The 72,089-nt window shown below is 36.6% G+C and overlaps 1 protein-coding gene across 1 annotated transcript; it reads left to right on the top strand.

The window, feature by feature from the left end:
- Positions 1-34,484: 34,484 nt before the first annotated feature.
- trib2 (tribbles pseudokinase 2) lies at positions 34,485-53,003 on the top strand. Its single transcript, XM_056481424.1, has 3 exons — positions 34,485-35,516; positions 36,163-36,455; positions 49,915-53,003. The coding sequence occupies exons 1-3, from the start codon at positions 35,247-35,249 to the stop codon at positions 50,381-50,383; spliced, it is 1,032 nt and encodes a 343-aa protein (XP_056337399.1). The 5' UTR covers positions 34,485-35,246; the 3' UTR covers positions 50,384-53,003.
- Positions 53,004-72,089: the final 19,086 nt, after the last annotated feature.

The raw sequence follows: 72,089 nt of genomic DNA, 5'->3' as shown, positions 1-72,089 counted from the left end.
AGTAACAGCATAACAAGACTTAGCAATTGGTGCGTGCGTCTGTGCTGCTTTTAAAGTCCATGTAATCAGTTCATAATGATCCTCCGACTGTGTGTGCAATTAGCGGAATCCGGAGCAGGTGCATGTGAGCGGAATTTATTTATTTTATTTATTGAACGGATTTGATCGTAATAATCTAGGAAAAGTCTGTAAAATAACAGTGTTTTTTGTAAACATTTTAATGAAAATATCTGTAGATTTATTATTTTTTGCACTTTATTTCAACAAAGAAATTTTACCATAATTTTATGGTTTTTGTTTGGCAGCCATAGCTGCCAGTCATTTGACCTTTTTTTTAAGATTTAAATTTTTTTTTTACAGAGCAAGTAATTACAATTTATTACTTTAATTTTACGTAATTTTAAATGTACTTCAAAAAAACTGGAAAAAACACTAAATAATACGGCAATTATATTGTATAAAACATGAAAATTCCTGTAATTTTTCATTAATTTTATAGTACATAAAATAACAGTCAAGCTGTTAATTTACAAATATTGTTTGTAATTTTTACGGACTTTTGAATATAATTTAAAATAACAGAAAAAATACTGTATAAATAATACAGTAATTTCCTTGTATAAAAAACAAAAACGTCAGTAATTTGTTTTTAATGATAAAGTACCTAAAATGACAGTCAAACTGTTAATTTAGAAAGATTGTTTGTCGTTTTACTAAGTTTTGAATTTAATTTGAAATTACAAAAAAATACTGTAAAAAATTTAGAGATATTTTCTGTAAAATTAGGTTTTTTTTTTACAGTGTAGCTAATATTACCCTTCATGACAACTGTGAGGGGGTGAATTTTTTATAACTTTTATAACTTTATTTTTTTATTTCCTACAATTATCAGATGATATGGCATGCTGTGTGCACTTAATTGTGCTCACAAACTATTCACGTGGCCTCCATTTTCCAGGTGAGTAAAAAGTACATACTTATATACCATCTCTATGAATATATTTGTTTTATTTAGAATAATTTACCATTTATGATTTTCTTTAGACCTGTAATGCACTCCAGAATCTGACAGATTGATTAGCTGTAGGCTATAGAGTCATCTGAAACGTTGTCATACAGTGTTATGCCTGGATTTCATCAATAGCCTTGCATTTACTAACACAGACTATATTTGAAGTATCTGGAAGTAATTCGTGTTTTCCTCCTGTAGAAAAACATTCTAAGAACAATGTTTAGTGGCTCAATGTGTTACAGCAGTGTTTTTACTGAACACTAGATATAGTACACAACCGAGCACATGTGGTCAGAACACAAATGAGTCACAGGTAATTAAGTATTAAGCGTCCCCCCCCCCCCCCCCCCCCCCCCCAAAAAAAAAAAAACCAGTGTATGCAAAATGCTAGCAGGCTTCTGTAGCTCCACTGCTTCTTTGCCCTTGTTTGGTATCCCCCGGTGGGTGCGATGACGCATGAACAAAATGGTGATGATTGGCAACGCTTACTTGTAGCTTCATTTGCGCTCTTCAGAAACCTGAGTGATGTCACGAAAACTACGTTCATATCTTTTACAGTCTATGATTTGATTCTGTCATTTTTCAGATTTTTGATACAATGATAATACTAAATGTGTGTCGTTGTTATTACTCAGGCTTAGCTATAAGAGTAGAGTAATATGCTGGTGTTTAACTGCATTGCTTTATTGCATTCCTGCATTGGGCTCACACATACTCTCTGCTCCATCCTAGCTGTGGTGGGCATTTTTCTCTGTCTCGCGCTGAAACCAGTCAACCAATCACAACAGACTGGGTCATCGGACCAATCACAGTGTCCTCAAGCAAAGGAGGGGTTTTGGAAAAAATTAATCACTCAACAAATCATATGGGAGTCGTTGGGATATTAGGTAAAAATAAATGCATATTATAAGACGATGAAAGTGTTTTTTGCTATATATATATATATATATATATATATATATATATATATATATATATATATATATATATATATATATATATATATATATATATATATATATATATATAATTTATATATCAGCCTGTTATTGGAGACCCCCAAAACCAAAATATGACTTTTTATAATGCAAAATAGGGGCTCTTTAAATTTGACTTTCTGAAACCTGCAGAAACCCTTGCATTTCTTCATAAAAATACATATTTTCATTCATATTTTTCATGAGGGGAGTTATGTTAGTATATGGTAAGTAAAGTCCTCATTGAGATAAAGAGAAAATGAAATGAACTGATATGTTTGTGCTAAGAAAATATTTAATATTCCATTCTAAACCAATAAAAGATGAAGCTATAAGATGTACTGTCTCTCGTTTCTAGAGAATCAGTGTAATGTTCGGTCTGTATAGTTAAATTAGTATCCGAGGAGGGATAAATTTCAGTTTCACAAGCTCGCTCCCAACTGAATGCCATTTTAATGGCAAAGTACTTCTAAAGGTGCTGACTTAACATTTTCCTGCAGTGAAATGTCATTCATTACCATGCAAAACCTTATCTTGCTTAATCAACCGTTTCACTGAAATGTCTTTTGCCTCTCACAGGTATTCAGCGACGACTATCTTGCCAGCTAACAAATTGCTCTTCTTGACAGATAAAACCGCAGTGAACTCTTCTCAGAAAATCACACGACTGCTGCTTTAAGTGAAATGATAAACGCAGGTCCATTGTATTAATTGATACTACAGGGCCTTAAAAATTACTAAAGTTGTCTAACAGGATGAATAAAGTTTAGGCGATTGGGTTTTAGATGATTTTCAGTGTATTATATGCGAGGTTAATTAAACACACACTCCAGGCTGCTCCTTTTACTCATGCAAGCGTGCCTTTTCCACCGCATTAAGATACGCATTTCTTCAAGGCATGAAAATTGCAGCTAGTGGTGCTGGAAACATGCTCTTGTAATCATAATTATGGTAGCATTACTGTAATTTAGCCTCAACAGTTCGTTAACTGGCAGGAGCTCATGCCACGGGCCTGTTTTGATTATACTCTTGGCTGCCTGGATGAAACGCTTCTTATTAACGTCAGCTATGATCACTCAAACGCCATCATGGATCCAAGCGAAAGCCTCTGGTTAGAGTCTTTGGTGATGGTGTTAAAGTCTGTATTAAAATCTGCATGAATTGTATGGATGGTTGGGGTTTGCTATTGGTGGTGGATCTGATGTGATTGACAAAGGTTGAACTCTGACAAGTGGAACATTCTTCTGGGAAAGTCTTTTAGTTTAAGAGAAATTATTTGTTATTACTCAGAATCTGTACACATTTCTAACTTTTTTTTAATTTTGTTTGTAATTTTTTATACATAAACACAAATGCATGGCTTCAATGCCTACTTTTCTGCATTTTCTGATTGAGATTAACTCACTGCTCAAATCTTTCCACATGTAATAACAAAAAGTGTCAGATTTTTGGCACTATATAAAGTCTCCTGCAAATGCACAGAGACTTCCGGATACCCGCAAACGAGTGATAATCTGCCGAAAAAACGCGTGTCTCCCTCCCGGTCCTCAAATACGTTGCGAAACCTTCTCACCCCTCCCCACCGCATCCCTCCTCGCTCTTCAGACATGTCGCGCGCACCCTTAATGCTCATCGTCATAACTTAAATAAGGATAAATGACAGCTGAACGGGACTCTACAAAATAAACCTTGAAACTCTTACCAATGTGAGGAGAGTTTACTCACACATGACTTGTTTTAGCTCTTTTATTCCGTTTAGAAACTTTGCTGTGTGAAAGTGAACCGCACCAAGAACAAACAGCAACAATGTAACTATTTTAATCCCGGTTTCGGGACAAATGAATCGATTCACAGGTGTGAAAGTACCCTAAACTCAGGAATGATGTTGTTTTAACTCAGTTTAAATTTGAACAGCAAATGGCATTTTATTATAATTAACTCTCATTAATGGAGTGATCAATCAAGCACCTATTAATTAAGCACTTAAGCAGTAATGTTCTAATAAAATGTTTCTTGCACACTGAAAAAAAAGATTCATTGAATATTACAAAATTTTATTTGTTTATTTAAATTCAGCCCATATAAATGGTTTTCAACTATATACCTTAAAACAAATGAGTAAATCCAATGAATAATTTTTTTCAGTGTATATAATATGGATCACTCTTCAGAATTATTTTGATTTGTTTAAACTTTTTTATATATGCCATTATTTACTCATTTATAAATTCAGAAGAATCAGTAGGGACCTTTTATGCAGCTTTGGTCAATATCATGCCAGTACTGTATATTAGGATAAAAGCTTCAGCAATGAATCACAACACTCATAGATCACAATCACTTCATAAATATTTACAGATTTGTCTGGGTGTTAAACTACACTCAAAATTGGACTTGCTGTTCAAACTACATGTTTAAAATGCTCTGAAACAACAAAATTTTTGAGTTTTTTCGGGGGACAACTTAGTTATTTAATGTTCAATCAACTTAAATTTGTAAAAACGTACAAGTTATCTTAATTTCTTCATGTTGTCCCAACACAAATTGATTGTGTGGAACCCAGCATTTTTTTTTTACAGTGTCCATTTCCTTCAACTTAGTCTCTTATTTATCAGAGGTCACCACAGCGGAATGAACCGCCAACTATTCCGGCATATGTTTTACACAATGAATGCCCTTTCAGCCGCAATCCAATACTAGAAAACACCCATACACTCTGTCACACACTGTCATACACTATGGCCAATTTAGTTAATCCAATTCACCTATAGCGAATGTCTTTGGACTGTGGAGGAAACCCATGCCAACATGGGGGGAAACTTGCAAACTCCACACAGAAATAACAGCTAGCCCAGTCGGGACTCGAATCAGCGACTTTCTTTTTTTCCAGTGTTACCTTGTGATTCTCTCTTAGAAAAAAAAAAACTAGAGTACTGAAGAGTGAACAAACACATATTTGTTGTGGAATCACAGATGAGGGGAAATACCTCTGCTCTGGTACATTTGTGAAGCGGTTTTCATTTGTTGGGTGGGGTTTCTTTGAACCCACGGCCCTCGCAAGATCTGTGTCAGAAAGCTGCGATTCAGATGGTATGTCTGCCACCTGCATTGGCTCAGTAAATGCCTCGACTGCCAGCCTTTAAAAGCAAGAGTCAAAGAGATCTGTGTGTGTGTGTGTGTGTGTGTGTTTTCCGTGCCGTCTGTCTAGATAGTAACAAGTCACAGCTCGACTGATTCACACATAGAATGGCATCGTTTAACAGCTTGAGTTTGATGAAGCCAGTCTTGTACTTTTGCATTACAGTGAATGATTAAAGCTTGGGGAACTTGTTAGCATGAATGAGTGTGTGGCTAGCATGTTTAACACTCTGCTAGCAGGAATTTGCTGGCTTCTTACATATTTTAGCACTGTAAAAGTACTTGTTTATTCTGTATATAGTTTATTTAATGTATTTAGTAGTATTTAGAATGCTAGCGTTAATTTGTATGTTGTTAGCATTTTTAGCACATTGCTAACCTGTGTTATTATATTGTTAGAATGAATTGTGTTTTAACACATGTTGGGACATGTAAACATGTTGCCTCCACATTTTTAACTCATGGCTAACATGTTTTGTCATTTGATTGAAAGGCTTGTACTTTCATATTACAGTGAATTATTTAAACTTGGGGAACTTGTTAGCGTGAGTACCATGTTTACCATGCTGCTAGCAGGAAATAACATGCCTCTAACATATTTTAGCACATTATTGACATGGTGTTTCTGTGTTATGTACTGTAAAAGTACTTGTTTATTCTGTCTTGTTTATAGTTTAGGTATTTTATGTATTTAGTAGTATTTAGAATGATAGCATTAATTAGTATTTTGTTAGAATTTTAGCACATGGCTAACCTGTGTTATTCTATTGTTGTTATTGTAGGACATGTGAACATGTTGCCTCCACATTTTTAGCATGTTTTAACTCATGGCTAACATGTTTTGTCTTGTATTTTCATATTACAGTGAATGATAAAAGCTTGGGGAACTTGATAGCATGAGTAGCATGTTTAACATGCTGCTAGCAGAAATTAGCATGCTTCTAACATATTTTTGACAAGGTGTTTTTGTGTTATGTACTGTAAAAATACTTGTTTAATCTGTGTATCTTTTAAGTATTTAATAGTTATTTAGTAGTATTTAGTATGTCAGCATTAATTATTATGTTGTTAACATATTAGCACATGGCTAACCTGTGTTTTTCTATTGTTAGAATGAATTGTGTTTTAAAACCATGTTAGGACTTGAAACCCACCATAAATTTGTACATAAACGAATCATGGCAAAGAGAATGGGACAACTGCATCAACAACAAATTATATGAAATTAACCCGAAAATAAATGAAAGACATTTAGCAAATTATAAATTCGAAACCAGGCATGATCAGACGGTCTACACCAGATGTCAAATTGGACATTCTAGGTTGACACATTCATATTTATTAAATAACGAAGAATCACCTAAATGTAATATCTGCCAGACTGCTCTTACCATCAAACATATTTTGTTGGAATGTAGAAGTTTAAATTCCATTAGACAAAACTCTTATACGGAGAGTACTTTGATGGACATTTTTAAAAAGGTACCACCAGGAAGAGTTTTAAATTTTTTTTTTATCAAAAATAGAACTGAAAAACCATATTTAACTTTGAATAAATTTTTTTGTAAATTTTATCTATTTATATTTTATATATTTGTCTGAGTAATTTTTATTTTTTAATATAATACGAATTTGTTTTTATCATGTAATATTTGAATGTATATCCATTTGGCCACGGAATAGCCATAAGTTGCTGATGTGGCCATAAATATGTAATAAATAATAATAAAACCATGTTAGCACATGTGAACATGTTGCCTCCACATTTTTAGCATGTTTTCGCTCATGGCTAACATGTTTTGTAATTTGAGTTAATGTGTTTATGTTGATTAAAAAAGATAGCTTATTTCTAGTATGTTTTAGCACATTAATTACAACTTAATTTTATCACATAGCTTTTTACTTGTTGCTACCCTGCTGAAAAATCCATCTTAAACCAGCCTAGGCTGGTTGGCTGGTTTTAGCTGGTTGACCAGCCTGGTTTTAGAGCAGTTTTGGCCATTTGGCCATTGGCCTGGTTTAAGCTGAACATAACTGGCTTTGGCTGGGCTCCCAGCCTGGCTAGGCTGGTCAAGCTGGTTTTAGCTGGTCATCACCCAGCCTGACCAGCTAAGACCAGGCTGGAAATGGCCAAAACCCCTCTAAAACTAGGCTGGTTGACCAGCTAAAACCAGCCAACCAGCCTAGGCTGGTTTAAGCAGTTTTTTTTTTCAGTAGGGTAGTATGAATTAGTATGTTAACAATGTTCTAGCATTAATCAAAATGTTGTTTATACACGGCTAACGTGCTTTATCATGTTTTTAGCATGAGTGATTTAACATGATGCATATTAACATGTTCAGCAATATTTGTCCTAAAAAATTTGATCAAAATGTCTCATTAGATAAAAATACGTACATCTCATATTTTTCCCCGTTGCACAGCTAAAATGTGCTGTAAATGAGGTTATTGTTATTAAAATATTTTTTAAATAATATTTAATCAATCCCACGTGTTTATAAAATGTCAAGTATAAAATGTAAAAATTTAAAAATGTAAAAATATAAAATGTCTGATTGGCCATTCTTCCCACGTGTTTATAAAATGGCCTAATTAAGTGTCTTATTTTAAATCAGAGAGTAAACTTTAGTCAGCATGCCATCTGCAAATCGGGATTTCACTATGTGAGCTAACAAATAAGCTTTATTTCAAGTATACATAGCCTACACAGTACATGCATCTCTCATTATGGTTGCGAAATGTGCCGTGAATGCATTTTACGCTGAATATATAGTGCTGCTATGTTTTATTCAAAAGCAACACAGAAATGCAAGAAATCCCCCTCTATGACTGTACCTCCTGTTGTTTGTTTTATATGCGTTATGTGTACAGCCATCCTCTGTACTGTATATTCTCATGAGGGCTGAGTCGTGTTGCCATAGCATCTGTGTTAGCAGTTACTGTATCTAAACCTGCTGCAAACCACTTTGAATTAAATGCATCACATGTAGGACTGGAGCGCTTGATACAGTAAATCCGCTCTGGCCGAGGCGAGGGTTTCAGACTCCTTTTGGCCTCCGTCTCAGAATCTTTTATTGAGTTCTGAGCTTTCATTGCCTCCTGGATTTGTTCAGGGTCTTCAAAGATCACAGCTCCACAATGAGACCTTCCTCCTAGCTTGCATTTTTAGGCCATTCCTCAAGCTTTCAGCACGATTCTACATAATGCATTAAAGCTTCTCTGCCTGTTATTTATTTATATCCTTTCTGCACACATTTTCAGCTCTTTGGGGTGTTCATACAGCTACAAAATAACCGTGTGTCATTTGGCCTCCTTCTTTCATTAATAACCGTATGTATAATTGAATATGACAAATGTATTTTGATGGTTCTGTTGGTCCTCCCTTATGCCTGGAGCTCAAGTTATTTTATGTTTTTGTTTGCTGGACATTTTTTGTGTTGTTATTCATCCTGCATGTCTGAAGTCTGAGTCACTTTGTCAAATTCGAGTGAAGCTCTATGCGTTTTCTGCCTGGCCTTCAGAATTTGAAGAAGACTTGGATTTACTTGGATCTAAGGTGGTCTGTTGTATGTATTTCAACCTTTATAAACTTTTCAATATATTTGTAAAATTTGTAGTCTTAAAAGTATAGCTCATAGTAAAAAAATGGATGGTGAAGACTGTTTGGACAAAACTTTCATTTTGGCTTGAGAAATCCTTGCCTGGATGTTTGATAAACCTGGCCTGAATGTTGAACATTTGAAAAAGTTAATGCTTAAGGTTAGGTAAAAAGAAATGCACACAGACAGACAGACAGACAGACAGACAGACAGACAGACAGACGGAAAACAGTATGATTTAGCATATTTCTTTCATGCTTTAACACATTGATTTATTATGTTACTAGCAATGTTACTAGCACAAACTTACAGTAATTAACAATGGCTTTATTACACTCTCAGAAATGAAGGTACGCGAGTTGTCATGGGGTGGTCCTTATTAATACCTCAAGGGTACATATTGGTACCTAAAAAGTACAAAAGTGTTCCTCTTAAAATTTGTAGGTACTAATATATACTTCTGAGGTACCAATATGGACCCTTCAAGAACAAATGTGTACCTCTTAAAAAGATGCCACCCCAGTGACAGCTCTCGTGCCTTTATTTCTGAGAGTGTATAGTAATGGTAACCATGTTCATTTTCATAAGGTTGGCATTAAAGGATTGGTTCACCCAAAAATAAAAATTCTCCTAATAATTATTTGTTCCAATCCCAACCCAGACTCATTCTGATTTTGTAGCCCGTATAAATATCAGAAGAACACCAAATATGTCCCAGGAGGTACATTTTTTTTTGCCGTTTTTGTTTTCGAGAACCCACCAGTGGCCGCTGTGTAGGCTTTTTGAGATCTCACATTTCTTTCGCGAGAGCCATTCGCTCCTGCTGTTCTCACGTAAATCCACCAAAGGCCACTGCCGACTGACTGACTGACCAATCGACTGATCCACCCTCCTCCTTCCCTAAACCCAACCAATAGTGTTTTCAAAAATACAGATTGACCCGCCCAGCCGTTGCGGAAGCCTGATTTTTACTACGTTTTCCGATTTTACCACATCTCTCACCCTGTTATTGTCAGGATTCTGCCACTCCAGTCCTGGTTATTCTTGTTTTGGTGGCAGAGTCCAGACACTAGTCATGTCATGTGTTAAATGTTGTGCTCGGCTCGATTTTTCTCTGGTCCTGTACTTCTCTTTCTCGTCATTGTCTGTCCTTCCTGGTTGCGCTCAGACCGTGTAGCAAGTTGTGTAGCATGTGGTTTCATGTTTACATTGTAACCACATGCTTTATTGTCTTTTTTTATGTGGGCATGCGGTCAATGAGCTCTCTCTCATTGGCTGCGTGTTCTAGTCCTGTTTGTATGTGAGCACATGGCTTGTGTTGTGTTTTTGTACCATGTGTTCTTTTGTCTAGTGTTTTGTCCCACCCACCTTGTTATCCTGTTTGTAATTATTTTTTTCACCTGTCCGTCTGTCTGTTCAGTGGTTTGTCTTTCCTATTTATTCTCCTAGTGTGCTCTGTCCTGTGCTGGTTCGTTGTTGATTTTCTGATTTAATTTGTTGCTGTTTGATGTCTTGTCTACAACAGTTATTGATTGTAGTGTGTCATGCCAAGAACCAAATCAAGTCAGGTCTAGTTGAGTGTGTACATAATGCCATGTTTTTCCCCCCACGAAGAGGTTTGAGTTATGTTTTGTTTTGTTTTTTTAAATAAATCCTTCATTTCCCGCATTTGGGTCCTCGCCTCATCTCCTTCCACCCCACATCGTGACAGTTATTTACTTGTTTATTTTATTTTTTGCCTTTTGTTTTTGTCTTACCCACTTTCTGGAACCGTTCTTCACTGGACTTGAACCCCGTTGTCATGCTCAACTCCGCTCTGCATCTCAAATCCTCCGGCGGAAAAGCCGTCCACATAGAGGTAAGCAGTCAGCTGGTAAGAGTGTAAAGGAATGGCGTCATACCGCCTGCTAAATTCAGCCATACATACTTCTAGCTACATAATTTGTGATCTCCAGAAGTGTATATAGGGGTATGTTTTCAGAATGAGCCTATGTTGACCAATCCCTTAGGATCTTTGTTCTTCTTCAGAATACAAATGAAGATATTTGAGATAAAATACGAGAGCTCCCTTATCCTTCATAGATAGCAATGGTCCCAAGATGTTCAAAGTCTAGAAAAGGAGCCAAAAACATTGTCAAAACATTTCGTGTGACCTTTTGTGTGGCAAATAAAACCAAACAAAGTTAAAAACAACTCTATTCGACAATGTTTTCTATTTCTAGTCATCTCATTATGGTGACATATTGCTATTTGTGCTTTGTTCATACCAAATCTGAATTTAAGTATTTGTGCAGGTACAGTATATTACATACAGTGTCAATGCAACAGTGTTAAAATTTTGTCAGGCATCACAAATGACATGAATTGCATGAAGTGGAATGCTTGACGATTTTACATTGTACAGTCCGCATCAAACTCAAATTAAACTTGATTGGAAAATTCATGAGGTAGAAAACATCACGCCGGTAATCTAGAGCAAGTGATGCAATGCCATCAGAATCTGCAGCACAACACAAGCGGTATACTACCCTATGACCTGACCCTATGACCTTCTTGTAGCTTCGTATGGGTATAGTTAAACCACTGAAGTCACATGGAATGTTTTAAAGGGCACCTATGGTGAAAAATCTACCTTACAAGCTGTTTGGACAGAAATGTGCGTAAGTATAGTGTATTAACTGTCATATTGGGGTGAAATAAACACACCCAGTCCTTTTTTTTTTTCAAATTTAACAACATTAAAATGGTGGACCAATTGGAGCGGTTTTCAGATCGACTGCAACTTTAAGTAGGAGTGCAGTCCCCCCGCCCACCGAATTGATTTACAGCTGCACGCATTAACATGTCCCGGTAGTCACGTGTATAATCATATCAACAAGACAGGACGAGCGCAAAGTAGCCGGGAATAAAAGGTGTGTTCAGTTCGCTAGGATCATCAATCATCATCAAACGTGATCAAGAGTGAGTTTCACAAGTTTAAAATGTTTTAAAACAGAGCATGTGTGTAATAAATTACAGCGATTCACTTCAGATTCACTTCATCAGCACAGCCGCGTGTCAGAACAATTATAAAGGAAGACGCTTCAATCCCACACAAAGTGTGTGCGTGAACTTTGTAATGACATTGTGTGTGACTCATTGTTGCAAATCCACAAAAAAATGCATCAAATACTGATTGTTAAAGTTCTTACTGTAGTATTTCTCACACACGTTACGTGAGATCTGCTTCCTGAGGCAGCCGAGGGCGGCGATTGCTGACAGGCACGTGGGAACGGTGGGCGGGGAGGACTAGCCTTAAAGGGCCAGTACAAAAAATAGCAAGAACTTTTTTCCAGCTGTAATATAGACACTTCAAACAGCTATAATAAATAATCTGATGGGTGTTTGAGCTGAAACTTTACAGACACATTCTGGAGACACAACTTTCACTTTCTGAAAACTCTGGCAAGGGTGAAGATTTTGCAAAACTCCGGGTACAGTGTGGTCGTGTGGACACTACAACCAGAGTTTTCACCTCATTTCACCTATTCTCCTTTCTGATTGGCCATTCTCCTTCGATTGGTTCACACCAAACACAGAAGACGCAAATGAGCCACAAATCCGCACATTTGAATATTTCGTCTGGTTTGACCATGAGACGGTAGTCCGCCTCCTTACGTTTGCATTGATTTGTATGCAATTTACTCATGAAAATACTTAAGAGTGTCATTATTGCCACCTGTTGGTTCGGCATGCCCTTAACATACATCACAGTCACTGTATTTTCATGTGGACCGAGATTTTAAAAAAAAAAAAAACGAAAGTGGGGAAATTATAAAAATACTCGTGGACATGACCTCAGACTCAAATGACTGGCAGGCATTTTTAGGAAGATTATTGATTAACTAAATATTGTGTGGGTGGCGTGTTGGCTCAGTGGTTAGCACTGTCATCTCACAGCAAGAAGGTCGCTGGTTTGAGTCTCTGCTGGTTCAGTTGGTTTTTCTGTGTGGAATTTCCATATTCTGCCCATGTTAGCATGGGTTTCCCTCACAGTCCAAAGACATGCGCTATAGGTGAATTTAATAAACTAAATTGGCCTTAGTGTATGAGTGTGAATGCGAGAGTGCATGGATGTTTTCCAATTCTGGGTTGCGGCTGGAAGGGCATCCGCTGCCTAAAACATATGCTGGAATAGTTGTTGGTTCATTCTACTGTGGCGACCCCTGCTAAATAAAGGGACTAAGCTGAAGGGAAATGAATGAATAAATCTTGTGCATGTTTTGTTTCAAAGACAGAATGAAAAAGTTTTTATTCAATTAATATTTTTGAGCAAGGATAGATTTCCCAGAACAGAAAGCAGGTTTCTGCATTTCCCCAACCCCAAGCTTTAAAATGCAGCAATAGAGACATTTCCCAACAGCAAAATCTCTTCATTTTCTCTCAGCGGTGTGGCTGACAGGAGCGAGTGCCACTGCTGTAGGGGGTTAATGAAGATTTTAGCCGTCCACACTGACCTTTGGAAACTTCCAGAAGTGATCATCTCTCTACCTCCAGGAAGACTCCTCTCTTTCCACTTTAGTAGAACTTTCCCAATTGAGCGCAGTTCACCAGATGCAATTGCACAGTTCAAATGTGTCTGGGCTGAAAGTAAGGCACTTTGGGAAAAGATAATCCAGTTTTTACTTACACTTCCAGTGTGCTTGCGTTTCACCGTGTGACACAAAGTGCTTTGACCTAAATATATAACTGTATCTCCACAGCCCCCATGCATTGTATTAGGGTCTATTAGAGAGGGTGAAATTGAGTCACTCTGAGCCCAATCTACAGAAAGGAGCTAAACCCAGCCTGGGAAATCCTGACCCACTTTGAGTTTGAACATGGAGCAATATTTCCAGTGCAGTCGTAAAAAGTAAAGCTTTCAAAGAAGGTTGTTTGTTTCTATCCAAAGTTGCTAATTTGATTTAAAGGAAAGCGTTTGGTCAGTTGGAGGCTCTATGGGTGTTGAAGTAAGGAATAACTGACAGTAAACCATTACATTTTTAGCAAATAATGCACCAGATATTTTATAGGCTGTTGAAATTCTTGATTGGCTGGAAGGTGTGCAATAAAATAATTTAATGCAGTGGTCCCCAACCCCTGGGCCACAGCCCGGTAGTGGTTCGTGGATCAGTTGGTACCGGGCAGCACAAGAAATCATTAATTATTTCTATATTATATATTATCTGAGTCTAAAACGCTCTTATATTGAAAAATGACCATATTCTCGCTGTACATCTCGGTCACTTGAGTGCCCAAATTCAACCCACAAGCTATTAAAATAAGAAACGGATGTCTTTGGAAATTTTCTTTTCGAAGGGAAAAGGGCCCAGTGAAGGACCCACGAACTGCCAAGAAATGAATCCACAACCCATTTGTCAACAAATCAGGTGAATCCAACATGTCTGTACAAGAAGATCAACTGCTGGAGATCTCAAATGATGGAGGCCGTTCACATATCATGTCATTTTCACATTTGTTATTTTCAATAGAGCTGCTTGCATACCCAGTTGAAAACACCTTCAGAATGCTGGACCAGGTCCAATACATAGTGGATCATGTACCGCCCACTAGTGGCTCGTTTCCACTGACTGGTACAGTACGGTTCGGGTCGGTACGGGTCACCTTTATCAGGCTTCTGTTTCCACTACTAAGGGTACCCTTTTGGTGGGTGTGGTGTATGACAGAAAATTTCAGTCGACTACATTCTCGCTCGAGAAAATGTCTACAGTAAAGCTGTACAGGTCACTTACATATCATATGAGAAGCACTTCTCACAAAACACAGGCTACATACACATAAATACTTGTGTATAAATGTTTATTACTAACTTATCTATGAACATGAGTTGATTATAAGTACAGATCAATGACGAAATAGGCTACTGTAACGTCTGTAATTATATAAAATAAATAAATAAATGCAACATATATGAACACATACAGCCCCTTACAGTCTCCGATATGTTACCAATTACAGAAAAACTACACACAGCATACATTTCATCCTTATTTAGGTTCAAAAACAACACAAAATATAACCCACAGGCAGTGTAAACCTCTTATCTGTGTCTTTAAACTTCAGCAGCCTCTGTAGCCTGTTAGAGAGCAATTCCTTCATTCTGAGTTCATAATAGTCCAAAAGGTGATAATAATAATAGTTAAACATGGCAGTTTGTTCACGTTTGCTGAAAAACTAATGTGCTCCTTTTTTTCCGGCTTCTCCTTTGTTTTTTTTTCGGGTCACTCTCGCATTTGTCAGCTTCTGACAGGATCGGGTTTCAAAAGCGGGTCAATAATCAAGTGCACATTATTATTATCAGCTCAAGAATTTTGTTATTTCAGATATAATGTTAGACGCACAGCGAGTGCAAGCAAGAAAGCGAAACTGCTCGCGCCTCAGACTGGCTCGTAAAAAACTAGGGAGCACAGGGTAAATCTGCTCTTCTTTTTGGCATTGTGGCTGTTCATCAACACGACGACAAGGTTTGTTTGAGCCCGGGTCGATCATGGCTCGTTATTATATGTATATGTTATTCCGCTGTAATCTCTCGGCTGTGTATTTTAAACATGGCAGGTTTTTTGTTTTCATTCTGGCTTGTTGCGTAAGCGAATGACGTATCTCTGTATACCAATAGCGTTCAGCTGCGCGTCTAGCTCCGTGTTTTGGTACCCTTTCTCGTGTTTGGTACCCTTTCGAAAGGGTGCTTAAAAAGTGGTACGGTACGCCTTTTGACCATGGAAACAGCCATAAAAGCGTACCAAACCGTACAGTACCGTACCACACAGTGGAAACGGGCCATAAGGTAGCGCCCATACTACTATGACCAGGGATGGGCAGTATTTATGATACAACTATTTCAAATACGTAATTTGTATTTGATGGGGTTTATGAAAATGGCTCAATAGTTTGTATCAAAATACTTTAGTGTCTTCTGCATTTGCATTTTTAAAATGATAAAAATAGTGGTGTTTTCTCAGTTATTTGCCAAGACTAGACTAGAAAATTGATTAATATTGAACAAATAGCAGGGGTAGATTCAGGAGCAAGTCAAAATAAGACAGGAAGACAGTCCTACAGATATCGTGTTTTATATTGTGTATTGAAAAGTACAATTGCAAAAAAACATGTTTTATGGAAATGACTAAGATTTTAGTAGATTTCAGAAATCGTGACTTTACATTTTTACATTTTAAACAACTAGATTTATTTAGTAAATTATGTGAACAAAAGTTTTAAATAACCTTTTCATGTACTACCATTTTAAAATATAAGACTGTTTTAAGATGGTGGCAATTTTCACAATAGAGAGCTAGAGAGACAATAGCTAGAGAGATATATAGTATCGTCCAACTTAATATATACATTGAATGGTTTTTACAGTGATTAAAGAGATCATCTTCAACACAGGACTTTCTGTGTAAAATTTGTACAAATTCTATACTAAAATCAAAGAGAAACACAAGTACGTTTTTATGAATACCTCCTCATGAATGAGGTCCTCCTTGAATGAGGTGCTGATATTATTTTATTTTTTATTATTTATTTTATTTTTAATATTTATTTATTTATTCTATTTAAAAAATATTGATTTGTTTTGCTTTATTTAATTTATTTTATTAAATTGTATTTATTTAATTTGCTTTTTCTTTTGCTTTATTTAATTTATTTTATTTTTATTTAATATCTTATTTTATTTGATTTTATGTGTTTTGCTTTATTTTATTTATTTGATGAGCCTGCTGGTGGAAGGTTTGTGAATAAATGTCCTGCTCCCATGTAAAAGTATTTTGCAGTATTTTCAAAATACAACATACGTATTTTATTTTGATACATTTGTGGCTGCTGTATTTTGTAGTTTATTTTGATACATGTAAAACTGAGGTATTTGGAACTTTATTATTTTTTTTAAATTCTATGTATTTTTGCCCATCCCTGACGATGACAGTTGGGTTTAGGATTGGGGAAGGTGTACGATCGTCCATTACGTAGTAGACCTGGTCCAGTACATCATCAAGCTGCGAGCTGCAGCTGGGACTGTCTAGATTGCCGCAAGTCACGTGACAAGAACTGACCAATCAGCTTAATATTTTGTATGGAATACACATTTCGGTAGACTAATTATCTCAGGCAAACACTGCAGTGCTTTTAATTTTCTCCATAAATAAAATTTGTATCAGAGTTGCAGCAATGTATGTCAGCTTGTCATCCTCTGAGAAAACGGCTGAATCTATGCAATCTATGTACACCCACCCCCTCAGGCCACGGTAAAATTGTCAATCGTTGACTGGTCCGCGGTGATAAAAAGGTTGGGGACCACTAATTTAATGCTCAGGTAGTTCCAGTTAGTATTGATCACAGTTCAAAATAATTGCGCTTCCTTCAAACATTATTAGTAACCATAGCAATTCGAAGTTGAACCAACTCACAAATATGCTCAAAAATATTTGTGAAAGTATTAAATTATTCACGTTACTATGAGCTATTAGATATGCCCATGCCATTTACATGTACACACAGAATTTCTTTCAACGTGCTATGTCCAGTGTTGGGCAGTAGCGTTGCTACAAGTAGTGACGCTACTAGCTTAACTACATTTCTCAGTAGCGTAGCGGTAGCATCGCTACTTTCTAAATCAAATAACTTTTCAGTAGCGAAACTATTTTATAAGTCAAGTAGCGCAGTAGCATCCACAAAGCTACATTTACCAATCGCCGATCAATAAGTGACAGCACGGACATTCACAGGGCTGTGAGGCCAGTGTCTATCCGATGAAAGTAAGTCCATATGATGGCAAGCATGATGATTTCTTCTACCTGTTTTACGGTGGTTGACAACAAACTTTTTGGTGCGTTACTGCCACCTCTGGTCAGTGACGTCACCAACCAAATTAGGCCAACATGAAAAGCTTGCTTGATGGAAAGATGACTGAGGGAGAGGAGTTATTTCTGAAGCAGGATTTTTCGTGACCATACCTCGAGAAGTACATGTTAAGATGCAATAACTTAATTTCTGATGCTGTGCTCAAAAATACTTTAGTAATTAATAAAGTACTACTATAAATTACTGCATTATGTAGTGTAATTTATTAATGAAGAGTTGTAAATATATATACAATATGCATAATGCTTATGTCAAAATATTTCTCTTTACTATAAATTACTATAGTATTTTAAACGTGTAACACCTGCTTTTATTGGATTTTTTGTTTTAGCTATTATATACTATAATTTGTTTCTGTTTAGTACAGCAGACTATTTACAGTAAATAATTGAATTAAAATATGCCTCATATGTTTCATTGACAGTTTTATTGATCACTAAGTTATGATTGACTTAGATTTAAGTTGCTTCGATTGAAAAATAAAAATTGCAAAAATAGCTTTGATGTAGCTAAGCTACTTTTGCCATGTAGCTTTTAGCTTAGCTTGCTACATTTCCCATGGGGTAGCTTTTAGTGTAGTTAAGCTACATTTTAAGTAGAGTAGCTAATAGCTTAGCTCACTGCATTTTTCAAGTAGCTTGCCCAACACTGGGTATGTCTTTGTCTGCCTGTTACTGATTCAATCGCGGAATTAGAGATATTTCATTACAGAAGTTTGGCCAAATATTGTGCTGCAAAAAGCAAAACTAGTTTTAATCTGTCTATATCTTTTCAAATGAGCATGGAATAGTAGGATAATAGCCAGCTTGCCATGCAATAAAGAATTATAATGCACTTCTCAGAGGCATTTTAAAGTCTGTTGATTATCCCTTTATCCCATTGAACTATAGTCAATGGACCATAGTTCACTATTCGAGTTAGAAATGACAGATATACCGCATTATCATTAAACACCGACACAGGTAACTTACATCACGGATGGTGAGAAGTGACTGGTACACGTCAACAGTTAATTGTACGATCATTCACAACTATTCCAGATAACTTGCAGCACGATGGTTAGAAGACACATACAGCAGTTTAGCATATTATCTCTCCCATCTCTTCCTCAGACACACCCGCAAACTTGATGAAGCCAACAGAACATCCCACACCGGAGGTCATCTTCTCCATCAGAAAAAAAAACCCCTCTTTTATGTAATTTCACCTTATTTTAATTAGTCCTCTCATTCAATAGTGATGAACTTATTTAGTTGAAGGCAGTGACGAAGGAAGTAAACACACAGAGGGGCAGTACAGAAAATTTCTGTATTGTCACACTGTTCAGATGTTGAATTTTAAGACCCCCCCCCCCCCCCCCAAGATTGCTCCTGTGTGTAGTTGTAGTTTTTTAGGGGTTGTTCACATATTGCATCTTTTGTGTTCTCAAGTTTGTTTGCTTTTTAAATAGAGTGCACAAAATGGGGAGTCACGTGGAGTGTCATGTCATGTGACAAGAACCAACCTATCAGCTTCACTCTTTGTTCGGATAATACACATTTCAGTGATAATGGCAGATATCAAATTAAATTGTTCTCCAACCAACATGTATCAGAGGTGCAGCAAGGGTTTGTCCATAGTGGTTTCTCAGAGAGCTCAACTTATGGTTGCATAGCCGTCCGCTACGCCACTGCACAGGAGCACAAACTCCAAAGCACATTAAAATTGGTCAAGGAAACAGCGGGCCTTGCATTTTCCACAAGGTTTGCAAAGCGATAAGTGAACAGACCCTTACTCATCCTTTTGTTTTGTTTTGATGTGTTTTTTGTACACACTCAGTAATAAAAATACGAGAGCTGTCACTGGGGTGGTACCCTTTCCAAAGGTACACATTTGTACTTAAAGGGTCCATATTGATACTTCAAATGTATATATTAGTACTAAAAAATTTCAACAGGCAATTTTTAGGTACTAATATGTACCATTGAGGTATTAATAAGGACCCTTAATGGCCCGTTTCCACTGAGTGGCACAGTACGGTACGATACACTTTTATGGCCATTTATATGTCAAAAGGTATCAAAAAGCAAGCCGCACCATACCACTTTTTGGGTACCCTTTCGAAAAGGAGCAAGACTCGCAACTGAATGCTGTTGGTTTACAGAGAAACGTCACTAGCTTGTGCACAAGCCAGGAGAATGAAAACAAAGGAAGCGCCATTTTTAAATACAAAGCCGAGACATTACACCATAATAATAAATGGCTATAATAACGAGCCATGGTCGACCTGAGCTTAAACGAACCTTGTCATCATCTTAATGAACAACCACAAAGCCAAGAAGATCAGAATCTACCCTGAGCCCCATAGTTGTTAACAGGGCCGTCAAAAGCACGAGCGGTTTTGCTTTCTTTCTATATTTAAAATAACTAATTTCTTGAGCTTTCAGAAACAGACAAACGCTCGAAAAACAAAGGAGAAGCCAAAAAAAAAAAAAACAAGGGAGAAAATGACTATTTCAGCAACCTAAAAGACGAACAAACTGCCATGTTTGACCATTATCATCACCTTATGTACTATTATGAACTCTAAATGACGGAAGTACTCTCTAATAGAGGTTACATGTGCTGGTGAAGATTAAGGACACAGATGAGAGGTTTGCACTGACTGTGAACTAAATGTTTCGTGTTGTCTTTGAACCCAAATACATATCAGAGACTGTAAGGGTCTGTATGTGTTCATATATGTTGCATTTATTTATTTATTTTATATAACTGCAGACATTACAGTAAGTTATTTCATACTATCAGTTATAATCAAATCATGTTCATAGGAAGGTTAGTAATGAACATTTATACACAAGTATTTATGTGTATAAAGCATCTGTTTTGTGAGAAGTGCTTCTCATATGATATGTAAACGACCTGTACAGCTTTACTTTGACATTTCCTTGAGCGAGAACGATGTTGACTGAAACTTTCTTTCGTTCGCCACTCCCATTGGTACCCTTTTGGCAGTGGAAACGCAAGCCTGATGAAGGTGACCCAGGCCGTATCGTACTGTACCACTCAGTGGAAACGGGCCATTAGTTACTAATGTATACGTTTAGAAAAAGTACCACCCCAGTGACAGCTCTCGTACCTTTATTTCTGAAAATATAGGCTGTGAAGTAACTGAAATAATTTGGCGTAGATATACAACTCAGAAATGTGGTCAAAAACTGCCTGGAACTACTTTAGCCTTTGCTTTATCTGAGAATAACCTTACACCTTAAAACTTTATCAGTCAATCATAATTAAGCATTCAACATCCCTGTATAAGTACACTGAAAACAATATTCATTGGATTTACTAATTTTTGATCGCAAACAATATAAATGGGCTGAATTTAAACAAATTGCTTAAATTCAGCCCAAATAAATTGCTTTGAACCACTTACCTTAAAATTGTTTTAGTAAATCCAGAGAATTTTTTTTTTCAGTGTATAAGGTTTTTATTGGAACCACTAAACAACCTTTGTTTTAAGAGTGCATCTAAAGCTGCTGGAGTCTTTGATTGTGGAATAAAGGGTCTGTTTATGTGTCGGTCTCGTGAAGCGTGGGTTCAGCGAGGCCGTGAACCTCAGGAGAAGCGTCGTGGGCTCCCTGTCCACAGTGTTCAGTCAGGGGGTGGAATCTGTGTGGAATGAACAGCTCTGTCTGTGTGTCTCATCCAGCTGTGTGCATTCCTTATGACGCCCTGCATTCCTCAATGGAGAGTTGCTCAATCCTGCATTCACTCACCTTCCACCCCCTGCTCCGGGAAAACAGTTCAGGAGCTCAGGAATGCAAGTGGGAAGTCGCTTTCTGAGATGAACAAAACAGAAGAATCGTGACCGCTTTACTCTGGGCTGCTCGAGGTGCAAAAATAAGCGTAAAACATCCCTACAAGGACAAAGATAAGACAGACTCAGTTTTCTAATAAAGCTTAATGTGCAATGAAGTGCTGGGATAATGATGGTCATTTAGGCATCATTTTGTCCATTCATTATTTTGTTAGTCACCTGATATTGTTTTTGTCCATTGTATGTTCAAAAGAGTAAAAAGTTTTGTTTTAATGTTTTTAAAATACATATATGTTTGTGTGTGTATGTATATGTGCATATATATATATATATATATATATATATATATATATATATATATATATATATATATATATATATATATATATATATATATATACACATACACACACCACACACATATATATATATATATATATATATATATATATATATATATATATGTATATATGTGTGTATATATATATATATATATATATATATATATATATATATATATATATATATATATATATATATATATATATATATATATGTATATATATGTGTATATATATATATATATATATATATATATATATATATATATATATATGTGTGTGTGTGTGTATATATCACATAAATAATCATTATTTAACTATTAAGTGACATTCTGAGTCAATCTCTTTTATATGTTGTAGTGCTGTATTTATACCATAGTAATTGTAGTGTATTGAGTGTGAGTTGGGACTCACATATCAGCAATGTGTGTATTTTTTGTTGGCCACTCTGTATAACCCTGAGTTACTTTTTGGTTGGCCATCTGTTTTTAGTGCATCTCCTGTTTTTGCTACTGCAGACTAGTTCAGTAAACGGAAAGAAAATAAGCCCGCATGTTTAGTGTTTTTCCTTATCGCAAACACAACAGTAATCTGGTAGTGTTGGCACTGCTTTATATTTTTCAGGGTTAATTTTTGTGATATCCAGATTGCAACAGAGAAATACTGGGAAATCTTTGTAGACTGATGGCAAGGTCAGCAAAATCATGTTTTCAAAATCATCTGTTTTGTCATCACTTTAGACATTATGCTAGAGAATCATTCAAATACTAGCTCTAAAGTGACGTTTGTAAAATAGCAACAGTTTCTGCTGTTCTGAAGTCAGCTACAGATGTCAATGAACGGCAGAAGAAAGTAGTTCTAAAAGGTTTGGGACTCTCCATGTTTAATTTTCTTTTTTATCTACACGATTATGCAAACTGATGTATAAACGCAAAATCACACGAGTAGAAGTGCGATATTGCTGTATATTGTTACTGTAGGACACTAAGGCACTCGGCCTGCAACCTTTTGCCAATACACGCCTTGACCAGTGCCAATATACAGCCATAACGCACTGCTGTGTATATATATATATATATATATATATATATATATATATATATATATATATATATATATATATATATATATATATATATATATATATATATATATATATATATATATAGGCAGACTGTCAGCTTTCATTTGAAGGTATTTACATCCAAATTAAGTACGAATTATGCCGCAGTCACACTAGAGTTTGAGCTTGCGAAATTCTATTGTACGGCGATGTGAAAAAGGGGCGGGATTTACAAGATTTAAAAAGCGAGCGATTGGTCCATATTTTAAATTTATGTCCAGAGAGGTTTTGATTCTCAATTGGTCTCACACAGTCAAGTTATGCGATTTCGCAAGTCAGAATTTGCCAAGCTTGAACTTTGCAACACAGTGAACTGTGAAACTTGACGCACAAACTTACGTGACCGCAGCTTTACAACAGTTTGCATATGTGCCTCCCACTTGTTAAGGGTCCAAAAGTAATTGGATGATTGGCTTCTCAGCTGTTCCTTGGCCAAGTGTGTGTTATTCCCTCATTATCCCGATTACAATGAGCAGATAAAAGGTCCAGAGTTCATTTCAAGTCTGCTATACTGTGCTAACTGTACAAACATTTGATATTTGCATTAAAATAGGTTTAGAACATTGACCAAAAATATGCTTGATATATGGAATATGCTTGATACATAAATGATGAAGTGGATTTGACTCAATCTACATTGGATAAAATTCTATAGTAATAAATTTGAGTGTAATTTAATTAAAATGAAAACAAAAAAATAATAATTCATACTGAAATGACAACAAAATTAGTAAGCATAAATGATACAGAATCAGCTGTACAGCTTTCTTTTTTCTGAGCTTTCAGCCTCTGTTTTCCATTCACTTCCACTGTAAAGATGAGAATAATGTGAACTTTCCACAAAAGAAAGAAAAGTCATGTGGGTTTGACTTTGATCTAACATCAGAGTGAATATAGTACACGTTTTCACTCGGAGTGAACGTATAACATTTCAATTGTGGGACATAAATATGTCACTCAACCCACCATTCACCGTTACACACAATAAACACATTGTGAATGTTCCGAAGCGAAGCACAAAAATGCCGTTCATCCAAAACACACAAACTATTAACAAAATAATCCCCCATCCTCCCAATTCCTCAAGTACATGTATTTAATTTTGAAATTCAACACCGGTTGTACAAATGAAGACATTGTGCAAGAAAAATAACAAGACACGACACAACTGGAACATATTAAACGCAGACATAACAGAGTTTGTGCTACTCATCAGTCAAGCTCTCAGATGTTTGTGGTGAATTTTACATCAGTTTATCAGTGTCGCGGCAGATGAACGAGTAAATGATCTGTCTGCTCTTATGAAATACTGTGGCAGATATGAGTCACATCTAAAAATGACTTCAGCATGCTGAAATTGCAGGGTAACATCAGTTGCATGTGTGTGTGTTTGTGTATTGCTCAAAAATAATCTTATTTACAATTTATAGTTATGTGTTTGAGTAAAATGAAATTGTGTTTTATTTCATAGACTGCTAATGACATTTCTTCTAAATTTGAATGGAAAAAAGTATGGCCTATGTATCATTTTTTTAATAAAATACAGAGTTTCCATTGGAATATCATGGAATTTTTTAAATGTCTGTTCCAGGCATTCAGGGAAAAGGGGAAAGTCAGGGAATATTGATTTTCGTGTCCAAGAATATCAGGGATTTTAGGTTTTCATTTTAAATTTTTGTTTCTATTCATCTATTTTATCATATTGTTTTATGCCTGTAATGCTGTGTTCACACCAAACGCGTCTTGCTTGAATATGGGGTATATACCGAAGCATGCTAATAAGACTTTTAATTTGCCAGTAACCTGGGTTAATCGTTTCCAGTGAAGTGTATGCCAATGCAAAATCGGCGTGTTTGAGGTCTGTTTTCTTTAAAAATCAGCTATCTCCACTGGCTAAGTAATATCCGATATAAAGTGGGTCTCAGATTATACAAGAAGCACTGCATTAAGTAACATTTTCCCCCGCCATGTCTTTATAATATGAGCATTTATTTTACCCCAGTATATTCAATGGAGTTTCTACGCTAGCCTGCAGATTCTGACAACCGCATGCATGTAAACGGCTTTTTGTCTCGTTTTACGCTTGAGCAGCTAAATAAATGCCAAAGTATGTTTAACTGATTTTATTTTAATTACATTACAACATCGATGCGGTAAAAGGAACCATATAAAATAGAAAAATAAAAATCACAATAACAGGTCACCGGAAGTTTATCAGTATGGGAAAAACACTAGCTCGGCAAATACCCTATAGATGTGTGACCATTTTGAGTTGACTCGCTTCATTCGTGTGTCAAATTCACTTCACAACAGATGCAGATTCGCATCATGGGCGGGGCTTCTGTCAGCCCGGTATCTCTAGTTTCATTGTTGAATGGCTAACATGGAGAGAGTAGCTGTATTTATGTGCTTTAGGAAGGCTGAAAACAGCGTAGATTCATTCAGCGCTGTGTCTGAGTCCACTAGATCGTGATTTCACAGGTGTACCCAGCACTGTGAGTTCATCAACTCCTCCAGAAACTGTACCTGGATAATGGAAGCTTTCAGCGGTGCTTCTGACTGACCCGAGCCCAGTTTCATGAGCTGTTGTCTGGTGTCGGCAGGAGGATTTCCCCTCAGGACACCAACAACAGGCGGGATTGGTTCAGATTCAAATTCTCAAGTTCACTCCTGATTCAAGTTCAGATTTCTCAACTAGACTGATTTGCTTGATTCGCTCGTTAAGCGTGTCAAATACGCAAATGCTCAATTCGCACTGCTTCATTCACGTGAATCGCGTCATTTGCTCCGCCTCATTTGCATGAAAAAAGCACCGCAGGATGTCTATTCAAGTCTTTGCATTGACTTAACATGTAAATCACTCACGCTTGATGCTTAATCCATGTCTGGTGTGAACGCACCATTGCATGTCAAGATAATATACAGTTAAAGTCAGAATTATTAGCCCTCATGAATTATTAGCCCTCATGAATTATTAGCCCTCTGAATATTTTTTTCCCTAAATTTCTGTTTAACAAAAGATTTTTTTCAGCACATTTCTAAATATAATAGTTTTAATAACTCATTTCTAATAACTGATTTTGTCTTTGCCATGATGACAGTAAATAATATTTTACTAGATATTTTTCGAGATACTAGTATTCAGCTTAAAGGGACATTTAAAGGCTTAACTAGGTTAATTAGGCAGGTTAGGGTAATTAGGCAAATCATTGTATAAGGATGGTTTGTTCTGTAGACAATTGAAAAAAAATGCTTAAGAAGGCTAATAATATTGACCTTAAAATGTTTTTTTTAATTTATTTATTCAAAACTGCTTTTATTCTAGCCAAAATAAGACTTTCTCCAGAAGAAAAATAGCAAATATTGTGAAAAATGCCTTGCTTAGTGAAAAACATTTCCCAAATGATGTTTAACAATGTTTTTCCATTCGTTAGTGGTCATGAAAATTCTGCTTTTTTGTCAGTAGCTATGTCTCCATCCTACTTTTCTGCACATTTTGGAGATGCGCATAAAAAACGGTTGATGGAAACGGCAAGATGGACATACATTTTGAAAATGCACATAAAAGACATATGCGCATAACTGAGTAGGATAAAGTTTTTATTCGATAAGAAACAATGTGCATAACCTACGATGGAATCACTTTTACAGAACAAATTCCAGTATGCGCATTAATAGTCATGTGATTTTGTTATAAGAAATCATGTGATGATAAAAATGCGTGAATAGACAAACCCGCAGGCTGAGCACACTCTAAAACATCTAAAATGTTTCGGTCATTCTAAAACGCCTTAACCATTTCAGTATTAGTGTTATTATATTATTAATTACCTCCAGAACTGTCAAGAGCATCTGTGCTCTGCGTCTCATGTCTTCAAACACCACCATGTGTTCATTGCGTGTTGGCATTGACTTCTGAGGCGCAAGTAATTTATTAAATAAAGAAAAGATTGACGCAACTTCTCCTACATCAGCAAATTCTGTTTTTACTGTTGATATTTGGCCTCAGCTAATCAGGAAGTGACGATTTTGTTCTCTTTGACTCATTGGATGGAAACGCTGCTTTATTCGCACATCTTTAATGCGATATTCCAGTTTCGCGCATAAATTTAATTCGCAAACAGCTAGTGAAAGTCAGGGAACAGTTTGAGAATTTGATGGCTTAAAGCTGATTTATACTTCTGCGTCAGGTGATCGGTGTGACCCATGGCAAGAAGGGTCTGGCTGCAGACTCAGTGCAGATGCAATCTGAGCTGCATCCAATGCTTTTTAATGGGCTCACCTAACCACACCCCGAACCCTACCCGTCACAGTGACGTAACTCGCTCCATTGAGTGCATCGTTTCTGACATTGCATCTCTGAGCGATGCAGTCTCTGCCTGCCTTGCGCATACCTGTGCATTTGTACTTCTGCATGCTGTTTGTGTTGCTCTGCAATAACACTTCCAAAACGCTAACTGGCAGTAGATTTTTATGTTCTTCTGTGTCGAATTTCTTCGCAGGTGTTTTTTTTTTTTTTTTTCTGAACTCGCTCATTGAGAGGCGGCAACCTGCAGACGTGCAACAACTTTAATCATAAAGCAAATACAAAACACTGGACTCCACACTTGTAAGCACTCCCTCCATTGTGCTTGCGGGTCTCAGCACCAAGCCGACCATTCACAGAGCTTGCGATACGCGTCATTGTGACAGATAGTTATATTTTTTTTAGAAGTGCGCGTCAGCGTTGGCGTTAGCGTTGGCGTCAGCCATGGCGAGGGGTCTGTGATCGCGTGAAGGCTGTGCCGGACCATACGTGTGCGCTTGATGCAAAATTATAAAAGCTGATTTATATTTCTGCGTCGAGTGATCGGCGTGACCCATGGCGCCTGCCTTGCATGTAGCTGTGCAATTATTCTTCTGTGTGCTGTTTGTGCTGCTCTGCAATAACTCTTCCGAAACGCTAGCTGGCAGTAGGTTTTTATGTTCCTCTGTGTCAAGTTTCTTTGCATGTGTTTTGTTTTTTCTGAATGCTATCATAATGTACAAGTAGCTAAAACTCACTCATTCTTAGGCGGGTACCAGCTGATGCGCAACAAATTTAATCATAAAGTAAACACAAAACAAAGTTTCCATCTGGAGCTCCTTCACTGGACTAAACAGCTCGCTTCAACAGGTTCGCACAGCCCTCGGTCCCGCCCACACTGGTCACAACTACCAAGTTGCCCAATCGCAAAGCTTGCGCTACGTATCGTTACTATGTGTAGTTACATTTTTGAGAGGTGCACGTCAGCCACGGTGAGGGCTATGCGACCGTACGAAGGCTGCGCCGAAAGTATAAATCAGTCTTTACAGTGGGAACCCTGAAAATAACTAAAAGGTGCCGTGTTTTCAGACATGCTTACAGTTGAAGTCAGAATTATTAGCCCCCCCCCTTTGAATTTTTTTTTTTTTTTTTATATTATCCAAATGATGTTTATCAGAGCAAGGAAATTTTCACAGTATGTCTGATAATAATTTTTCTTCTGGAGAAAGTCTTATTTGTTTTATTTCGGCTAGAATAAAAGCAGTTTTTAATTTTTTAAACACCATTTTAAGGTCAAAATTATTAGCCCCTTTAAGCTATATTTTTTTTCGATAGTCTACAGAACAAACTATCATTATACAATAACTTGCCTAATAACCCTAACCTGCCTAGTTAACCTAATTAACCTAGTTAAGCCTTTAAATGTCAATTTAAGCTGTATAGAAGTGTCTTGAACAATATCTAGTAAAATATTATTTACTGTCATCATGTCAAAGATAAAATAAATCAGTTATTAGAAATGAGTTATTAAAACTATTATGTTTAGAAATGTGTTGAAAAAAAATCTTCTCTCACTTAAACAGAAATTGAGGAAAAAATAAACAGGGATGGTAATAATTCAGGAGGGCTAATAATTCTGACTCCAACTGTATATTAAATTTAATTTTAGACCACACAATATTAATGTTTTTATTTTTAGAAGATTTAAGAACTCAATATTAGTTGGAATAACCTTGGTTTTTATGCCCCTTTCATCTCAACAAGCGAAAACATGTAAACATTAAAAAAATGCTTTATACAATAAAAAAATATACTGTCATTTTACTCAAACCAATTCCTAATAAATAGTAAATGCAGAGACGCTGAGAAATTTCGAGTGGTCTCTTAAATTTTTTGCAGATAGATGGATGGAGAGATGGAGAGAGATAAAAATATTTCATGACATTCATTCAATCTGCTCATATTAGTTGTAGTGGCTTTGCAGTTACGAATGTCCACACATCTGGTTTTGTTCAGAAACACAGTCCTGCATCCTGCATTTCTAAAGCAGTGGAACAGACGTGCTATTAACATGTGGGGATTTAACCTCAGTTGCCATCTGGCCAAGAATTACATTCCAGACTTCCGCTTACAGTATAAAGACATACAAAAGCCTTGACAATCTACACGCTCATGAATTTCACATTTTAGACTAGCTGTGTAGTAAGATATTTGAATTACTGTATGCTTGGAGGGGCCAACCTGTCCAACTGTTTGTTAACGCAAATTTCTAATCAGCCAATCACATGGCAGCAACTTAATGCATTTAGACATGGTCAAGACGACCTGCTGCTGTTCAAACTGAGCATCAGAATGGGGAAGAAAGGTGATTACAGTGACTTTGAACATGGCATGGTTGTTGGTGCCAGACGGGCTCTTCTGATTATTTCAGAAACTGCTGATATACTGGGATTTTCAAGCACAACCATCTAGGGTTTCCAGAGAATGGTTAGAAAAAGAGAAAATATCCAGTGAGTGGCAGTTCTGTGGGCCAAATGCCTTGTTGATGCCAGAGGTCAGAGGAGAATGGCCAGAGTGGTTCGAGCTGATAGAAAGGCAACAGTACCTCAAATAAGCACTCGTTACAACCGAGGAATGCAGAAGAGCATCTCTGAACACACAACACGTCCAACCTTGAGGTGGATGAGCTACAGCAGCAGAAGAACACACCCGGTGCCTCTCCTGTCAGCTAAGAACAGGAAACTGAGGCTACAATTCACACAGACTCACCAAAATTGAACAATAAAAGATTGGAAAAATGTTGCTTGATCTGATGAGTCTCGATTTCTGCTGCCACATTCGGATGGTAGGGTCAAAATTTGGCATAAACAACATGAAAAAGCATGGATCCATCCTGCCTTGTATCAACAGTTCAGGCTGCTGGTGGTGGTGTAATGGTGTGGGGGATATTTTCTTGGCACACTTTGAGCCCATTAGTACCAATTGTGTCAACGCCACAGCCTACCTTAGTATTGTTGCTGACCATGTACATCCCTTTATGACCACAGTGTACCCATCTTCTGATGGCTACTTTCAGGAGGGTAATGCGCCATGTCATAAAGCGCGAATCATCTCAGACTGGTTTCTTGAAAACGACAATAAATTTACTGTACTCAAATGGCCTCCACAGTCACCAGACTCAATCCAATAGAGCACCTTTGGGATGTGGTGGAAAGGGAGATTCGCATCATGGATGTGCAGCCGACAAATCTGCAACAACTTCGTGATGCTATCATGTCAATAGGGACCAAAATCTCTGAGGAATATTTCCAGTAGCTTGCTGAATCTGTGCCACGAAGGATTAAGGCAGCTCTGAAGGCAAAAGGGGATCCAACCTGGTACTAGTAAGGTGTACCTAATAAAGTGGCCAGTGAGTGTAGATCTGGCTATGTAAGACTATAGCTTTTTTCTTTGCACATTGATGTTACAGAATAGCTCTTCTGACATTGTCTTGAGCAGTATATAATAAGCATTTATTTCACATGTCATAAAACAGAAGAGAGGCTCTAAGGAGCACACATGAAGATTGCATCCTTTTGATTTTTCTGGAAAATACCATTTAGACCATTACCATTTTACGCAAAAATCAGTGCTTTCATAGACAAGTAAAAGGGGTCCCAAGTTTTTCATTTCATTAAAGTCAGTTCACAAATTGCTAATAAAAAGAACATTTAATACATAAGTCATGCATATAGCGTCTTAAAGGATTACTGTGAGTATTATTCACTTTCAGCTCAGGATTGTTTCAATATGCAATGACCATTACACGTCTCCTGCATAACAAAAGTCTTTTATCAATTTGCACGTTATTGCAAGAGTGAAGGACAGAATGTGTAAAGCAGAAATGTATATAGGCCTATAGGCAATCATAGCAGTTTAGTTAAAGGGGTATTATACCCAAAAAGGAAAATGTGCTGTTAATTTATTCCCCCTCAGGACAGTCAAGATACAAATGGCTTTTTTTGTTCTGCAGAAAACATCACAGAATATTTTAAGCTGAACCCGTGATCTTTGGTGATTCAGAAAAGCAAGTCAACAGATTCTGGCACTTTAAGAGTAAAAAAATAATAATACAGGGAAAACTAAATCAATACCAAGCATTAATAAAACACTTACATTATTTAAATTATGACCTTTAAAGAGGACCTATTATATAAAAATCACTTTTATAAGAGGTTTAAACACAGTTTTAAGACAACATTGTGTGAATATAGCCAGCCTCCAATAGTAAACATTAATTAATTAAATCACACTACATAAAAACAGTCTGCAGAAACACTTTGATTGACATTCTCCCTTTGTACGTGTCATCAGAGGGTGAAAGCCCCGCCCATTAGTGATGATCTCACCTTCATAAGCATAAATAGCCTTGTGTTTTCACACTGTAGTCTTTATATAGACTTCCTTCTTCTGAGACGCTTCTTTTCACACTCAGTTTTTCACAGTGAGAACGTTAGTCCTGTTTTGAATCTGCCACTATGCTGACGCACAGGCGTTTGTAGCTCCACCCTCTTTTCAAAAGAGCACAATCTCATTTGAATTTAAAGCGACAGTCACCAAAATAGCACAATTAGGATCAATGTCAAAAAGGGGCAGCATCAAAGAGTCATAAAACATTATTTGTGTGGTATTTTGAGCTGAAACTTCACATACACGCTCTAGGAACATCAGAGACTTAAGGGGCATAATAGGTCCTCTTTTAATTTAAAATGTCAGCAAACAGTCCTATGTGCAACTGGAATGTATAATAAAATATGCACAGGTTTTTAAAAAGGCTCTAAATTACCTATTTATTTTAAATTGGAAGGAAATGTCATCAGTAATTTGCAGAACCACACTCTATATTGCATAGCATCACCCGCGATCGTCTATTGGGTGAACTAGAACTGGGTTCTTACACAGATTCCACATATCTCTCCAAATTGCTCACGTTTGATATAAACCTGAAAAAGTGTCTTAAAGTTTTAATTAATATAACATCACAAGTGTCCAATCTGTGCCCTTCTTCATTTCTTTTTTTTTGATTTGTATTTTATTTAATTTACTTTTTTTATGTACAATTTGTTTTTACAACACACCTGCACTTTCCTTTGCAATACTTTTCAATACTTGCAAATTTATTTGTTTAAATCTGAGTAAATATTTTTACATATGTATTATAGGTTAAATATGTTTTAGTTAATAAAACGGTATACACTTAAATATTAAATTTGTATTTTTTTTGTGCTATCTTCTCACTGTTTTTACTCCAGTGGGCCCTATTTTTTAGGGCCCTTCAACACGGGCCGGCACTGAGTGTTTGCTTTGCTTTTTTGGGGGGTTAATTATGGTGATATACCGATTGCAACAGAGAAATACTGGGAAATCTTTCTACACTGATGGCATTTAATGCCTTATAATCTTAAAATATGAGCAAAATCAGCTGTTTTGTCATCACTTTAGACATTATGCTAGAGAATCATTCAAATACTAGCTCTAAAGGGACGTTTGTGAAGTAGCAACGGTTTCTGCTGTTCTGACGTCAGCTGCAGATGTGAATGAGTGGCGGAAGAAAGTAGTTCCTTATACAAATGAATGTTTAGACTGTCCGTGTTTAATTTTATTTTTAATATACACGATTATGCGGTTAAAATTAATTATTTCAGAGATGCCACGTGTCAGCATCCATCAGTCCGTTATTGAGCAAAGATGGTTGACATTCCACCACACGATGGCGACAGAGACCGCATAATAAGCCCTAAGAGGAGAAAAACCCAGTGTAATTTCAAATTACAGCTGATCAAATCATTAAAAAACAGGTAAGTGACACACTAAGTCGATCCGTCTCTTATGTTCTAGTGCTGTGTTTAAACCATCTGGTAGTGTTTCTGGTAGTGTTTGCGTTGACTTTTTCGGGGTTAATTATTGTAATATCCTAATTGCAACAGAGAAATATTGGAAAATCTCTGTATACCCTACTGAAAAATCCAGCTTAAACCAGCCTAGGCTGGTTGGCTGGTTTTAGCTGGTTGACCAGCCTGGTTTTAGAGGGGTTTTGGCCATTTCCAGGCTGGTTTCCAGCCTTTTCCAGCCTGGTCTTAGCTGGTCAGGCTGGAAAATGACCAGCTAAAACCAGCTTGACCACCTAGCCAGGCTGGGAGCCCAGCCAAAACCAGCTATGTCCATCTTAAACCAGGCTGGTCAAGCTGGTTTTAGCTGGATTTAGCTGGACATTTTCCAGCCTGACCAGCTAAGACCAGGCTGGAAAAGGCTGGAAACCAGCCTGGAAATGGCCAAAACCCCTCTAAAACCAGGCTGGTCAACCAGCTAAAACAAGCCAACCAGCCTAGGCTGGTTTAAGCTGGATTTTTCAGCAGGGTACTGATGGCATTTCATGCCGTTCAGCTTCATAATCTTAAAATGTGAGCAAAATCAGCTGTTTTGTCATTACTTTAGACATTACGCTCGAGAATTATTCAAATACTAGCTCTAAAGTGATGTTGGTGAATTAGCAATGGTTTCTGCTGTTCTTCTGACGTCAGCTGCAGATGTGAATGAGTGGCGCAAGAAAGTAGTCCCTCTTACAAATGGATTTTTTAAATTCTCAGTGTTTGATTATATTTCTTATACACGTTTATGCCATCAAACTGTTGTAGAAATGCAATATCACACTCGTAGCAGTGCGATATGGCTGTATATCGTCACTGGTGAGACACTAAGACACTAAAGCATCTTTTTTTTTTTTTTTTTTGAAGGAAATGCCTTCAATAGTAGATAAAAAATAACCAATTTACTCATAACTATAAATCATAGTTCAAAAGAATGTGTGATTTTGTGTGTGTCTCCTGTATTTCACCTAGTAATTATGCAACCGTAATCATCAGGAGCCACGGATATTAATTTTTTGTATGTTTTGTTTTTTTCCTTGCACTTTATGAATCAGTAAGGACCATTGATGCTGCAAAAAATCTTCCAACCATCTAAGATCTTCCAAATTGGCTAAAGTGAACAATCCTTTCATCCAGACCTTTATGTCATTTATGCATCATTGCACAAACCAACTGACTTTTGATCACAACACACACTTCTCTACCCCTGTCTACATTCACCCCATATAGACAGATCATTTCGGCTGCTTCAATTAAAACTCCAAGGACAACAATCATCTCACATGACCGCGCGGACTGTGGATGTGTCAGCACCGAGCGAGCGGCCAATGAGAGCGCACCTCGGCGGTGACGTCATGGGGGCTGGTCGCGCGCGTGGAGCTCCACTCAGTCCCGCGAGCGCAGTCAGTCAGTCAGCGGCTCGTGTGTGTGTGTGTGGCTGACCCGCGCTTAATGGACTAGATTTCCAGCCACGTAAGTAAGATGATGATGGTGTCCTGTTGCTGAAACAAGGGATAGGCCCAGGGGGAGAACGTCGGCCGTCCCTTCTCGCCTTTGTGTCCGAATTATATCCATCCGTCGGAGTTTATCGTGCTCGCGCGGAGAGAGGACATCGACTTCCCAGGCGTAACAAAAGGCGGCTCGCGACCTGGAGGAAAAGAAAATCTCCCTGGCTATATTTAGGTAAATACTCGGACAAGATTCGCTCGGAGGCTCGCATGAATGAACCCGGAGCGCCCTCTCAGGATATCCGAACCCGGCTGGCACTTTAAATTTCATGCACAAAAAAAACCAAGGAAATAATTATTAATTTGTACCTGCTGCGCTGCATCGACTGTGACGTCACACTCTTTACATTCACAATCGCGACGTTTTACATGCATTTTCGCGTGTGTTAACCAAACCGAGCTGCTTTTTTTTTCTTTGAGGGCACCGTGAAGCATAGAGGTCACAATTCATGCATGCACGTCATCGCATGTGTGCTCAAATGACGCCACATTGGCATTGCAATCAGCATTATTATTAAAGTCGAGGGGAATCGCCGCTTGCATTCATGCCCAGTGTTAAATAGAGGGCATTTGATTTTTTTTGGCATTCGCTTCCACCTCCCCTTGAATCCGTCTGAATCACCCTCCTGATCCGGACGAACCTCCTCCTCTATACTCATGAACATACAGAGATCCAGTCCCATTAACATTTCGCGTTATGGGAGATCGAGGCACAAAGCGCACGACTTTGAGGAGCTATCTTGCCTAAGGACTACAGAATCCAGCCAGAGTTTCAGTCCCAATTTAGGATCTCCCAGCCCCCCCGAGACCCCGGACTCCTCGCACTGCATTTCTTGCATAGGAAATTACCTTTTGTTGGAGCCCATCGAGGGAGACCACGTTTTCAGAGCCACCCACCTGCACAGTGGGGAAGAGCTCGTGTGCAAGGTAAGTAACTCGCATCTCTATGCCTGATATTTTTGGATGGGAACACTCATGCATGCAATTGCATCAGCTATTGATAGGGATCAAAGCATGACATGCATCTGGCTCTTTGCATGCATGCATTAGCAGAATGAATGGCTTTTCTTGTGTGAATCATCAACGATGACATGGAGTGATGAGTTATAGTCACGTGCAAAAAAAAAAAAAAAAGCATGAGGGAATACCCCTCAAGTGTGTGTGTGTATGCATGCATACAACCATGCATTCATGCGTGCAAGTCTGCATGACTTCAAAACCCATACACTCTGAATAGGCATTAGTGAAAACCTCTTATCTTCAGATGAAAGGCAATGGCCTGCGATGTCCATCGCTGCTGGTATATTTAGCCCATCTCTCTGTTTTAGGTGTCTGTTACTAAGCAACATCAAAATTCAGTATATGTTTTGGGGACTTGAAAATGCAGCAGAGGTGCTCGACTCTGTGCCGCATGGATTTCCATTCTTTTGTTTCACAATTAAGCATCTGCTCTAAAGATGCCACTTCTATTTGGAGGGCTGATACCTTTGCGCTCCCACCTGAGATGTTGAGAAATCGATGACTGCTTCTAATTGAATTTAAAATGCCCCCTCTCTCTCTTTCGACCCTCCAGGTGTTTGATATCAGTCGATATCAGGAGTCACTGGCTGCTTACTTCGTGCTGGGTACCCATGAGAACATTAACCAGATAGTGGAGATCCTTTTGGGGGATACGCGAGCGTACGTGTTCTTCGAGAGGAGCCATGGCGACATGCACTCTTTCGTTCGCACTTGCAAGAAGCTGCGAGAGGAAGAGGCTGCCAGACTTTTCCATCAGATAGCATCAGCTGTGGCGCACTGCCACGACAACGGCCTGGTCCTCCGAGACCTCAAGCTGAGGAAGTTCGTCTTCAAGAATGAGGACAGGTAATAAAATGTCTGCTTGCACACTGAACATGCGTGTTCTGACTACACTGTAAAAGAAATGCTGGGTTCCACATAATCGATTTCTGTTGGGACAACATGTAGGAATTAAGTTAACTTATTAGTTTTTTTAAATTTAAGTGGATTAAACTTAAAGCAATTAAGTTGTCCCCCCCAAAAAAAAACTCAAATTGTGTTGTCTCAGTTTCAAATGAGTAGTTTGAACAAACAGTAAACATTTCTTTTATAGAGTGTATGTTCAGATTTGGTTGTTTACATGCTTTGGTTGTCGTGTGGTAAGTATCAAGGTATTTTAAGCTGACTTGACGATTGTTTTATATTTAGTGCTGACATATGTTTGGTTGAGACTAACAATGAAGAGGTTGTTTTCTTACTTTTTTATATATGGGCTCATTTAAATGCAAGTGAAAAGTCATGTTCCTCTATTCTCTTTTATTAGTTATTGGCAACCCACAGAGATATTTTGGTACCTTTAGGGTATATTGCACAACAGTTTTCATGTAAACAGTCAAACTGTTGTAAGCATTTAGACTGTTCATTTACATGACAATGTAATTATTTAAATGCATGTAATACTGCTATCATGTGCAAACCACAAAAACGACTGCAAGGATCTGATTTTTTTTTTTTTTGACAGCCAAAACAAGAACAGAAAGTTTCAGGGGTTCTGTGTACCTCACTGAAATAATCTAAGCTGATTTGACAGATCCTGGATCTTTTAATCTGGATAACTGATTTCTGAAAGATAATGACATCATCTGATTAATATTCAATTATTCATGTGAGCAAAATTACATAAGATTTGTAGTAAACGGTTTGTTAAACATGATACGCAATAACTTTACACCTTTGCTGTGGGCTGCAGGCGTTACACTTTCATGTGCCAAGTGTATTTAGCAATTTATACTAATTTAGCAATTTACGCATTAGTTTAGTTTTACATTTAGTGTGGATTTTCTTTATTATAGCAGTCTAGGCATATTCAAGTTTCTTAATCGGCGTAAGGTATAACTGGATGTTTAAACTGATTTTGCATCAAAAAAGCATTTTGATATCGGTAAAGGTGTCTGCAACTTTTGTGAAGCATCAAGTCATCTTCATATTAGCTGTCAAAAGGTGCAAGATGGCATAAATTATTATTCCTTAAGCAAAAAAAAAAAAAAAAAAAAAAGTTGAATATCGTGCATGTCTATTATCATACACAAATTGTACTAAAGCTGGTACCTTAAAATAGTACGTACTTGTGTTTAAAAAGTCAGTATTATTAAATGTTCTCTTTGAACCCCTTATAGAGAACCACCCTGTGACTTTGTACTTTTATTATTTATTCTTTGACTTTGTTTTTTATTTTATTTTATTATACTTTGTACTCATTTTGGAGTGCAGATTGCATAAGTTTTATATATATATATGTAAGTGTATACAACTACTCCTATAAGAAAACATCAGCACTCGGTACATACTTTCAGTATTACCTAAGGCTGCTCAATTATGGGAAAAATCATAATCATGATTATTTTGTTCATAATTGTAATCACAATTATTCAAAACGTTTACTGTTGAAGTCAAAATTATTCGCCCTCCTGTGAATTTTTTCATTTATTATTTTTTTTTATAAAAATTTCCTAAATTATGTTTAACAGAGAAAATGTTATGTTTCTGGAGAAAGTCTTATTTGTTATTTTGGCTAGAATAAAAGCAGGTTTTAATGTTTTGAAACCAATTTTAAGATCAATATTATTAGCCTCCTTAAGCAATATATTTTTGATTGCCTGCAGAAGAAACTACTGTTATACAATCACTTGCCTAATTACACTAATTAAGCCTTTGAATCACACTGTAATCTGAACACTAGTATCTTGAAAAATATCTAGTCAAATATTATTTACTGTCATCATGGCAAAGATAAAATAAATCAGTTATTAGAAATGAGTTATTAAAACTATTATATTTAGAAATGTGTTGAAAAAAACCTTCTTTCCATTAAACAGTAATTAGGGGGAAACGGGAGGGCTAATTCAGGAGGGCTAATAATTCTGACTTCAACTGTATATAGGCTATACAGTTATTTTCCTCCCTGTAAGTAAGGAAAGGAAAATAAATACAATAGAATAAAAACATGAATCAAACTGTGCTTTAAGCGTCACTGTAAGAAAAAAACTTTAATTATAACTACAAAAGTTAGTTACTACAAAAGTTAATTATAACTACAAAAGTCCTATTATATTTAGAAATGTGTTGAAAAAAACCTTCTTTCCATTAAACAGTAATTAGGGGGTAACGGGAGGGCTAATTCAGGAGGGCTAATAATTCTGACTTCAACTGTATATAGGCTATACATTTATTTTCCTCCCTGTAAGTAAGGAAAGGAAAATAAATACAATAGAATAAAAACATGAAACAAACTGTGCTTTAAGCGTCACTGTAAGAAAAAACTTTAATTATAACTACAAAAGTCCTTCAGTCAAGAGCAGTGAGGGATTTTCTCCTTTTGTTGTTAAATGATAATTTAATTGTTAATGATTAAAAACAGTAGGCAGCAGGAATATTGCGTGCTGTCACTTTAAGAGCAGTGCGGTTTTGTTTAAAGGTTTCACTTTCGCATGTCTTTTGATTCTCGGCTCATTTGTTTATTACATAAATGAGGGTTCATATAAATAATCACTAAACACCGCGTTTTACACAAATGTGCATGTTTTTGAGCATTAAAGTGCTTACATTAAGATGACTTCAGACGTGTGTGCTCTGCTCGTCTCTGAGGCTGAGCACACACGCAATAGCATGCGATCTCTTTCGTTTTTTAAAAAACACGAATGATTCGCATGTACATCAATGAATGATGCCCATCCCGTGCTGCAAAAATCACATTACAGTACATGCTGTTAGTAATTTTCACGTGAAACTGAGCTTTGCAGAGCAACAAATGTGTACAACTGGAAAGGGGGCGGTGTATGATGCAATAATTATTTTATCTCGATTAATGTTTTTTCATAATCGTTAGAAACCAAAATCGAAACCGAATTTTCGATTAATTGCACAGCCCTAGTATTACTTTTGCTTAAAAAGACCTGATCCAATCCTGTTTATATGAAATAAGCCTGCTCCTGAGCAGGTTTGAGCTACCGGAACAGTTGACAACAACTCTCGGATGAGTTTTGAAGAACTAAATGATCCTGGAGGGTGTCAAATCGTCTATAACCAAATCCAACTAATTGAGTTATCCACGTACGAAGAATGGACCCCAGGACCATATGTTCTTCACCAATGTTTCTTCATTAATATGCTATTGCAGACTTTTATACAAGAGATGGACAAAAGTGTTCAATCTGATGACTAACTTGCAGCCATTTTGTGCAAAAAGATAGACGTGCATGCATGCAGTCATGCATAATTGAACCATTTTTCAACCCTTTTTCAGGTAGGTCTTGAGAGTTCCCCCTTAGAAAAGGGAGGAAAAAGAGGAGATGGGGTGGAAGGGGGGATTCTTTCAAAATGAAGATAGAGCAGTAGGGAGAAAAGTATCTATTTGTTGTAAGCTTGGATCACTCTGATTGGATTACTACTGATTACAGATGAGCAGCCAGTCGTGCTCAATCATATTACCTGCTCCTCTCGAAATTCTTGAAAGTTAAACTATATATATATATATATATATATATATATATATATATATATATATATATATATATATATATATTTATATATATATATATATATATATATATATATATATATATTTATATATTTATATATATATTTATATATATATATATATATATATATATATATATATATATATATATATATATATATATTGTTTTTTGACCAAATATTTTCCATTTCTGAAATTTACTGCTGTTATTATGAGGAAAAACATATATTTACCACTTTCATGCACCATCTCCAATTGCCAAACCCTCATATTTTTCAATCCTTTACAATTTAATCAACTTCTATATAATATGATGTTGCATTGTTTTCTTTTTGCATATTTTGCTTCACTCATGTTGTGGAAGTGCTGCGTTTGAGCGCTATTTAATACTTACTTTTTATAAAAATCAGCCTGCCCATGTGTTTGTCAGTAAATGAGTCTGAAATGATCCTGAGCCTGCGTTTATGTATCTGGGTGGCCTTCCCATTTAAGCTAAATGGCAGTCGCCCCAATGGCCAAATGAGTCAGCTCAGCTAGATTCCCTCCGGCTCGCTGGATGGAAACGGAGAGCGCTGCCCGCTGCTTTAAATGTGAGCCGGCTGACCTTACTGTTCCCATGCTCTGTGGTGTGGTGCGTCAGCCGTCCACCTTTCACTGAGTGATTGCAGACGAGCGCGAGTAGACGTGGCCAAGGGGTGGTGAGCATTACCCTGGCCAGAAATCAAACACCGAGGGTGCACCAAGATTGGAACCAGAGAGGAAAACGAGCTAGACAGAACTGCATTCCTCAGCGTAGTGGGTTCCTGACCTGGTTATGTCATGTAGGCTGCTTATAACACACTACCGCCAAACGCTAGAGACCGCAGTGCCGTTCAACTGGAATTACCCCATAATGTAACACCGCGAGCGTCCATGTGTCCTGCTCTAATTCTCCTGCTATCATGCGGGGTCTTTTTTTCTGAATCAGAATGAGCTTTATTTGCCAAGTGTGACAAACACACAAGGAATTTGTTGTGGTTTTCTGGAGATTTCGAGTGCATGCATACTGTATAGACACGGGAGGTTAGAAAGGATATTTAAATAAGGTTGAAAAATGAAATGAGAATTAAAAAATAGCATCCAAATTAAAGGTTTATTTTGAAATATTATGTACATATGATACACACCTATACAAAACAGTTTTTACATGTAGATATTTAAATGTGTATACATAATTTGTATCATATTTACACATTTTATATCACATTTTCTCAATTAAATGCATGAATGTGTGTAATTATGTATACATAATGAATATACAAAGTGCACAGGCATATATTATGTTAAAACATAACTTTTATATTTCGATGGGATTTTTTCCCACTGTTAAATGTACTAAAATGGCAAACCATACCACTTCAAACACTATCGTAAGGGTACCTAGTAATGGTACAAAAAGGGTGGAGCTAGACTGAAAACTATTGCTTTAAGGAAAATTCACTGGTCAAGCACTATTTTTTTTAATACACAGCCAAAACATGACACCATAATAATACAGTGTCTGTATGCAGCAATGAAGCAAGATCGAAGCTTTTCGTCATCTAGTGGAAAAACAGCCACATACCAATAAGCATGATCTGCTGTATGTCCTCCATTGTTGTTTACAGGGGCGCTCACGTCACATCAAAAGGTGTGGGAAGCGCTTTCCGCTTTATATTTGTGGATGTCTACATTTAAAGTAATTAACTTGAGTGTGCAAAAGATGTTATGTGAATGGCTTGAACAGTTTTCTTTTTTGAATGAGTGACTCGCTTCGAATGACATTGATCGAAACCATTTTAATTAAGTAAGGGTTGACCCTCAACGAATCGTACTGAACTGTAGTGTACCGATCAGTGGAAACGAAGAGAATTTTGTCAAACAATGTTGATATTTAAAAACACTAAAAAACAAACACACCCATAACCCAACAGGACCACACCCCCTTTTGGTATATCCTTTAATGCTTATACAGCCTTTAATGCTGATTGGCTGCAAGTATGTTTCAGCACTCTGTGGTCAAAAGAAGTGTTGTATAATGTTCTTTTACATATTGCTCAGTGTATAGACTATGGACAATCATATAAATTAAAATTGTGTTTTCATAAAAGTGTAATGTAAATTACAGAAAGCACACACTGGATATGACCAAATGATTGTGTAATGAGGATAAAAACTGCAAACTAAAACAGAAACAAAGGCTTAAAACATTTCTTGTGAACTGAAATATGTTTTATAATATATGAATAACTAAAACTAAATTAAACTAACAGAAATTAAGTGACACTTAGCAAAAACTTATTAATAATGTGAGGGAAAATCTGACCTGCGGCTGTTTAGGGAGATGCCTGCAGATGGAGGTTTCTACAGCCAAACACATCAGTCAAGCACATGCTTGTTTTAAAAAAAACTTCTCTTCATCTGCCAAAAATCAACTAGGCATGTTTAACGGCATCATTTTTAAAGGGATAGTTCACTCAAAAATGAAAGTTCTCACACTCAAGTGCTTTTAAACTTTTAGGAAACTTTTTTTTTCTTCTTCTGCTAAACACAGAACTATATATTCTGAGGAAAGTTGGCAATCGGCAGCCATTGACTTCCTTAGTATTTTTTCCTACTATGTATGTCAGTGGCTGCAGGTTTTTGTAATTACAACTTTTAGACTTTTAACTTTCATTTGTATGGTTTTTGGGTAAAATAATTATTCAAGTCTTTTATTTTAATTACTAAGAGTCAATTTTTTTTGCAAGTTTTTAAATAGTGTTTCTCAACCACATTTCTGGAGAACCACCAACACTGCATGTCCAATCACCAACGATCCATCTCAATAAAAACTTTAGCAAGTTTTTATTTATTTACTCTGTTTACCAATATTTTCCCAATACTGGGTTGCAGCTGGAAGGGCATCCGCTGTGTAAAACATATGCTGGATAAGTTTGCGGTTCATTCGACTGTAGCGACCCCTGATGAATAAAGGGACTAAGCCGAAGGAAAAATGAATGAATTAACCAACACGGCTTGAGTATCTTCTTCACGAAAACATCCATTTAAAAGTTCTATTTGTATTTAAGTTGAGCTACCTGTTGTGGAAACCAACCTTGACAGAGTTATCCTTGCATTTGTCCATTTTTTAATTTTATTTTAAAGAAAGTTTATGTTGGAAAAGTCTATACAACTAGAGTTTGCTTGTTTTGATGCATTAGTTAAAATATATTTCTGAGAAATAACCAAATTACATTTATTATTATTTTTTATTTTTTTATTTACTTATTTTATTTATTTGAAGTATTTATTTATTTAAAGTAAACTTTTTCCATTGACCAAACTGGCAAGTTTCCTACTTAATAGTCTTGAAAAGGTCTTAAAGCACACATGTAATCAAAACTAACCATATTGAATTTGTTGGCTCATATTGCTAGTTTTGTGGTGAACAATTAGTCTGTGCATGTCATTAAGAAAAAAAACAATTGTTTGCCCTTGAAATCTAAAATTAAAATCTGTAAATGCACTTCCTGTTTGTTTTCAGGTAAATTCTCAGAATAGGTCTGTCTGAGGTATTGGGCGTGGCTAACACACTTAACCACACCCCTCTAAGTGTCAGTTATGACAAGAAACAGAAGTGGTGAGGAGGAGGCGTCTGTTAGGTTGCAATAACTCTCCCAAACCCTTTCTCCGTCTTTCTGAATGAAATGCCTACTTTACTACATGCAATCAGCTCGCAGTAGACAAAAACATGCCACACTCACTGTTTTTTCATGTTCATGTTTCTCTAGGAACTGCATCACAATATGAAAAAAAAAAAGAAAAACTGTTGCAGCTTCCGGTTCATGCAGACTTTAAATTTGACAGGGTGAAGCCGAAAAGAAAACGAATGAAGGAATGAATGAGTGGTGTGGCTTTTGACCTGCTGTAACTTAGCTGTGACTCACATGTGCTGCATGTCATTAAGGGAATATTTTGAGCATGTTGTGCTCTCTTTAACACAGCGGCGCATGGAAGCGGGTCATAAGTTCAGGTCAGGGAAGGGCCGTCCTGTTCGTTTCTGACCTTCAGGTAATTTAGAGGCCTTGTAACCTTTCCACGCAGCAGGGCAGCGCTTGTCGTGAAAAATAATACGACTGTTTTTGAGTGCAGAGGATTGGATGTTTTGCTGAGACTGAGTGGGAGTACGGTTTCACTCGGGTAGTTTCTGATTCAGAATCTGAGTCACGAGGCAGTTTGCAAAAGACCTCAAAAAAGTTTTCATTTAATTGTTTTGTGTGTTATTTTTTTATGCGTTTGGGTGTAATTTTGGCTGTGCGCTGTAATTAAAGTGTGTTTTTCAGCTTTTTTTGACTGTTAAGCAATGTGCCACATAAAGTGACTTGCATGACTGCATTAAAGTTTGGGGTTGTTAAGATGTCTTTTTTTAACCCCTTACTGCGTTTCATATTTGGGATGTTTTTTTGTACATTTAATATATAGGTAATTTCTAAACCTGAACTTATCTTGACCAATAATGTATAATATGCATATACACTCACTGGCAAATTTATTAGGTACACCTTACTAGTACCGGGTTGGACCCCCTCTTGCCTTCAGAACTGCCTTAATCCTTCGTGGCACAGATTCAACAAGGTACTGAGAATTTTCCTCAGAGATTTTGGTCCATATTGACATGATAGCATCACGCAGTTGCTGCAGATTTGTCGGCTGCACATCCATGATGCGAATCTCCCGTTTTACCACATCCCAAAGCTGTTCTATTGAATGATCCTTTGAGATCAGGTGACCGTGGAGGCCATTTGAGTACAGTGAACTCATTGTCATGTTCAAGAAACCAGTCTGAGATGATTCATGTTATCCTGCTGTAAGTAGCCAGCAGAAGATGGGTACACTGTGGTCATAAAGGGATGGACATGGTCAGCAACAATACTCAGGTAGGCTGTGGCGTTGACACTATGCTCAATTGGTACTAATGGGCCCAAAGTGTGCCAAGAAAATTTCCCCCACACTATTACACCACCAGCCTTAACCATTGATATAAGGCAGGATGGATCCATGCTTTCATGTTGACGCCAAATTCTGACCCTACCATCCAAATGTGGCAGCAGAATCTTCTATTGTCCAATTTTAGTGAGCCAGTGCAAATTGTAGCCTCAGTTTCCTGTTCTTAGCTGACAGGAGTGGCACCCGGTGTGTTCTTCTGCTGCTTTAGCCCTTCCGCCTCAAGGTTAGACGTGTTGTGTGTTCAGAGATGCTCTTCTGCATATCTCAGTTGTAGCGAGTGGTTATTTGAGTTGCTGTTGCCTTTCTATCAGCTGGAACCAGGCTGGCCATTCTCCTCTGACCTCTGGCATCAACCAGGCATTTGGCCCACAGAACTGCCGCTCTCTGGATATTTTTTTTTTTTTTTCAGAACAATCTTTGTAAACCCTAGAGATGGTTGTGCATGAAAATCCCATTAGATCAGCAGTTTCTGAAATACTCAGACCAGCCCTTCTGGCACTAACAACCATGCCACGTTCAAAGTCACTTGAATCCCCTTTCTTTCCCATTGTGATGCTCTGTTTGAAGTGCAGCAGATCGTCTTGACCATGTCTACATGCCTAAAAGTTGCTGCCATGTGATTGTCTAAATGGACATTTGCATTAACCAGCAGTTGGACAGGTGTACCTACTAAAATGGCCGGTGAGTGTATATAGCCTTTAATTTTCTGACAGTTGATCGAAAGAAGGCTCTGGGATCATATTGCATTTATATGCTAAAAATACAGAAAAATATTATCATAATTTAAAATAACTTCTCTATGTGTGTATATATTTTAAAATGTAATTCATTCCTGTGATTCGAAGCTGAATTTTCAGCATTTTAATTTTTTTAACTTAAATTTTACATAATTACTTTAGTCTTCACTGTCACAGAAAACTCATTATGTAAATGTTTAAATGTAAATTATAATATGCAGATTTAGATGTGTTAATTTAATGAATTTAATTGCTTTTATTATACCATTTACAAAATTTTTTGCCACTTGTTTTCAACTTTCTGATGCAAAGGATGTCTTGAGTCAAAATTCACAGCCATGAAATTTGGATACTTTTTGTTATATTTTCCAAGTGATGTTTAACAGAGCAAGCTGATTTTTCCTATTATATATTATTTTTCTGGAGAAAATCCTAATTTCATTTTTTCGTTTGGCTGTAATAAAAGCAGTTTTAAATAAAAAGTTTATAATTTTAGTGTCAATATTATCAGCCCCTTTAAAAAATTGTTATTATTTTTGATTTGCTACAGCACAAACCAGTGTTGTCTAATGATTTGCCTAATGAACCTAGTTAAACCTTTAAATTGCACTTTAAGTTGAATAATATGGAGCTAGATCAGTCTCAAAAATAATACAATTACAAAAATAAAATTCATACATGCACAGCACAATTCACATACAAAATTCTATGTGTAAATTGAAAACACAATTCATAAACAACACACAATTTGTGAATTCACAAGTAAAAATCATAAATATTTTTGCCAATTGAATTGTATTTGTACATATTATGAATTGTGTTTTGAAATTACGATCTGGATTTGTGTATTTTTGAACAGCTTTGAATTTATAATTTGGATTTGTGGATTTACAAATCGTGTTTTGAATTGATGAATTGGATTTTGTAAATGTGCATTGTGTTGTGGATGTATGAACTATATTTGGAAAATGTTTTTTTTTTGAGACTGTTCTGGTTCCGTAGAATACAAGTAGCTTGAAAATAACTAGTTAAACGTTATATCCTGTCATCATACCAAAAAGCTAAAGAAATTAGTTGTTATGAATTAGTTATTAAAACTATTGTGTTTAAAAATGTGTTAAACGTCAATTGGGAAATAAGGGTATTCAAAGAAACCAACTCAGGAACATGATTCGAATCACAAACATTTAAAATATCCATCTTAACACCTTGCAAATCTCCAAGTATGGAGATTTGCAATGATAATATAGTGCACCAAAATATTTCACGATAAAAAATATTATTGTCATTTTTGGGCCATTTTATGCTACTCTTTATATAATGCCAGAATGACACTATAATATCACCACATGAAAATATACTATAGTAATATATAGTAAATATTATAGTGTTTTTTTTAAAACCATACTGACACCTCCAATAGAGATAGAGAGGTTGCACAATCAGCTAAAAGGATGCTAGAATTGTTTTTATGTATGGGCGATATATATTGCGTCACCAAAAATGATTGAGCTCATGTCCATGTGTTGTGCGATTAGTCGATATATTGATAATTGTGACAGGCCTACCTCCAAGTCGGCCTCCAGGCCTGCATTCAGTCAGCCAAACTGTTCAGATAACCTAATGACCAGATCAAGTAACCTTCAGATAAGATAGCACAGTGTGAATGCGTAGTGATTTTCATCATCTGCATGTCTTGTGTGTTGCATTATTGTGCAAATTGCAAGATCGCAGTGGAAAAACGAGGATCACAGGGAAATCCTGATGCTTTGATAAAGACCATCTCTGGTGCTGCATTATTCCTGCTGCTTATAATTGCGAGAATGAATTCCAGATTTCCCTCTGGATTACACTGGCAGGAATGTCCCGAGGCTGACTTTATATTGCTTTTTTTTTAATGCAAGGGATTTACCATCCAATATGTGGAGTGTATTTATGCTTTGCTGTCAAAAACTACTATACTTTAAGCATAGTAGAGTGAAAATGATTTGAAGATTTCAGTGGGGGTTTTGGATAGATTTGAAAGCATACATTTCTCCTAAATTGATCATATAGTTTTGTCAATTTATTATTTTACATCAAAGATCAGACGTTTGTGTCATTTTTTTAAAATGAATTTAAAGAACCGTGTGTTTACTTCATGAAAGATATTTAGGTCTGTCTTTATTAAAGCTTAATTATTTTGCAACAGCTTCTCCCAAATGTTTTTGGCGGATTTTGCATAGATTTGTGAGCATTAATTTCTCCTAAATTGATCATATTGTTTTGTCATTTTATTATTTTACGTCAAAGATCAGATGTTTGTGTCAGTTTTGAATGAATTTGAGGAACCACACATTTTATTAAAGGTATTTTTTGTCCGTCTTTATTTTGACGTCATTTTTTGCTACAGCTTTTAATGTGGTGATGTCAATGGCCCATGAACAGTTTCTGCTAGTTATCAAACTATTTTATAACTGTAACAAGAGGCAATTTAGTCATAATGTTTAAACAGCTATCATAACATTATTCATGAATATGTGGCTCTTTTTGGACTCTCGGAAGCTATAGAAATTAAAAATCTAAAACAGGAAATACGTTGGGACCATTGTTTTTGTTTACATCCCTCAAAATGGTCTCTACGTCCAACAAATTTCAGGGTATTTTGACGACTAATATACTAATATTAGCTATTATTAACTGGTTTCCAGTCTTTTCAAAGTTTGACAAATAAAAAAATCCAAAATGTGAATTAGATTAGTTTCCATCAGGTTTTTAGAGCAGTCAAACTCCCTTTGAGGCACGTCATTTGACTCTGTGGTCATTTTGAAACGCCGCTCGAATTCTCCAAAACAGTTTGCCAAGCTTACGATTACATTACATATTTGGAATCACCAATAAAATTAATCAACAACAGTCTCATAAGTTTAGTTTCTAAACGTCCGAATCAAACTAAATCTGCATTTTTCAAGGTGCCGGAGCTAATGCGCCTGTGCACTCAAAAGGAACAAGATCACGACACCAACCTCATTAATGGCTGTTCCACACATTATCATCCTCGGGATAATGATCGTCTGATCGTGCTGGTCTTCTGAAGTAATCCACAACTTGGTGTTCGTGGTGAAATTTCTCCAGGAAGAACAGCGACTCTTTGCAAGTTTGTGGGTGTTTGAGTAGTTGCTGTCATGTGATGTGCATTTGACAGGACAGACTGTACCTCGCGTTTGTTACAAACAGATTACAAAACCAATAAACTTTTGTTTTCAAGTGCACTTGGTTCATCTAAAAGCACAGATTCCAGACTTCATCTGGATATATTTCATATGTCTGTGAAGCAAGTATTTGCTGAAATTCCAGTGTGTTTGTTGATGACAAACGTAAAAGCACACTGGTTCGAGTACCTCCCCCGGAAAAACCTCAGTCTATAGCGATCGATGATTGGCCCCCGTACTAGAAGGCGGGGCTTCATTCGCCACATTAACCATTACACTTTTCCCCATTCAAATCTATACGAGTGACATGCCTTGTGTATTCTATAGTCTTTGGGCGATCTTGTAGGCCAACAAACATTCTAAACACTGTATTGCAAAACTCTGCTTAAAATTCTGTACTCTGCATCAAATGTTAATTTCTATGCTGTTTTTCTATATTTTTCTATATAATTTCTATACAAGTATTTTCCAACTTTATACTTTTTACACTATTTAATTGATTCACTTTTCACAACAAGGGAGAGTGTACATTAATCAACATTCCACAAGAATGTAAATGTACCCAAATTAGCCCAAAGACTAGTTTTCATTGGTGATGCTTTTCCCAGATGTTAAAGCCCTATACCAATTAAAATTCTAATTCAATAAACAACTCTAAACAATACTCAAACACTATAAACAATACTCAACTATACACAACACTGCTCCAGGTGTTAAATGCAGAGCACAAATTCCTAGTATGGGTCACCATACTTGGCCAAAAATTATGACTTTGACAAATGAACAACAAAAAACAACCACATTGATTACTTGATGAACACCTTCAAATATGTTGTTCTTTGTGTTTTTTGCAGGAACCTTGTAAAGTTGGAGAGTCTCGAGGATACTTTCCTCCTCGAAGGGGGCAATGATTCCCTCTCGGACAAACACGGCTGTCCTGCATACGTCAGCCCTGAAATCCTCAATGCAAATGGCAGCTATTCGGGAAAGGCGGCGGACGTGTGGAGCTTAGGAGTGATGCTGTACACCATCCTAGTGGGCCGATATCCCTTCCATGACGTGGAGCCAAGTTCGCTGTTCAGTAAGATCCGCCGCGGGCAGTTTAGCATCCCAGAGACGCTAACACCCAAAGCGCGATGCCTGATTCGTAGCATTCTGCGGAGAGAGCCCGCCGAGCGCCTCACATCCCGAGAAATCCTGGACCATCCCTGGTTTTCGGCCTCCATCACTCCGGCCGTCAACCTTGGAAGAAACGAACGCGAGTTGGACCAAATGGTACCAGAGGCCAACATGGAAGAAGAGCTAGAACAGTTCTTTAGCTGAGCACAAACTCGTCAAGACATTTATGCCACGTTGTTTTAGATTATCCGATAAACAAACACAAAATACACTCATATTACAATGGTGTCTATCGTTATTTCTCATTCCGCGGAGAGATGTGGACTGTTTCTGGTGAAGCTACGACTTCTGGACGAAGCGAAATGCTAATGGTGTTGAGTGATGTAGCAAGACTTTTTCTGGTTCATTGTTTCTTTTTCGGTTTTGGTTTTTACGTGGTGCTCACGAGTCGCAGTAAGCTACGAAACATGCATTACAGCACAGGAGAACGCAGCCAAGGAACAAAGAAAATATCAGGCAAAACTGCTCCTGTTTCCTGCGCCAAGTTGTCGACCGTGTTTTCTTTTTTCCTCGAATGCAGTTTGTTGTTGGTCTCATTTCAGTTAATTCTAAGAATATCTAGCCTTATCACACGAGGAAACGTAACTATTTTACTAAACCCAACAATTATTGGGGGCAAATCATTAGCAAATCATACTAAATTGTCCAAATTAGGTCATACAAATTCATACAAATAAGCCACTAAATCAACAAGTCACGAATTAGCATGGTCAGTTTAGTGGCTAATTTGTACGAGTTCAGTTGTACGAAAATGTAAGATTTTTAAAAGGAAGCGTGCCACCGAACCCCACCCCAAAACCCAACCGTTATTCGGAGATGAGCAAAGCGCAATAAATTTTACAAATGAGATTGTACGAATTAGCCACTAAATCAACAAGTTGCGATTTAGCATGGTCAGTTTAGTGGCTAATTCATATGAGATCAGTCGTACAAAAATGTACAATTTTTAAAAGGAGCCGTGGCACCAAACCCCACCACTAAACCCAACAATTATTGGGGGATGAGCAAATCATACTAAATTGTCCAAATTAGATCATACAAATTCATACAAATAAGCCACTAAATCAACAAGTCACAAATTAGCATGGTCAGTTTAGTGGCTAATTTTTACAAATTCATGAGTTCAGTTGTACAAAAATGTATGATTTTTAAAAGTCGGGGCACTAAACTCCACCCCTAAACTCAACCATTATTGGCGGATGAGCAAATCGTACTAAATTGTACAAATGAGGTTGTACGAATTTATACGAATTAGCCACTAAATTAACAAGTTACGAATTAGCATGGTCAGTTTAGTGGCTAATTCTTACAAATTTATATAAGTTTGGTAGTACGAAAAGTTACATTTTTTTAAAAGGAGGCGTGGCACCAAATGCCACCCCTAAACTCAACCATTATTGGCGGATGAGCAAATCATACTAAATTGTACAAATGAGGTTGTACGAATTTATACGAATTGGCCACTAAATCAACAAGTTACGAATTAGCATGGTCAGTTTAGTGGCTAATTCATACAAATTCATATAAGTTCAGTAGTACAAAAAGTATGATTTTTAAAAAGGAGGCGTGCCACCAAATGCCACCCCTAAACCCAACCGTCATTGAGGGTTAAGCAAATCGAATTGTACCAATGAGATCTACAATTCCATACAAATTAGCCACTAAATCAAAGAGTTACGAATTGCCGTGAGATATTGTTGGAATATCCGCAAACGTCGACAGCCCTCCTCCATGAAGTTTTTTTAGTTTTTACATTAAGAAAGAAGTTTGTGTTGCATTAAGCTGTTCCTTTTACTATTATTGCTGCTTTTTTCTGCTCTAACGTTACTGAAACTTTCTCTTTTCGGAGAATTTAAAGAAAACGTCAAGCACTTGACTCGCCTAGGCTTGGAGATGCTCTCTGAACTAGTGTCATCTATTTAACTTTTAGTTTTTCCTTTTTGCTGGAGCAAAATGTAACTTTTTTTAATTATTTATAACGGAACAACTACTATATTTAAAAAGGAATACATGCAGGGTTTTTTGGTTAACCGCGAATATTGTAGGCAATACATTTGACACAGGACAGGTTTGACTTTTTGCATCAAAGTTCGTCCCAAGTTGGAAAGTCTACGATTTAAACGTCAGTGCCAGTAACTGCGCACCCCGAACTCACGCTTTTATTTTGAGTTTATTTTTTGTTTGTTTTTGCATTTGACTCCATAAATATTAGACGATATTTCTACGACTACAAGGTCTCGAGTACCTCTACTGCCTGCATAGGTCTGTGAAATGATCATGTTTTGAATGGGTACGTGTAGACTTGTTTCGTCGTATATCATTGTTACTTGAAATCGTGATTTATATCTAGTCAATGGCATGTGCCCTTTGAATGCTTTAGCCTGCCTAGCAAGAGGGGAGTTTGTTTATTAATATACATATATATATATATTTTATTTTTTCTCTGAAGAATATTACGAAGGATTTACTAGGAGTCCAATTGCGCTTTTATTTTTGTTTGTTTTATTTTTGTTTGTTTTATTCTTCTGGTCATTGTGCTTTGCCCTTGTTCTATAGAAGGAACTTGCCTACTTAAGTTGGTGCTGATTAGGTGCTAAATTTGAAGGATTTTTTTTGTTGTTCTTTTATTATTATTTTTTCCTCATGTTTTCGAGGGGAGGGGGGAGTGCATGGTGGGATTATCTGCCTCAGATGCTCTGATTGTAATGTAACAAATTTTTGGTGTTTTGTCCAGATTTATTCAGTAAATAAATTGTGAACTGCACACTGAACACTGTATCTTTTTATGCAATCTTATAGGACAAATAAATTAATGAAAAGTAAACGTTTTTATGGTGGAAATAAATTGGAAGTGTTATTAATATACTTGCGTAGAGAAACAGATTTATTATTTATTATTATTATTATTAATATTTATTCTTGCTAATTTGTTTTTGTAAGTGTGTATAGGAACATCTCTCAAACCTTTCACTCAACATTCACAAAACAGAACTTGAAGTTTTATACAAACATTTTAAGAATTGTAAAACTGCACAAATACAGATGTTTAAAAAATATATGTTCATGAACATGCTTTCCAAAATATTTTTAATTTTAAAGACAAAAAAAAAAATCATTGAATTATTTCATAATCAGTATATATCGTTAATACAATTTTATTTTTGGTGGCACGGTGGTGCAGTGGATAGCACGATCACCTCACAGCAAGAAGGGTCGCTGGTTCGAGCCTCGCCTGGGTCAGTTGCCATTTCTGTGTGGAGTTTGCATGTTCTCACCGTGTTCGCGTGGGTTGGCTAAGCTAAATTGTCCGTAGTGTGTGTGTGTGTATGAGTGAGTGCATGGGTGTTTCCCCGTGATGGGTTGCAGCTGGAAGAGCATTCGCTGCAGAAAATAAATGCTAGATAAGTTGACGGTTCATTCCGCTGTGGCGACCACTGATTAATGAAGGGACTAAGCCGTAAAGAAAATGAATGAATGAATAATTATATTTTGTAAATATATGTTTTGAATATTTTTTTTTCTGAAAATCTACACAATATTTACATAAACTTAAATTGAAACTTTAAATTTTAAATCTGCACATGTACCCAGATTCGAACTACTTTATTTATTTACAAAATTCACAAATAATGCATAAGTGTGTGTGTGTGTGTGTGTGTGTGTGTGTGTGTGTGTGTGTGTGTGTGTGTGTTAATTAGGGGTGTAACGAATCATGGTTGAACCGTGATTCGTACGGGTCACAGCCCATGGTTCCAAACACAAATGACCCGCGGATTAATATATTTTTTTTCTTACTAAATTTGTAATGATCGCAGAGAGATCGCCTCATTCAAATCACATGTATGACAGCATTTAGGTTTTCCTGTAAAATATAATGATGACAGAAGAAGTTGTGGTGGGTTATTGGAGATGTGATGGGTTTCTAAGGTTATTAAAGGTGTTTTCTGTCACTACTTGTTTAGCCTGCATTAATGCATTCAGTGTAAGCTGCAAGATTAATCATTAAAGATCAGGATCTAAACACCTACGCATAAATTATAAATGATGGTGATTTGCATATGTTTAATAATCCTTCTAGTTGCTGCATTCAAATCTGTGTTTGAAAAAGAGATTCAGAGTTTCATTCTTTAGTCTTTTGAGTTAATTATGAAGTAACAAACAGTCAAATAACACAGAAGTACTGGGAGAACAGTTTATAGTTCAGATAAAACCACTGATGTTTATGGTAAAGTTTAAAATCACCATCATATGCACATACCTGCCAACCCTCCCCTTTTTCCCGGGATTCTCCCGTATTTTACAGTTCTATCCCGCTATCCTCCTGTAAAGGTATTTTCCCGTATGTCTCCCGTATTTTCAGTCTTTCTCTGAAGGGTGGCAAGAAACATTAAAGAGCCAATTCTCCCTATACACAACCCATACCGCCAAACTACCAAGGGATGCCCCTTGCCCTTAAATGTGAATCTGTTCTGTACTTTCATTTTATTTAGGGATGAAGGGATTTAGGGATTGTTTCAAATAAATATAAAAACGGCAGAATTCCCTTCCTTTTCATTACAGGTGCCGTCGCTCCTCCTATGCAATCCTCAAAACAGTCATATAGTGGTGCATGACTGTCAGACCTGCTCCATAGTGATAAATAGATGCTGTTTCCCAAATGGATTCCGTACACGCAATCGATTGCTTTCATTATGTTAGATGTGTGCATTTTTAAAGTGACACCTCTGTTAGTTAATGTAATCAAATGAAAAATTTAAATAAATAAGATATTAATTCATTGCTCTTTAATCAGAATGTGTAAGTTATGCAGTGAAGAAAAGATTGAGATTTGATAACTTCTATTTCTTTATAATAGCTATTCATTTTAATATGCTGAACAGTTTGCTAATTTATTTGCTGCTAATGTATACTATTTAGTTGTTCTTTTGTAAATAATAATAATAATAAATCATATTACTGACCATTTAACTGTTTATTTACATTAAAACAGCTCCAGATGAACATATTTAGTAATTTGGGGATTTTTTTTGGGGGGGGGGGGGGGGGTGGTTAATCTCTTATTATGGTGGGCATATCCCTTATTTTCACATCCCAATGTTGAAAGGTATGTTACTTGACACTCAAAAATGAAAGTTGTAGGCACCGATTACATTATTAAACCAATAGGTGGCGACACCCAGCCATCGACAATATGCCACTGAATAATTTCTTCAAAAATGACAAATCTAGCAATGTAACATGACGTTTTATGAGTGAATAACTGAATCATTTATTGAAAATGAGACTAAATATAAATATGGGTTGTAGAAATTATAATGTTAGATTTCTACATTTTACGCCATCAGCCACAGTAACAGTGAATTTTTCACAATACTGAATATTTTACTATTTATTTTTGTTCAGGTGATTATTTCTTCATTTAAAAACTAAATAATCAAAGTTATGGGTTCTGTTTGTTAAAACCAAAAGTAGTTTTTTTATTAAATGGAAAGCTAATTACATTTGTCTCCTCCCCTTTATTTGCGGATCTGAAAAAACGGTCCGATCTGTAACTAAAAAAACCATAATGTGATCCGAAGAGTGAGATTTGGGATCTGTTACACCACTAGTGTTATTCAGCACTATTATGATGCCGAAATACAAAATGGTTGACTAGTTGCAAATATGAATCTTTCATGTGTCGTATTTATTCAAGTGTTCATTATTCATGGACTCTTTGAATTTAGATTATTTAATCCATTTGATCTAGACATTATGACCTATGACTTGTTAATATAAAGCTTTTCTTTTCTTTTTTTACCCCAGCAGACCGGTTCATTGCTCTGATTTCATTGCTTGACCAACACTAAATCCGTCTAAAGCCTATTGGGAAATAATCCATCAAACACAGATTAATGTCTTGTGCATTGGGCCCGTTTTATATGATCTGACCCTGTGGCCTGCGCTGTAAACATACACCATACATTTAACACTTGTGTCTCTCGTGGACTCAATTAAAAAGAGACAAATAAAACAGTCAAATAAAGCTGATTTATACAAACTCGTCCTTTTCTATTAGAAAAAGTCATTTAATGTGGCAAGAGCACATTCAAGTGCACTATTATTCTGTTTCAAATGATTCAAATGATTAGTTTGAGATTCATATCTCTAAGCCTTTCTAAGAGTCTGCTTTGCTCTGGTCGGACAGATGATTGACCTAGTCTTTTATGATTGGTCGCCAAATTACAGCACAAACCAAATGTAAACAATGCTATGAAATGTTTGTAACAATTTTTTTCATATAGCTTCATGTCTGAAGTAACACTTATTTTCTGACTTATTTCAACCAGAATTTGCATACTTCCCTATTATGTAGTTGGCTATGTGGAAAAAGGTATATACAGTGCATCCGGAAAGTATTCATAGCGCTTCACTTTTTCCACACTTTATTTATGTTACAGCCTTATTCCAAAATGGATTAAATTCATTTATTTCCTCAACATTCTACACACAATACCCCATAATGACAAAGTGAAAAAAAGAGTTTTTAAAATTGTTGCAAATTTATAAAAAAATAAAAAACCTGAAAAATCACATGTACAGCAGTATTCACAGCCTTTGGGCAATACTTTGGCAGCAATTACAGCCTCAAGTCTTTTTGAATATGATGCCACAAGCGTGGCACACCTGCCTTTGGGAATTTTTACCCATACCTCTTTGCAGTATCTCTCAAGCTCTATCAGGTTGGATGGGAAGCGATGGTATACAGATATTTTCAGATCTCTCCAGAGATGTTCAATAGGATTTAGATCTGGGCTCTGGCTGGGCCACTCAAGGACATACACAGAGTTGTTGTGAAGCCACTCCTTTGATATTTTGGCGGTGTGCTTTGGGTCATTGTCCTGCTGGAAGATGAACTGTCGCCCCAGTCTGAGGTCAAGAGCACTCTGAAGCAGGTTTTCATTCAGGATGTCTCTGTACACTGCTGTATTCATCTTTTTCCTCTATCCTGACTAGTCTTCCAGTTCCTACTGCTGAAAAACATCCCCACAGCATGATGCTGCCAGGTGATCAGAATCAGAATCAGATAGAGCTTTATTGCCAGGTATGTTCACACATACTAGGAATTTATTTTCATGACAGAGCTTCTACAGTGCAACAGAATTACAGAGACAGAACAAAAAACAGATAATAAATGATGAGCAGTGCCTGGATTTCTCCAAACATAACGCCTGGCATTCAGTTTAAGTCTCATCATACCAAAGAATTTAGTTGCAATAGCAGCCAAACTGTTAAACATATACTTTTGGAGTGGCCTATTTTTGTAATGTTATCGGACAACGATTTCTATCTGGAGAGATTTTAAAGGAAATATTTTCAAATGAAAGTTCTTCAAAAATGGTAGCGTATTTATCAAAAGTAAATCTTAAACTCTTTTAGTTTTTATTCAGATGTTTATGTTTGGTGCCGTCTTGTGAATGAATAACACAGACGGCGTCATTCAATCAGTTTAGCTTCTGTAAGATTTGCGTTTTTGAATGTTTGGCGCCACCTTGTGACGGGATAATGCGCAGGTTAGTGTATCCGTCAGCTGTTTTCGTTTCCTTTGGTTTTGATTAAAGATTTATTATTAATAGGATAAATATTATGGCCGAGAACAATGTTTTGTGTCTATTCTTGAGGTTTTGTGGCAAGTAGCCATGTAATAAGCAGGATAAAGTACATCCTCAGTTGTTTTTAATAAAGCCCATTTAGTCTGCTCCACTTCCTGTTTCCGTACAGGTTCAAAATTGTATCTTTTAAGTTAAATATTAATATTTAAAAAGTACTATTGTGTACCTCATAGTAACTTAAAGGAACAAAAGTGTGTCTAAAGTTACACTTAAGGTACTTGTCTGTATTTTTTGTTTAATGGGCTGTATCAGACTTTTAATTTTTTTCAGTCAGGCAGCCCAAGGGATTCCGGTGAACTGTCTTTCCATTACGAAACTATCACGTTTAAGATCTGATTACTTTTAAAATCACCGTTCTTCACTGCCTGTTAGATATACTATATGAAGTGGGTCTCAGATCGGACAAGAAGCATTGCATTAAATTCCATTTTCCTCCGCCATGTCTTGAAAATATGAACGTTTATTTTACCCCAGTATTTTCAATGGAATTTCTGCACTAGCCTGTTGCTATTGACGGCGCTAGTGGTTTTAATGGTCTTTTATCTAGTTTTATGCTTGAACAACTAAATGAATGCTTAAGTCTATTTAACTAAATGTATTGTAATTACATTACAACATCAATGCTGTAAAAACAACCTTGTGAAATTGAAAATACTCACATTAAGCTTTCATCGGAAGTTTAGTATTGGCTTTAAAACTCTAGCTTTGCACAGAGCCAATTTGTTAATTTCATAATAGTGTAATAAATTAAATATCTCATCTCAGCTTAGGCTGGTTTTATCTGGTCGAACAGCCTAGTTTTGAAGGAGTTATGGCCATTCCAGGTTTCCATCCATTTCCAGCCTGGTCTTAGCTTGCCAGGCTGGAAGATGACTAGCTTGACCAGCCTAGCCATGCTAGGAGCCCAGTCAAAACCAGCTATATCCAGCAAACTTTGACCCACATGTTTTTTTATATATAAAAATCTCACAAACGTTTTGGTCTGATTTGCATCATAATTATTTGAATAAATCACAATCAACAAAACAAATCTTTAAACTGAAAGATACTATTTGTTATTAGTCTAGTCCCAAAGATAAAAATAAAGACTATATAACTTATATGCGAAATTCTTTACACACAAACAAAAGTTTCTTAAATCCTCTCCCTCACTTGCACATTTTTCAACTGAAATTGATTCCTTGCTTAAAGCTATAAATTTATCTAACAACATAAAAATCCTGCAAGTTAATAGAAGCTTATAAAAGTATCATGCTTCCAGTAAGTTAGTCTTTGATGCTTTGTGTTTTTGATTTAATTTTGTACTTCCCCTTTCTTGATTTCGTTCTTTTCCCCCTATTCTATTTCTTATTTGTTACTTATTGTTCTTATCATTTTGTAACTGTATTCCAGTCTCTTACAGATTACTTCCTGATTTATATTGTACATTTCTTCATTTCTAAATAAAGGTTTATTTAAATAATAAAAAAAAGCTATGTCCAGCTTAAACCAGGCTGGTCAATCGGGTTTTAGTTGGTCATTTTCCAGTCTGACCAGCTAAGATTAGCCTGGATATGGCCAAAACCCCTCTAAAACCATGGGTGGTCAACCAGCTAAAACCAACCAACAAGCTAGGCTGGTTTAAGCTGTTTTTATCAGCAGTGATGGAAGTAGGCCTACATAATCGCACATATTCCTTGGAACTAATTTGATTTGTTAGGCTATGCCTTGTAACTTTTTTTTTTTTCTCAGTGAGTTGTTTAAAAATTAAACATATGACATCTGAGGTGAAATCATTCAGAATTTAATTCATTAATTCTAACGAGAAACTAAAATTTACAATTAAATAACAATTTTAGAAACTACACCTATATAAACCCCCAGAGAATCTGGATGCAGCCTTTATGATGCAAGCTGAGATTGCATTTCTCAGATAAATCTGCTCTATATCTTGTGGTGACATGCAGAACTTAATTTATTGCAAACTTTCACAATGCATTGTGAGTATTCTCTAGTCGTTGAGTGTACGTTAGCTCTACACGTTATTGCCATGCCTTGTGGGATTGTCTGAGTGCACTTCAGAACATCAACTATATGGTTTGGCACACCACTACAAATGCCTGCTCCCTCAAATAGTGCATGATTTAATCCTATAAGGGGCGTTTTTTTGGATACAACTAGGAAGAAACGTCCCAGGAAGACTTGAATGCAAAATCAGAAAAAGCACAATATGAGCACTTTAAATATAAGAGCCCACATACAATATCAGAAGCTGTTAATATTTATTTTATTCTCAGCCTCTGTAAATATATGCAAATGGTTCTTGTACAAACACACCTCCACACTTCCAGAAAAGGGAGTTTTTTTTTTATGTAGGCAGGCAGTAGCCATGCTGTGCTGAAAATAGATGACTGCGTTTGTTGTGCCAGATGTGCATATGCTGCAACACTAGCTTGCTCCAAGTTCTACTAAAGCTTGAAGCCAGAATACTGGTAAGCGTGCATGCACTTTATCCAAACAATTATGGTTTAATTTATTTGAGCATTATGCATGCATGACCTGGCAACAGCTAAAGTGCCTTTAAATGCATCTGTCCCATTTTAAGTTGCATGATTACTTTATTAAATTTAAAATTAAACTAAAAAGGTCTCACATCTGCATATGACTGATCAAATAAAAAGTTATTACTGTTACTGTTTGATTATAAGCATGTCATTTATTCAAAGATGTTGCTTGAAATACATTTAGGACAAAAAATGTTCAGTAATTATTACTTAATAATATATATTTATTTAAATATTAGGCCTACTTTTGAGCATAATGTAAATTGAGTCCCTTTAAAAGCACACTTTAAGTGATAGTTCACCAAAAAAATCAAATAAAAACTCACTATTTACTGTTCCACGAGTGATTTTAAACCTTTATGACTTCTTTTCTTCTGTTGAACACAAAAGAAGATATTTTGAAGAATGCTGAAAACCTGTAACCATTGACTTCCATTTGTTTTTCCTACTATGAAAGTTAATGGTTACAGGTTTCCAACTTTTTTCAAAACGCCTTTCTTTGTGTGCAACGGAAAAAAGTAAGCAATGAGTAAATTGTTAGTAAACAATGACAGAACAAAATTTTTTTGTGAACTGTCCCTTTAAGTTCGATAGTTACCTTAAACCACATGTTGTTAGTTAGCACATAAGTGATCAAATAAAAAATTGAGTCTCTTTAGAAGCACACTTAAAGTGATAGTTCACCCAAAAATAAATAAATACTCAGTATTTACTCTTCAATGAGTGATTCCAAACCTTTATGACTTCCTTTCTCCCACTGAATCCAAAATATGTATCTTTGAAGAATGCTGATAACCTGTAACCATTGACTTCCATTGTTTTTCCTACTATGGAAGTCAGTGGTCTCAGGTTTCAAGCATTCTTCAAAACGTCTTCCTTTATGTTCAACAGAAATAAAGTACATGTTTAAAACAAGCGATGAGTAAATCGTAAGTAGACAATGACAGAATTTTTACATTTTTGGTGAACTGTCCCTTTAAATTTGACAGTTACCTTAAAAACACATGCTGTTGTTTAGCACATAATTGATCAAATAAAAAATTGAGTCTCTTCAGAAGCACACTTAAAGTAATAGTCCCCCCCTCCCCCCCAAAAAATACTCACTATTTACTTTCCAATGAGTGATTCCAAATCTTTACGACTTTCTTTCTCCCACTGAACACAAAATATGATATTTTGAAGAATGCTGAAAACCTTAACCATTGACTTCCATTGTTTTTCCTACTATGGAAGTCAATGGTTAAAGGATTCCAACTTTCTTCAAAACATCTTCCTTGTTCAACAGAAAACTAGTAACCCATACATGTTTAAACAAGGAAACGATGAATAAATCGTCGAACAATGACAGATTTTTTTTCATTGAACTGTCCCTTTAAGTTTGATAGTTACCTTAAAAACACATGCTGTTATTTAGCACATAAGTGATCAAATAAAAAATTAAGTCCCTTTAAAAGCACACTTAAACTGATAGTTCACCCCCAAAAAGATTTAAAATACTCACCATTTACTCTTCAACAAGTGATTAAAAACCTTTATTACTTCCTTTCTCCCATTGAACACAAAAGAAGGTGTTTGAAGAGTGCTAAAAACCTGTAACCATTGACTTCCAATGTTTGTTTTTCTGACTATGGAAGTCAATGGTTACAGGTTTTCAGCATTCTTCAAAACATCTTCCTTTGAAAAAAAGTAACCCATAAATGTTTAAACAAGTAAACAATGAGTAAATTGTGAGAAACTGATGTTTTTTTTTTTTGGTGAACACATGCTGTTGTTTAGCACATAACTGATCAAATAAAAAAACTGAGTCCCCAGAAGCACACTTAAAGTTATAGTTCACCAAAAAAATATATATAAATACTCACTATTTACTCTCCAATGAGTGATTCCAAACCTTAATGACTTCCTTTCTCTGATTGAACACAAACTATGGTACTTTGAAGAATGCTGAAAACCTGTAACCATTGACTTCCATTGTTTTTCCTACTATGGAAGTCAGTGGTTACAGGTTTCCAACTTTCTTCAAAACATCTTCCTTTGTGTTCAACAGAAAAAAGTAACCCATAAATGTTTAAAACAAGTAAACTTTGAGTAAATTGTGTGAAACAATGACAGAATTTTTCATTTATGGTGAACACATGCTGTTGTTAAGCACATAACTGATCAAATAAAAAAATTGAGTCCCTTTAGAAGCACATTTAAAGTGATAGTTCACCCAAAAAAAAAAAAAATACTCACTAATTACTTTCCAACTAGTGATTCCAAACCTTTATGACTTGCTTTCTCCCATTGAACACAAAATGAGATATTTTGAAGAATGCTGGAAACCTGTAACCATTGACTTCCATAGTGTTTGTTTTTCCTGCTGTGGAAGTCAATGATTACAGGTTTCCAGCATTCTTCAAAACATCTTCCTTTGTGTTCAACAGAAAAAAGAAACTAAATGTTTAAAACAAGTAAGCGATTAGTTAATAGCGAGTAAACAGAATTTTTATTATTTTGGTGAACTGCCCCTTTAAGTTCGATAGTTACCTTAAAAACACATGCTGTTATTTATTTTCATTGTATTTTTATGGTTAGAGCTCTGATGTGTGCAAAGCAGATTTTAAAAATCAAATTACCTGGGGCTCATTACTCAGACCCCATTTAATAAAGCTTAATAAAGCCGCGGTTGCTCTAATTAGCGGTCGCATCTGATAAGAGCAGGCGGTAGTGGTGCGTGCAAATCCATGCAAAGCAGCATAGTGTGTTCATAAATAATATTTCGGCAGATAATCTCCTCTAATCACCACCGAGACCAAATTGAATATCACACTGTGTAAAACGCCATTAGGTTGACAGTTACTGCCCATTGTGCTCCGGTTAATTTGGCCCTGCGCCGCAGTCTGGAAGTAAATGGGGCGAAAATCAGCGCGCATCTTCCGCCCCCTGCTGGACAAAAGCCACAAGAGCGTTTGTTTCACATCAATTAATCACAGAGATGCCAAATCCGCTTATAATAGGCGACTTTGACCACTTATTTTGTCAAGTTGCGCTAAAACTATCGTGAAAGATGTAGGCTACTGTATTTTATAAAATTAGATTAGACACTCCCTTCAAAGATATAGCAGAACTTTTACTAAAAGTTGAAAGCCTTTTCTTTCTTATGTTAAGACTCTCTAGCTCAGGGGTGTCCACACTCGGTCCTGGGGGGCCAGTGTCCTAGAGGATTTAGCTCCAACCCTAATCAAACACACCTGAACCAGCTAATCAAGCTCTTACTAGGTATACTAGAAACTTCCAGACAGGTGTGTTGAAGCAAGTTGGAGCTAAAGTCAGGAGGACACCGGCCCTCCAGGACCGACTTTGGACACCCCTGGTGCGCAAACTTTTTCGTATGAAGGGCCAAAAACCAAATATCATTGAGAGCTGTGGGCCAAAGGTAAATATACCAAACTATATTACATTTAAAGTTGCCATGGGTCATTTTATTTCATAAAATGTAAAAAAATATAGAAGATATTACTTTAAAATGTATTAACTAATACAGTATAACTTTTAAAATCATAATAATAAAAAACATAAACAATAACATTAATAACACACTGGAGTTTAATGCTGAATACACAGATTATGTACTTATTTTTGCACTGACTGAATACACAGAATCTGCCTATGCCTTGATTTACTCACCAAAGTCTTTGCACTTTTGAGTGACAGGATGTACATTTAAACAAAATCTGATTAATTGACATATTTTAATTGAAGCATTTAATTTCAGTCAGCTTTTAACAATAAAACAAACAAACAAAGAGTTACATTAAATTTGAACTGATAATTTCTGAACCATCCCCATTATTCTCAGATGGGGTGCGAGTTTGGGCATCTCTGATCTAGACTGGGGCAGCACGGTGTCGCAGTGGGTAGCACAATCGCCTCTCAGCAAGAAGGTCGCTGGTTCAAGCCCTGGCTGGGTCAGTTAGCATTTCTGTGTGGAGTTTGCATGTTCTTGTGTTCGCGTGGGTTTCCTCTGCATACTCCGGTTTCCCCCACAAGTCCAAAAACATGTGGTATAGGTGAATTGATTAAGCTAAATTGTCCGTAGTGTATGTTTGTGAATGAGTGTGTATGGAGGTTTCCCAGTAATGGGATGCAGCTGAAAGGGCATCCGCTGTGTAAAGCATGTGCTGAATAAGTTGACGGTTCATTCCGCTGTGGCGACCACAGATTAAAAAAAGGGACTGAGCCAAAAAGAAAATGATTGAATGAATGGATGATCTAGACCAGGCATGGGCAAACTCGATCCTCGAGGGCCGGTGTCCCTGCAGAGTTTTGCTCCAACACTAATCAAACACACATGAACACCTTAATTAGTGTCTTCAAGATCACTAGAAAGCTACAAGCAGCTGTGTTTGATTAGGGTTGGTGCAAAACTATGCAGGGACACCGGCCCTCCAGGATCGAGTTTGCCCATCCCTGATCTAGACTGATCACCCCTGCCAACCCCTCATAATATAAATAATACATAATAATACAATTTTTTAATTCACCTTAATTTTGACTTTAATTTTTCTATACATGTAGACATCTCTCCCTCATTTAGTTATGTCCTTTATTTATTTATTTGATTTTATTTTGTCCCCACTGACAGTGTTTTTTAACTTTCCAAGTGTTTACCTATACAGGTTACTTTTTTGTATTGTTTATTTTTCACCTCTTTTTCTTTTCCATCTCTGTTCTTAATGGATGTTGATTACATCTGTAAAATGTAAATAGTTAAATAAAACAAATATATATATATATAAAAACAACAACAACAAATCGCACACTGCAAAAAATGCTTTTCTTATTTAGATGATTTATCTAATAAGCAAAATTCATTGTCTTGATTTAGGAAATAATATGCCAAAATTAAGTGAGTTTTTCCTTAAAACAAGCAAAATAATCTGCTAATGGGGTAAGCAAGACAATCTTTTGTCAAAAGGAAAAACAAGATTATTTTGCTTACCCCATTAGCAGATTATTTTGCTAATGGGGTATTAGCAAAATAATTTTGGCATATTATTTCTTAAAACAAGACAACATGTTTTGCGTGTCTAGAAAATGCTTCTTGATTTAAGAATTTTTAGATATTTGGACTAGAAACAATATAAAAAATGCAGGTGAGATCATTATTAGCAGTGCAGGTGGTGGATTTTGGGAGAGGGGTCTGGATGCAGACCTGGTGCAGTGCAATTTGAGCTGCATGCAATGTAATGCTAATGGGCTCCCCTAACCCTTCACCTCACAGTGAGGTCACTAGCTCCACTTAGTGCATTGTGTCTGACATTGCATCGCTGAAAGATGCAATCCCAGCTTGCATCATAATGACTGCAATTAGATACTATTGATTTTGGGGCTTATTTTAAATTTCGGGCTTGTTTAGATTTCCCCCCCTCTTGTGAACATACAATAAAATATAATGAACATACAATAAAATATATATAACAATATATAACAAATACTATAAAATACTAAATTACATTAATCTAATAGCCTATAATATTGTGCTTGTTTTTGAAGCTTTGGTTGCATTTTGTTCGTATTTGGCAACCCTGATGTATCCCGCGTATTCAGACCATTTAAAAAAGCATTGTAGACGCGTGAATGTTCTCCACAGGGGGTGTTTCTTTGTTTATTTACTGCAGCAGTGTGGCAGCAGTGACTCTCATCGTCTGCATTGTGTTGTTATGGTTTGTTCAGGTTGTATAGTTAATCTCTCGCTCAGACATCTGGATGAACAGGCGCGGAGCGATTACTGGAAATTATTATTAAATCATGCCGGCCATTCTTTGGGAACAGTGCCATTACTGTAAATTTCAGGATGGTTTTATTTGAAAGGATGACTGCTAGATGAAGAAATCACACTGTTCAGCCCGAGGCCTAAAATCAGAATCACAATTTCAAATGTCACAGATCTGAACACAGTGGAGGACAATGCTTCATTTTTTTGTAAGCTGAAATAAATAAATGAATTAAAGGATTTTATTAAATTAAGAGCAACAACCTATACATTAATTAGATGTTTATTCAGTATAACTTATAGCATCAGAATGGGGAAGAAAGGTGATTTAAGTGACTGTGCTGGTCTGAGTATTTCAGAAACTGCTGATCTACTGGGATTTTCACGCACAACCATCTCTAGGGTTTACAGAGAATGGTCAGAAAAAGAGAAAATATCCAGTGAGCGGCAGTTCTGTGGGCAACAGTAACTCAAATAAGCATTCGTTACAACCGAGGTCTGCAGAAGAGCATCTCTGAACACACAACACGTTGAACTTTGAGGTGGATGGGCTACAGCAGCAGAAGACTACACCAGGTGCCACTCCTGTCAGCTAAGAACAGGAAACTGAGGCTACAATTTGTTCAGGCTCACTAAATTTGGACAATAGAAGATTGGAAAAATGTTGCCTGATCTGATGAGTCTTGATTTCTGCTGCCACATTCAGATGGTAGGGTCAGAATTTCACATCAACAACATGAAAGCACGGATCCATCCTGCCTTATATCAATGGTTCAGGCTGGTGATGGTGGTGTAATGGTGTGGGGGATATTTTCTCGGCACACTTTGGGCCCATTAGTACCAATTGAGCATTGTGTCAACACCACAGCCTACCGGAGTATTGTTGTTGCATTTATTTATATTACTGTATTACTGAAAATTACTGTATATTTTACAGTAAAGATACACAATACTGTAAATACATATACAGCAAGGTAAATGGTGTAATGGTGTTTTGCTGTAATTGATTTACAGTAGCCTATAAGTTACCAGGGAACTGCTGCTAGTAAGTTACTGTAGATTCTACAGGAAATTGTTAACAGTCAGTGCAGTAAAGTGTAAGTGCAGGGAATTCTGCGAAACTAAATTTACGGTTACAAACTGTATGAATGAAACTTAGGGCAGCGCGATGGCTCAGTGGTTAGCACTGTCACTCACCTCATAGCAAGAAGGTCGCTGGTTTAAGCCCTGGCTGAGCCAGTTGGCATTTCTGTGTGAAATTTGCATGTTCTCCCCTAGTTGCCGTGAGTTTCCTCTGGGTGCTCCGGTTTCCCCCACAGTCCAAAGACATGCGCTATAGGTGAATTGAATAAGCTAAATTAATAAGCTATGTATGAGTGAAAATTTGAGAGTGCATGGGTGTTTTCCAGTACTGGGTTGCAGCTGGAAGGGCATCCACTGTGTTAAACATATGCTGGATTAGTTGGTGGTTGATTCTGCCGTGGCGACTTCTGATAAAAAAAAGGACTAAGCCAAAGGAAAATGAATGAATGAATGTATAAGGAAACTTTCTTAAACAAGGTTACATATATTTTACTGTAGCATTTTAATAGTTATTATCATTGGAATTGAGAACATTTTTACAGTAGGCTATATACCAATAAAAGCTTCAGAAATGAACCACAAGAAGAAAGTTTGATACTGTCAGCCATAGAATGCCATATTGAAGAAGTGAGTGTCTGAGCTCAGTGTGTTTTAATATAAAAATGAGAGGAATTAAATGTCTAGTGCAGGGGTGTCCAAACTCTGTCCTGAAGGGCCAGTTTGCTGCATAGTTTAGCTCCAACTTCCATCAACACACATACCTGGAAGTTTCTAGTACACCTAGAAGGAGCTTGATTAGCTATTTCAGCTGAGTTTTATTGAGGTTGGAACAAATATGCAGGACACCGGCTCTTCAGCACCGAGTTTGGGCACCCCTGGTCTAGTGAGACTCAGACGGTGTTGAGTTTTGCCATGCAGTTGGAAGCTGAAGCTTCTCCATGTTTATTCATCTTTTTCCTGCCTCATATCCTGGACAGAAGCCTGTAAAACCGACTCCAGGACGCAGGCCAGAGCTAACATTTCACTCAGTGCGTTTTTCCTCCATCTGCGTGTTTTCAGATCCTAAACAAAGCCGCTGTGGATGTGCTGGTTTGCTGCGGTTTACATCAGGCTTACGAGCTTTTCATTATCCCGCGTGCCAATAAACCGAGCTCCTCCTCTGAACCGGAGCAAACGGGAGCGATCTGACAGAACGGAAACTGTAACCGCAGAGTCCAATCGCTGTGTAGGAAACCTCTGGTATGTGTGGATATGTGGCAAGCTTTACTGTAACGTGGAACAGTAAATAGATAGGAGCAGCTTTCATGCTATTGGTAGCCTTAAGGGTGGCACGGTGGCTCAGTAGTTAGCACTGTCGCCTCACAGCAAAAAGGTTGCTGGCTCGAGTCCCGGCTGGACCAGTTGATCTGTGTGGTTTCCATGTTCTCCCCATGTTGGCGTGGGTTTTTTTTTTTGGTTTCCCCCACAGTCCTAAGACATGCACTATAGGTGAATCAGGTAAACAAAATTGGCCTTAGTGTATGAGTGTGTGTGTGCGTGTGTGTGAATGTGAGAGTGTATGGGTGTTTCCCAGTATAGGGTTGCGGCTGGAAGGGCATCTGCTGTGTAAAACATATGCTAGAATAGTTGGTGGTTCATTCCGCTGTGGCAACCCCTGATCAATAAGGCACTAAGCTGAAGGAAAATGAATGTAGCTTACATTCTAAAAAAATGTGGCTTTTAACACAATTCTGGGTGTACTATGGACGAAACCAACTGCTTGGTTAATTTTTTAAAATCAATTTATGACCAAATTTAACCCTATGTTTGGGTTTGAACATTTTTTACCCAATTTGGGTATAAATAACCCAGCATTTTGTGAAGTTTATTTATAAACTAATTTCAAGAGGATCATGTGCTTATGATGGCTTGCGGCTGGTCTCGTATCATCCAATTTATGATTCACCAATCAGACGATTCCTAAGCCGCTATAAATACCCTCAGTTCCATATAACAGCCATCTTAGTTTTGAAGAATCCCCCCTTCCCACTCCTCCTCTTTTCCTAGAAGAATGGCATGGTGGCCCAGTGGTTAGCACTGTTGCCTCACAGCATGAACATCACTGGTTCTAGTCCTTACTAAGCCAGCCAACGTTTCTGTGTGGAGTTTTCACGTTCTCCCCATGCTCACCTGGGTTTCCCCCGGGTTCCCCGGTTTCCTCCCACTGTCCAAAAACATGCAACTTAATTAATTGACTAATCCAAATCAGCAGCATAGACATGCTCCTTGTAAGTAGTTATCTCTTAAGAGCAATCACTATCTGTTCATTTAGCTACTACAACAGGGGAGTCCTTGAGATCTACCTGAGCTCAAACTCCCCTCTCGCCATGCAAACAGGAGGGAGCCCCAGGCTCGAGGATTTTATAAGCTCAGGGCTCTCTCCCGGGACAGCATGCCTAACAAGCTTTATAATCAATCATCAGCTAAGTGTGAACTCTTGAAATTATACCCATTTTTAGATACAATTTTATATTTTCTGTTGTTATTACCAACATTAAAATATACCATGGTAAATACTAGTGTAAATGTAGTATACTGTAAATATTATAGTATTCACAACTCTTTTTTTTAAATATATGCCACAGCTCACTTTGCTATTAAGTATAGGGAACTGATTAACTGTAATGAATGCTGTAGTATACTTTAGTTTTTACTACAGTAAACTATTGTGCAGTTTAGTGTAATATACCCTATAGTTGTAGAATACTACAGTATTGGGTAATTTGTTTATATTAATAGTGGTTGTGTTACAATAGCAAGTATATAATTACCACAACTAATGTATTCAAGTACTTTACTATAGTATGTTTAAAGACTTGTATTTACTTTAAATCACAACAGTTATTTTCACATTCCATTTACTTCTATAGGTTCTTATAAGTTCTTTACTTCTATCATTAATATACCAACTAATCATTTTTAAGATGTGACAGATATTTCACAAGTAAATTTATAAATCTTACCTGTAAATAAACATAATAAATGAGAAGTATTCTAAAAATAAAAAAAATTGTATATGTAACAAATATTTAATAGGTAAAATCATTTAATAAGCAATTATTTTTTTAAAGTTATACAAGCAGTTTTAAGTTAGTTCATTATGATTTAAGTTCAATTGACTGATTTAAGTAATTTGATTTAACTTAAAAATCTAAGACCCTCATGCCATTTTTTTCAGAATATATAATAAATAAGACGTTTTATCTAATCTAAAAAAACCACTAGTACCTAATAAATTACTATTAATTTATAAAAAATATGTAGTAATCTCAACTGGAATACAGGGTCAAAACTGAATAGTTTATACCTTAATGGCTAGAACTATTATTAAAGAGGCCCTATTTTGCATTATAAAAGATATTTTTTTTGGGATTGGGGTCTCCAACAACAGTCTGATATGCATGCAAGGTCAAAAAACACTTTCATTGTCTTATAATAAGCATTTAGAGGATTGTGAGGAAGAAGCATGCATCACGTTTTAACATAGTTTTGGACACAATATGTGAACAGCCCCACCTGAGATATACAGTACAAGCACTGATCTATAACAGATATATGATTAGCCGCGCAGAGCGAATACAACTTACAACACACAATTAAACACATATTTTGCAAACGACACAAAATAAAGCAACAATTTTAATTACACTTACATGTTATGATCCAGAGGAAGAGGAAACTGGTCCATATGAACTTTAACAGTTACTGATAAAGTCCCTGTCAAAGTCTGACAAAGTCCTTTAACGTTACATAATAGTATCTGCTGCTCCTTCTTCTAATAGCAAACGGCTGGCGAATACCGTGTTTCACCGTAAGTTGTTATATCAAAAATCAGAAAAATTACAGGAATAAACACAGCTTTAGGTTGGCTAGACCGTGGTATTGTTGTGAAAATGAACAGCCAAATCTCCATCTGTCAGGGATCGTCTTCTTCGCTTCATGATCAGTCCTGTGATCCCTGCGCTCCACTAGTGTCTGAAGGGAAAGGCACGCTTACATTTTACTGAAATCGATACTACATATTTGGTGATGTACTGTATCAACATCGATGCGTTCAAGCAAAAGATCTGAACCCAACTTAATTCATTCATTCGACTCTAAGTTGACTATTTTGTTAAATTATCAATCGTTTTAAACACGGTGCACTTTCAGATTGAAACTTCAGCTGGATGTTTTCATTCACTTAGTGCTCTGTTACACACAGCATTGAAGCTCATTTTCAAAAACCCATAATAGGGGCTCTTTAAGAACTATTATGCAACAAGAAAGTATAAAAAGATAAGTTCTAGTACCTATTGGAAACCATACTAGGATGTAAAAAGTAAGCACTGCAGGATAAAAATACAGTATGTGCTTAGATTAGATGTTAAAACAGCTTGCCATATGGTGTATTCCCCATCTCGGCAGAGCCAGGAGTTTGTGTACTAACTTGACCCAAACTAAACACGGTAAACAGACTGTCAGTGTCGCTCCCTTGAGGTCGAGGGCATTCAATAGACACCGTGAGCTTGTTTACTCTTCTCATAAACCTCATGATCCGCAGAGCCTCAGGATGTGATTCATTAGTGATTCAACAGCTCCATCATTAACACACTCCATCAGTTATTGGATTGCTGGTTAATCCTAAACACAGATCTCATAGGTTTCATGTGAGGGGACTCGTGTGTGAACATGTACAGTAAATCACTAAAACCACTGTAAATAAACAAGTGGAGTACTTTTAATTGCAATAGATGTAATATTTAATTGTTAAGCGCTTAATTAAAGGTATGTTT

This window comes from Danio aesculapii, chromosome 20 (genome assembly GCF_903798145.1).
Source record: "Danio aesculapii chromosome 20, fDanAes4.1, whole genome shotgun sequence".
NCBI classification, from domain to species: domain Eukaryota; kingdom Metazoa; phylum Chordata; class Actinopteri; order Cypriniformes; family Danionidae; genus Danio; species Danio aesculapii.
The sequence above is the reverse complement of the archived record's forward strand: the minus strand, read 5'-3'. Positions and strand labels throughout refer to the sequence as shown.

Bases quoted from the DNA above. Each gene is read 5' to 3' on its own strand.
- trib2 (XM_056481424.1), top strand. From the start codon at position 35,247: ATGAACATACAGAGATCCAGTCCCATTAACATTTCGCGTTATGGGAGA. The intron at 35,517-36,162 runs GTAAGTAACTCG...TCGACCCTCCAG, and splicing joins GGGAAGAGCTCGTGTGCAAG to GTGTTTGATATCAGTCGATA. The intron at 36,456-49,914 runs GTAATAAAATGT...TGTTTTTTGCAG, and splicing joins GTCTTCAAGAATGAGGACAG to GAACCTTGTAAAGTTGGAGA.